At 42.8% G+C, this 70261-nt stretch overlaps 7 protein-coding genes across 11 annotated transcripts in view; 4 read left to right on the forward strand and 3 right to left on the reverse strand.

Annotated features, from left to right (window-relative positions):
• Window positions 1-7752: 7752 nt before the first annotated feature.
• Window positions 7753-9939, reverse strand: adra2b (adrenoceptor alpha 2B). The gene is made up of 2 exons (XM_076099498.1): window positions 9549-9939; window positions 7753-9345 (listed from the first exon to the last, which is right to left on the reverse strand). The coding sequence occupies exon 2, from the start codon at window positions 9301-9303 to the stop codon at window positions 7753-7755; it is 1551 nt and encodes a 516-aa protein (XP_075955613.1). The 5' UTR covers window positions 9304-9345; window positions 9549-9939.
• A 6353-nt stretch (window positions 9940-16292) lies between these two features.
• dusp2 (dual specificity phosphatase 2) lies at window positions 16293-26419 on the reverse strand. Of its 5 annotated transcripts, none has more exons than XR_012956129.1 (11): window positions 26325-26419; window positions 24540-24796; window positions 24219-24293; window positions 24026-24109; window positions 23887-23907; window positions 23664-23753; window positions 23278-23405; window positions 22933-23083; window positions 22196-22364; window positions 21728-21863; window positions 18621-18759 (listed from the first exon to the last, which is right to left on the reverse strand). XR_012956129.1 is itself a non-coding variant. In XM_076099182.1 (11 exons), exons 2-10 carry the CDS (start codon window positions 24739-24741, stop codon window positions 21785-21787), a joined length of 999 nt encoding a protein of 332 aa, XP_075955297.1. In that variant the 5' UTR covers window positions 24742-24796; window positions 26325-26419; the 3' UTR covers window positions 18623-18759; window positions 21768-21784. The 5 variants fall into 5 exon arrangements, 3 of the variants coding, with proteins under 3 accessions (XP_075955296.1, XP_075955298.1, XP_075955297.1); XM_076099182.1 differs by having other exon boundaries at window positions 18623-18759; window positions 21768-21863; XR_012956130.1 differs by lacking the exon at window positions 18621-18759 and having other exon boundaries at window positions 21769-21863; window positions 22095-22364.
• Window positions 26420-26513: 94 nt separating this feature from the next.
• Window positions 26514-33444, forward strand: LOC142957497 (myogenesis-regulating glycosidase-like). Its single transcript, XM_076099374.1, has 6 exons — window positions 26514-26568; window positions 28249-28738; window positions 29548-30079; window positions 31067-31871; window positions 31982-32100; window positions 32450-33444. The coding sequence occupies exons 2-6, from the start codon at window positions 28458-28460 to the stop codon at window positions 32795-32797; spliced, it is 2085 nt and encodes a 694-aa protein (XP_075955489.1). The 5' UTR covers window positions 26514-26568; window positions 28249-28457; the 3' UTR covers window positions 32798-33444.
• A 10249-nt stretch (window positions 33445-43693) lies between these two features.
• LOC142957235 (myogenesis-regulating glycosidase-like) lies at window positions 43694-46193 on the forward strand. The gene is made up of 3 exons (XM_076098897.1): window positions 43694-44542; window positions 44653-44771; window positions 45121-46193. The coding sequence occupies exons 1-3, from the start codon at window positions 43723-43725 to the stop codon at window positions 45466-45468; spliced, it is 1287 nt and encodes a 428-aa protein (XP_075955012.1). The 5' UTR covers window positions 43694-43722; the 3' UTR covers window positions 45469-46193.
• Window positions 46194-46584: 391 nt separating this feature from the next.
• On the forward strand, window positions 46585-49493 carry LOC142957677 (myogenesis-regulating glycosidase-like). The gene is made up of 3 exons (XM_076099628.1): window positions 46585-47032; window positions 47143-47261; window positions 47611-49493. The coding sequence occupies exons 1-3, from the start codon at window positions 46585-46587 to the stop codon at window positions 47956-47958; spliced, it is 915 nt and encodes a 304-aa protein (XP_075955743.1). The 3' UTR covers window positions 47959-49493.
• Window positions 49494-50343: 850 nt separating this feature from the next.
• Window positions 50344-62789, reverse strand: LOC142957679 (uncharacterized). Its single transcript, XM_076099629.1, has 7 exons — window positions 62631-62789; window positions 57175-57282; window positions 56430-56581; window positions 55957-56024; window positions 51090-51238; window positions 50737-50835; window positions 50344-50621 (listed from the first exon to the last, which is right to left on the reverse strand). The coding sequence occupies exons 1-7, from the start codon at window positions 62674-62676 to the stop codon at window positions 50473-50475; spliced, it is 771 nt and encodes a 256-aa protein (XP_075955744.1). The 5' UTR covers window positions 62677-62789; the 3' UTR covers window positions 50344-50472.
• Window positions 62790-63855: 1066 nt separating this feature from the next.
• msh3 (mutS homolog 3 (E. coli)) overlaps window positions 63856-70261 on the forward strand; it is a 40632-nt gene continuing 34226 nt past the window's right edge. Inside the window, exons 1-8 of the mRNA XM_076099525.1 lie at window positions 63856-64133; window positions 64222-64342; window positions 64675-64952; window positions 65225-65443; window positions 65825-65941; window positions 66034-66151; window positions 66257-66396; window positions 67248-67414. Coding sequence (XP_075955640.1) covers window positions 64008-64133; window positions 64222-64342; window positions 64675-64952; window positions 65225-65443; window positions 65825-65941; window positions 66034-66151; window positions 66257-66396; window positions 67248-67414 — 1286 coding nt within the window. The 5' untranslated portion in view covers window positions 63856-64007. The remainder of the gene's footprint in view (window positions 64134-64221; window positions 64343-64674; window positions 64953-65224; window positions 65444-65824; window positions 65942-66033; window positions 66152-66256; window positions 66397-67247; window positions 67415-70261) is intronic.

Below are 70261 nucleotides of genomic sequence, written 5' to 3' on the forward strand. Positions count from 1 at the left end.
TGCAGTGATGGATATCAGAAATATTCAAGCATTAACACAGAATGCTGCTATATATGCCTGCAGGAGGGATCTACTTCGTCTTCCCTCCTTGTATGTAGAATAATTGAAAATGCAGTAATATGATAATGAGTACTGTCTACACACGGAAACATACATATGTGCTGGTTGAGTGCTTTGTGAGTAGAGAGAAGACAACACTGCAGATCTTTGAATCTTATAAAAGAGGTAGAAAGAGATAATCTCTGTGTGCCGAGTTCTTTATCTGGTGGCCTCATTCTTGGTTTTCAAAGTGGACTAAAAAACATATTAATACTTTTTTTTTCTCGAAACTACAGTGAAAAGTTTTCAAACCCTAAGAGAGAATAACAAAAAAACAAAAAAACAAGGATTGAATGTTAAGACTGTGTTAAGAAATAAATGCCTCTTTCTCTGGATGCTCTCCTCCTGTTAGTTACAAGGAGCCCTTCATCCACACTGATGATGTGAGGCCGACTGCTGCAATCAGTCACTGTTAGGACTTCAAAGCATGGAGGGGGGGGGGGGGACTGTAGGATGATGTCAGCAAACAAAGGTCAGCGGCCTCATTTGTAAAACGGCGTTACAGTCAAATGTCTTCTTGTGTAACGATGCGAGCAGAAATCCACTATCAGCAGTTACTGTATTTATAACTACCTGTTTATTCAAGCCGTCCTGTATTTATAAGAGAATCTACCTAGGCTTGAATTAATTTTCTTGTTTGGTGCACGCTTATAACGTTTCTTGCCAAGACCAGAGGACTGATACGGTCATTAAATACGAAGCTGGAAGCGAAGAGACAGTTAGCTTAGCTTAACACAATGACAGGGAATAAGGGGGAAAGCTGTGGCTCCGTCCAAAAAGGTAAAATAATCTGCCTCTAAAGCTCAATAATTAACACGTTATATTGTGTTTGCTTAATCCTATGTAAAAAAACAAAGAGTATAAACGTCAATTTTGGCTTTTTTGGGTTGACAACGAACCTCGGAGTTCACTGAGGCCAGAAACACATGACGCCCCGTAAAACCGCGACTTGTAAGGGCATTTTGTTTTGGCAACTGGCTGTAGCTTCTGACTCTTTGGCAAGAAAGAAAAGAAGCGTTTTTTCCGGAAAAATTTTTCTTAGAAAAACAGGATGACATTTTTTTGTGTATGTGCTGGAAATAATAAATGAGTCATGAGTCTTCTAAATATAATTGTATTTAATCAAACAGACTCCATAGGTGCACACAAACTTTGTCGGATAAGGTACACATGAAGTTCATCTATATTACTTCATAAAACATGCGTTTTGGTTCCAGGTGATTTTTTTGTGTGAATATAGCGGCAGGCATCCATGGTAAGTGATTTCAAAACTACCTTTAAGTCCGAACGACACCTTCTCACACTTCATTGAAACAAATTTACTGCATCAATGTGGAAGGAGTCCCAGACTTTGCACATCATGAAAAAAAGGATGTAACGTGGGGTCAAAAGGTGTGGGGAGTAAAACGGTCCATTATATTGAATGAAATTTGCCTTGTGATTGTTTGTAATGGAAACTGTCAGTCAAGTCAGGCCAATTTTCTTTATACAACCCTATATAACAAATGGCTGGTAAACGATGGATCAGGAGGGACGTCAAGCAGGTGTCGACTTACTGCCAGAGCCTGAGCCTCGCCACCTCCTCCTCTCCTGTTGTGTCCAATAATCAGCCCACTGTGCTGCTGTGTGGCTCAGAAAGGACACGACACTTTCACATTCACCCGGCACATCCGGTTTGTCTTCGTGAACCAAAAATGACACACACACACACACACACACAGACACGGAAACTCATACTGTATGTCAACAAACATCCTTCCCGTTGCATTCGCATAAACTTTTCTCTTCTCTCTTCTTTCAGTCAGCCACACACTCACACACACACACACACACACACACACACACACACACACACACACACACACAGAGTCCACTCTAGAAAGATTTGAGTGTAAACATTTTTCGACAAGATTAATGTTTCACTGATTACTGTGGATCACTAAATGACTTATACAGCAGAGCGCTGCTAACGCTTTTGCTGACAGCTTTAATCTTGTTTGTTTTGTTGATGTCTGTGATGGTGTGTGTGTGTGTGTGTGCGTGCGCTGACATTCATAAGTGCGTATCTGTTTGTGCGGTTGAGTGTTAGTCATATGTTTCTCTATTTTAGGCTTGAGTTTGTTTCTCTTTGTGTGTATGTGTGTGTGTGTGTGTGTGCTCTGACTTTTTGTTTGTTTGTGTTTGCCTCAGCGTGTGTGCGCGCGCATGTGCAAAGAGAATGTGCATGCATGTCTGTGTGTCAAAATGAACTTTGTGACCTTTACATGATGGCCGCGCTAAATAAAGACACAGCCCCCCGCCTCTCTTCATATTGGGCGACCTTGCTTGTGAGTCGTACACAACTGCACATAATCTCCTTGGTTGGGTGTCGATCCGTCAACACATCAACTGCAGATTTTATGGCCGTTTGTCAGGCAGCACGAGTACTTTTCAATCAGTTGATTCAACTCTGCTTTGGATTCCCCTCAGAGCTCTGGCTAAGATTCGTTTTCTAAGAAACAAAGCACTAATAGAGTTATTACAGCAGGGCCTGACGCTCCCCGTGATAATAATTTGACAACTCGGCCTCGCGAGTCTTGTTCTTACCAACACCAGGAGGCACAATAACGCATCACTGTTTATGTCCATGAAAAACATGAAGGTAATTGTGTCCACAGGGAAAGAAATGAGCCTCATTCCGAATTCAGTGGTGTCTGAAAGTCATCACACTTCCGGCTGTGAAAACGGACTGGCTTTTACTTTTTGACACATCTTTTGTGCGTCAATTAGTGAACTTTTATTTTGTGTTTTTTGTAATCTGGTTTATTCGAACTCACACACTCACACACAGACACGCGTGTCTGCACTTGTGAGGACTCTCGTAAAAATTCTCTCTCTCAGTCAATGCCATCAAAACAGTCATTTGTGTCACAGTATCTCACTGGAGTAGACTGCCATACTTTATACCTATTCCTTTGATGCATTTGGTTTGATGTAAAGTTAATGTTTGGAGCAATTTGTGATATTGTAACTCTGTTCAATACAACTATAGTCATCCCTGCAAGGGCTCTTGTGGGCAGCTACTGTCTTTCTACGCTTTTTAAAGCTCTATCTAACTTATTTTGGCATTGTGATTTTACCTTCACACTATTGGCATATTAGCAGTTGAAGCCGGAAGGAATAAATAGTCATGTCGTCCACATAGAAGAGGAGAAATCACTGTTAGTCAAAAAAGTAAAACAATCAAATGCAACGTTATGAATAATATGAATATCTGATAACATTTACACTGCCAGCAAAGAGCTGCTAAGATGCAGTCAGGAAGATTAAATATGTATTATTAACTGTATGTGGTGTAACGTACAAATGTGCTAATTAAGTACTTGTGTGACCCCCGGTAAGAGCAGTCGTTGCCAGGGTAACAGATACCGGAGGGCCAGGTAAACAATAAACAACTGCATGCCCAACCCAGAACTCTTTAACCACGTCTTTGAAGAAAATGCCCTAATATTTCACACCATCAAGGTTTAAAGCTTGATTTGGTCCTCCCAAAGGTAGAACTGCACACACACACACACACACACACACACACACACACACACACACACACACACACACACACATAAACTGTTGAGTACCGATACGTTAAACAGCCACACTCCTAAAGCGATTCTAATCATAATTGCCCCGTGCCCCCTAAAAATTATGTTTTTATCACACAAAGCACAAAGTGCATTTTAATACCCCCACCTTCGTGCGCTCCTTCTCTCATTTCTCATCCTGCCTCTTGGGCGTTTTTCAACCGCCAAATTACAGAGTTAAGAAAATCTATCTGCTGTCAGAACGTCCAGGAGATTGGAAATGGAAAAACGCCGGGACGCCCTCCAAACACATACATATTCATACTGCCGAATGCCACATCCATCATAAACCCCACAATGAGCATTAATGTGTGTCTGTCCGTGTGCACCTCTCCTTGCGTCTGAGCTTTGCGCGCGCAATTTCTTCTCAAGGCTACTACAGTGTGGAAATAAGAGGCTAATGAGTATGTTGCGCCTCACGCTGACTCTCCGGAGGGTCCACTACCACCGGGTCAGGCCTGCTTTATATTCCAGCTGAGGCTATAAAGAAGGAGCAGCGTATATAAGGTCTCTATGGTGGCCATCACTTTGTGTGTGTGTGTCAGTGTGTGTGTATGTGTGTGTGAGAAGAAAAAGCAGGACAGAGGGGCTTAATTCAGTGCTCAGAAATCCCCGGCCTGACCATCAACATAAATCAATTACAATTCACCGTGGGCCTGCTGACCTCAAATATAACAAGCTGTCACTACAAATGTGTGTGTGTGGCTGCATATGTGTGGATTGAGTCCGCTTCATGACTGGAATACAGTATGTGACACTCAGTGCAGAATGAGACATTCAATATGTGTGTGTGTGTGCGTGTGTGTGTGTGCGCATATGTGATATTTGGCAACATGCTCCAACCCCTTATGGACTTCCTCTGTGTTTGTTGGCAGCAGGCGACATGCTGCTGCAGCCTACTTCTCATGTGTCCCACTGTGGTAGGACATTTTTCCAATGAACATCTTGAACTTCCATCAGCGATCAATGTGGCGGTCTATTTCCTGATGTTGCGTTGCCATTCGCTGGCTAGCAATTGCTTTAGATTGCGCTTGGGTTCAATGTGTATATGCTGGAAAAAACAACAACATTATTCTGTTAAGACTCTTGTAACACTAACTGTTTGTTAATTATCTTCCCGGAAAGGATCTTTCTCCCTCGTCCCTGATGTCGTATCATGTGGGAAAATATATGAAATGAACAAGCCCGGTGAAATGACTCATGCGTTTTCAAGTTGCTTTATTTTTTTCTGAACTGGAGAGGGTTTGATGACAGATGGGGGGGGGGGGGGGGCAGGAGACTGCAAAGCTCAGACCGTGCAGTTTGGTCCAAACGCAGTATAGGAGAAGAGACAATACAGGCGGTTTCAGGCGAGAGGACGTGATAGAGAGGCGGATTACTGCATCCGTCACCTGTAAGCCATAAATCATTCTTAGTATAATAAACAAAGCAGCAATCTCAACACATAAAGCCATGGTAGGGACGGGGATTTGAGCAGCGTTGCAACTCAGATTCATTGGAAACAGCCATGAATTGATGGCCTCTGTTGCGTTGCTGTAGCTGTTGAGAGAAAAACAACCGGTTGTATTCGTGCGCGGAGCTCTTGCTCTCAGACATTTTGTTTTGTCAGTTATTCGAGTCTCCGAGCATCTCCGTGTGGGATGGATTGTAGCCTTAATGTCCCGCACAAAGCCTGCAAATCATCCAACTGAAAAACTGGCTATGGGCCGCTGTTGGCCTTTTTCGTGTTCGATCACTTCTTCAGGAAAAGTTTCGACAGCAGCGCCGAGGAGAGACTTCTGCTCGATATATAGATTGTACATCCACGAATGTGCTTGAGTCTCTGATTGAACCTTTTCTCTTTTTTTTCTAAACCATGCTAGATGAAACAAAATGGCAAACATAGCATTGTAGTCTCTGCATTATTGCACATAACTCAAAGTTCACGTTCCTTTGACCTCCACAAAGCCAGAGCTCCATCCTTTCTAATTCAAGGTTTGAAAAAATCTGTACAGTGTTCTCGCTCTTTGATATCTGTTCCACTTTTTCTTTTGTCACTTTCAGAATAAAAGCACAGTACAATAAATAGGTAACGGACAGAAAAGACAAAAATCGTTTTTGAAATAAATAATACAGTGTTTTCAAACATTGCCTCCCGTCACAGGTCACAGGCCACACCCTAAAATACAAAGTGATGCTTCGTTAAAGCGGACACGGAAGCCGCGTGTCACTGAGTCGGGTCTGGTGTCCTGTGAGGCTCCTTGGTCCCCTTGATGGCGATCCCAAAAAAGACCCTCGGTTCAGAGACACATTTCCGTGCTGCCGATCTGTCCGTCAAGTAGAAACATTCACAAAGGGATGCCTGCACCAGGAATTCTGGACTCCATTCTTATATCAACGTTACAGTAGATCTGTAGCACACAGCAGCCGGAAGGAGGCACTGTCACTCTCTACAGGAAAACACCAAAGTCAACACGCACACACACACACACACGCACACGCACGCACACACACACACATTCACACGCACACGCACGCACACACACACACACGCACACACACACACACACACTCATACAGGTCAGCAGTATTAGACAATTTGTAAATTGAAGTGTCGCTGCTGACAGCCCTTGTCCCATTGAGTCGATAAGCCTGTGTGCTGTTCACATATACAGACACTACAAGCTGACAGAGAGCCTCGGTCTCATGGTGAGAAAAAACAAATGCACCATTCATATTTTCTCAGCTATAAACCCAGTTCGCCATGTGGAGGCCCACTGCAGGCGGCCATGTGCCAGAGGCGTTGGTAAAGAGTGACTCAGCCAAATATGGCTCGCAGTAACCCTGTGTAGGCGTAATTAGGGCTAACGTTACACATCCATAACTGCATTGTTCGTCTGTCGTTTACATGCAGGCAATGTAAATGTCAACCTGCTTCATCAGATTTCCGGAAAACAATGTCGAATAAGAAGTCTTTTTTTTTTTGTTCAGTCTTCAGCAGATGCTCCTCCTGTTGGACACAACCTCTGAAGCACTTTCAAGAGGCTAAAACAGTTTGGGATGTCTCTTAAATGTCCAAATACTGAGTTCATTAGAAGGAGTCCAGTCCAATCATGTGTGGTAGTCCAGGTAAAGTTAAAAAAGCAGGGAATAGCCAGCTAGGAGGATGAGGAGGGTCTCACTTTCTACAACAACAGCGAATGTGGTTCTCTTTGAAAGTCCAAAGTCTTATTGTGTCTTTCATGAAAGGCCAAAAAAGCCAAGAGTGTCAGTACAAACAACCTGAGTGTCCGCTGAAGGCCGACGCAGAAGGCAGAGCTGTCTGACGTGTGCCGGCCCTCCTCCTGAAAGCCCCACGAGTTCGGCTGTTCACTTTTATCTTTTGCTATCACATCTGAAATTGTCAGCAACCTTGTTGTTGAGATAAAAATCGAGGGAACCCATGTTTGCCACGCGGCTTTGGCAAATTAAGACTGCAGACATGAGAAATCACTGCTCACTTTGTGCCCCCCCCCACCCCCCCACCCCTTGTGCTCTGTATTGATGAATAAAAATGTCCCCAGGCTCACAGGGATCTAAGGTCACTTTTCCTTCTTCGTACTTTCTTCCCCCATTGCTCCATAAATATTATACATTAAACTGTATTTTAATTGAGGAGTTCATTCTCAGTGTTTTTTCTTGCGTCGTCTTTCTGCACCGCCCAGCATTATCCGTTGTCAAATGTGATCTGGAGATAAAACTTTGCAATCAAAGTCTTATCAGCGACGCTGAAGTGCTGAGCAGTGAAGTGTCTCGACTCCCATGTCCTGCTGTCACCCCACACACCCTGTAAAAATGTATGTGCGTGTGTGTGTCTGCTGCAAGCTGCCTTAAGTTGCCTGTTTCGCACACACTGGCTTGTAAAAAAAAAAAGAAGAGTCTCTCAGTTCAGCCCTTTGAGTGTTCTGAAAAATGGAAATGATTTCGTTTTTTTTCTTCATATGCCTCAGAAATTGCATGTTTTGTTTGTGTGTGTCAGTGCGTGTCCGTGTGTCCTAAACAGCGGGGCTGTCTGCTAAAAGAAAGTACCCTTGGTGCTTCTGCACAGTATCTTTTTGAAGGCCTTTCTGAAGTCTTTGTTGAAGATGGTGTATATCACCGGGTTGAGCGAGGAGTTGCAGTAGCCGATCCAGAAGAAAAACGTGAAGAGGGGCCCGGGGATGGCGCACGTCTCCGGGCACACCGCCTGCAGGGAGTAAGAGAAGAAGAACGGGAACCAGCACACCACGAAGACGCCAATGACCACCGCCAGGACGAACGTGAAACGCTTCTCCCGGTTGACCATTGCTTTGCGCCTCGCCGCCCCGGGGTTGTTGTCCATTTTGGACTTCCTCCCCGGCACTAGCCGGGCCCCCTTCGAGGTGGCGATCATGTCCCGGTAACGCTTGACCGAGGCCGGGGAGTGGACCCCACCCGGTGACCCCGGCATGCTGGCGCTGCCTCGGCCTCCCCCGTGGCTGTGCTCCATGTCACTCTCCGAGCTCGAGCTGTCGCCGTTGTTGTTGTCAGCTTTCTTCCACCCCTGCCGCTTGCCCTTCTTCCCCTTCTCGTTAGTCTTGGCAGGGGCGGGCTGGGGCGCGGGGAAGGGGGGGCTAGAGGACCCGTGGGAAGAGGTGTCATGGCAGGTCGTGACAGGGGTCATAGCGAGAGAAGGGGACGGAGGTTGCAGGAGGTTATTGGAGGTGGGATACTGGGTGGTCTGCGTGTCTCCTGGGCAAGGGGAAAGGGTGATGGCGAGGGTGGGGGGTCTGGTGTTGGAGGTCTTGTTGGATGAAGGAGGCGTGCTCTCCTCGTCCTCCTTCCCGTTGGCCTCGACGCGTCGCGGGGGCTGACTCGGCGTGGCGGAGCCCACCCCGTCCTTCCGGGGCTCTCCCGGTGGGCAGCGCGTCCTCTGCTTGGCGATCTGGTAGATTCTCACGTAGACCAGGATCATGATGAGGCACGGCGCGAAGAAGGAGCCGATGGTGGAGTAGAGGATGTACCAGCGCTCGTCGTTCAGCTGGCACTGGGGCCCCCTCTCGCTGCCCTCCTCCCCTCCCTCGCTTTTGTTCAGCGAGAGCAGGGGCGGGAAGGAGATGGTGGCAGAGATGAGCCACACCACCACGATGGCGGCTTTGATGCGCTTGGGGGTCCGCTGGCGGCCGTACGTCACCCGGGAAATCGACAGGTAGCGGTCCAGCGAGATGGCGCACAGGTGCACGATGGAGGAGGTGCAGAAGAGCACGTCCAGCGCCAGGTAGATCTCGCACCACAGGGATTTGAAGTACCAGTAGCCGAGCAGCTCGTTGGCCAGGGAGAAGGGGATGATGAGCGTGGCCACCAGAATGTCCGCGGCGGCCAGAGACACCAGGAACAGATTCTGCGGTCCCCGGAGAGCCCGGCTGGTCAGGACCGCGATGATGACCATGATGTTGCCCACGATGGTGAAGATGACCATCAAGGTTATGGCGGTGGCGAAGGCCGCCGTGGCTTCGGGGGAGTAAGGGGCGAGCTTCATGATGCTCTGGTTGTGCACGGAGGCTCCGGCGCTGCTCACGCTGCTGCTGTTCCAGCCGCTCAGCTCCATGGACCAGCTGTTCTCCAGAACCGAGAAGATTTTTCCAGGAGTCTGTACAGAATACAAAAAAACAACAACAAAACATGTTTGGTCATTAAATAAACTGTCTCCAAAATGAATTTCACCACTACGGGTGTTTAATAATAAACTTCTGTGTCATGAGATTATCATATGGATTGTGCGCAATAAAACAGCGTTTGCATTTTTAAATAATATACGTGATTATAATGAGGTATAATTTGTATGGTATTTACCTCAGTTTTGTCCCTGTGTCGTTGCCAACCGGTAGCTCCCTTGCATCCTCCGCGGCAGCTCCGTCAAGTCCATTTTAAGCACGCAAACCAGTCCTGGGTAATGCGTCAAGACGCGGATCACTGCTTTTATATTTAAAAAAGAACGCCACTTCGTAGAACAGATGCCCCAGCCACCCACAAAAAAAAGTAGTGCCTGCTGCGCACCAACCTTTGCAGAGTTACAAAAGAAAAGAAAAAGCCTGAACAACTTATTTTGCGCACGAAGTTTGATCCTTTCTCCTCCCCTTCTCAGTGGATTAATTGATATCTTAAAGATGGGGGTATTCAGTTCATAAAAATGTAATTTAGGGTCATTTATAGTGGAGCGACATTGAATACAAGAGGGATGAGAGTAAATAATCCAGACCCCTGTGCGATCTCCGTGCGTCCTTCTTTGGAGACGCGCGTTTAAGCGACAGTATCATCTGAACAGCGAACGCGGGGCCGCTCAGATAAAGTGGAATAAAGTCACTGTGCGATATTTACAGGTAATGAACAGGTGCTGATGTCTCCCCACCTTCCCCCTGCGAAGGATCGGTCTGACCGGGTTGGCAGCGTCTCCGGTCAGTCGACCCAAAACACAAAACTCGAAGTTAAAAAAAACCTCGAGCTCTCCAGCTCTCGGTGCGGGTACAGATGCGCAGTCGAAACGCGTTGTTTCCTCGGTGGTGGAACTAGCCTCGCGAAGCGGTTTCAATCTGCGCGTCTCGGGAGCCGTCTCCGCTCTCCTTGGGGCTCCTGTCTCCTCAGAAGTTCAACCGGGATACCAAGAAACAGCCGCTCCGCCGGCGCACACATCACGGGCGTCCTCGCGGAGGCGCAGCATCATCTTCACTCGTGACTTGCGACGGAATCTAATGAGTGGGGTGCCTCCCCATCTCCCTCTCGCGCTTCGTTTTTTAGACCCAGTGATGTCACCATGGAGCTGTGGGCGTCATGGGATCCTTATTTTCTCTCTCCCTCCTTACTGCTGACATTAAATGCATACCCAACCAACGCAGTTCTATTATAAATGGCTTGCACCGCTTCGATCAATTAACTCCACGGGACGCTACGGTGTCCAGCCGAGTGCTGAGCCGATGCCACCTGCTTGTGCCCATGCTGCAGCGTTGTGTTGTGAATGTTCCATCTTAGGGATATCTTCTATATCCCTAAGTGGAAACACTACAGGCAAAAATATAGTTTTTCATGCACTCACTAGTGAGATTTTGGGCTATTTCGCTTCCAGACTAGTGAACAGAAAACATCCAAGATACACATTTAGGTTGTTTTTTTACTGCTTTGTCTATTTGTGTCTGTTGATTCCTCTTACAGTATTTTGGATAATGCCTCATTTGCACATTTAACATAAAACGTGTAATAAATAAGAGTAGTCTTAATGTAATGAACTGGGAGGTTTCATGGCGATATCTAATAGTCATTTTTCACCCCCTATTCAATAGCGTCCTCAAAGTGTATGGCATTTTACAGTCCAAGGCTGAAACTCTTAGCCAGAAATCTCCACTTCAGTAGCACTTGCATAAATCAAACGTTCCATTTTCTTCTTATATATATATATATATATATATATATATATATATATATTTTTAAATATATATTTAAAAATTTTTAAAATTTTTTCTAATGTTTTTTTTTTTTTTAATTGAAAGACAAGAGACAATACATATACATAACAACAAGAGGATGACAAGAACTGTTGCTCTCCCTGCAGACTACTGGACATCGCTGCGGTCAACTCAGCAGACACTTACACTTTAGTGCACCTATATGCTGAAATTCACGGTAAACGCATTTAAACGGCACAGATCGGGAGCGAGCGAAGAACTTTGAAAGTTAGCGGAAAGATTAACGTGAGACAACATCCGGTTTCTTCAGACGAACATCCGGTTTTCAGAATAAGATGCCAACAAAGTATGAATTATATTCACATTAAGTATAAAACATGCTACCTGCATCTCGTGAACCAAATATTATTGCCCTTTTGTTCATATAGCAGTACTTTTAAAATAAAAGTGCGCAATACACTACTTTTGAATTCATTATTGAACTTTGCCATAACAATGCGATTAATCGCGATTAAATATTTTAATCGTTGCCAGCACTAATATATATATATATATATATATATATATATATATATATATATATATATATATATATAAGGGTTTGTTCAAGATTCAAGGTTTCATTCATTGTCATCTTGCAACACAACGAAAAGCAGTTTGTAGTCTTATTTTGTTACATAAACACACATAAAATACATAACTCACAGCCTGACATGAGACGAGACGAAAATTGATTATTTATGGCTGTTGACAGTATTTTCTGATTTATGGAGTGACACAAAGAGATATCCAGATGTTCCTCTGCTCGAACCTTTGACTCTAATATGTCGACATGGCTTTATCCAATTCGTGTTCTGGAAATGTATGCATATCATTTTATCATATAATGCTCAATTTGCATATTTGAACACAAAACTTTGGAGAACTTGGAATACAGCAACATAACTGTCTTAATGTAAGTAATCAACATGCGGAGGTTTCAGTGAGAGCTTTTGACCCTGTTCACCTGAAGTTGCCTCCCCTAGCTGGAGCGCCTCAAAGAGGGACTCATTCCCAAGTTGTGAAAAAGTAGTCCCAGTAGTAAACAGTTCACAAACGCAGTGTTTTCTATAAAGCGGAAGCTCTCATTTAGATAAATCACCCACTTCGGGGATCTTAAATTATAGATGCTTTTAACTGCATGCCTGTCAGATTTCGCAAAGAAACTGGTGATTACAACCGACGCATAAAACGCTGCCGTAAAAAGCGAAATCACTTCCTTGCGACATATGTGAGGTCTCCTCGTGCTCAGCTTCCTCTCTCCTTCACCGCTGGTAAAATGCACCGCGTTACCTCGCACCTCTGCTCACTGTGCAAGCTGCGAGGGGCCAAGGGGCCAAGGGCCCAAGGGGCCAGGGAGTTCCCGCTTTCTGCGCTCATGCATTTACACTTATATTACCCCCCCCCCCAAAAAAAACAACAACCCCGAAACACAGACATCCGCATCGATCATTATTGTCGCCTACCTGAGATCAAGTGCTCGAATGTTCAATTATCGAGCGGCAACCTGCGTCACGCAGCTGTCTCACTGCGCCATAAACTATACATAGCAGCGGAGTCAATCCAGTTTAAAAGCGGGTAGGTGGCCTCTCTGCAATGCAAATTCACGCAAACAAACAACACACACTCGCCAGCCTACACACGCACGCACACAATCTTATGAATGGCGTGTGAGTGGGTGGTCCTGTTTACTTGTTCTTTATTATTATTTGTTTTGTAGTGCGCCCCACGCATCGCCGCTTTAATGAGAGACAAACACAGCTAGCCGCCTCGTGGAAGTACAATCGGGAGCTCTGCTCTCTTAATTGTGTGACCCCCCCCCCCCCCCCCCCAGCAGCAGGCAATAATGGCTTGTACATTTTCTGCTCCACGCTACACATTCTAAATATAAAAAGGGACAAAGAGAATAAAGCTTTTAGCGGGAAAGTGCACTTCAATCAAGTGTCTCCATGTCCACGGGAGAACCGCGCTGAGTAACATGCATTCTGGGGGAGAGGGGTGGGTCACGGATGCCGGGGTTATGGACACAGGGCAGCACGCGGCGTTCGGCGCACAGTACGCCGCTCCTGAAGTGCTTGTCGTGTAAGAGCACGTGGTAGGCAGACGTGCACGCGCGCACGGATCACGCACAGTGGATCAGTATTTCTTGCTCGACACCTGTTAAAGTTAACACCTGGTCTGCAAAAAGGGAATTCTCTCCTTGGGAAAACATTTTTGTTTTTTTTCACTACTTCCTGAAGTTTCTCTGTGTGGTGAGATGTAACACAGCAAAGACCAAGAGAAGATGTATTGTCTTTAAAAGACCGGATAGTGCAGGTCAGCACACTGCAGTGCTGTGGTGGGAGTGTGTGCACATTATGGTTCCGGTCCAAATCAATTATAGCACAGTAGAATATGTTTTCTTCCTTTGGTGTTATATCAGTGAGGGTCCTCAGGTAAAGCATTGCGTGTGTGTGTGTGTGTGTGTGTGTGTGTGTGTGTGTGTGTGTGTGTAACCTGCAAAAAATTACAGCGAGCTCTCCCAGATAGTCACACTGTCATTTTCCTCCATTTACAATGATGACAACTGTGTGTGTGTGTGTGTGTGTGTGTGTGTGTGTGTGGATATCACCACATTGTAATTCCCCTGCTAGCAATATCAGACATATTGCTCATATGATCTGTCGGCAGTGTTGTGCGACTGGGATTACTTGTTTGAGTGACACAGTCTTCAGCTGTAAGTGTGGTCGCTGTGCAAAGCCCCTACACAAATACACGTACACGCACACACACATACACAGCCTAATGTAATGTGATCGATTCTGACACCCAACGGTTCCAGTCTGTTGTCATTAGGGAGCCGGGCTGACTGAGAAGGAAATGAATGCCACAAATGAGATGAGAGAGACGTTTAAATGAAAGGAGGTGGAAGAGTCTGCTTCCAGTGATAAATAAATGACAGAGTGATATGATAGGCGTATGTGTGTGTGTGTGTGTGTGTGTGTGTGTGTGTGTGTGTGTGTGTGTGAGAGAGAGAGAGATGTGGTATTTTTCTGTTATCTCTGTCACAGAAAGGCCCCCACAGTTAACAAACAGTCTGCTGGCGTCATCTGCTGGATGCTTTGGAATCATCTTGTTTTCTGGTCATTTCAAAAGCTGTCACTAGAGAGCGCTGTCTCACTACAAACCAATGCCCTGTGATGTTGGCAGCACTGTTTATGTGATCATACAGGTTGTAGTCTGGCAGATATTTTCTTTTTGAAACTACCTGCAGTGGTGGAAGAAGTACTCAGATCTTAAATACACCATAGAAAAATGTACAAATACACAATAACAATATATGAATGTATTCCTGTCAAAAACCTACTTAATGTGAAAGAACAGAGGTAGAATGAGTAGAATTTAAGTAAAAATAACTCACATATGACTATCAATTACTTTAATAGATTGTCGATTCTGATGCATGAATGCAGCATTATACCGTTGGAGCTGGTTGGGTGGAGCTAATTATAACTTCTGTACTGGATAAACATTTAGGGCCACTGGTTCCCACCATAGGGTTTGAGCCTCTTCCCAAAGGTCACAAGACAAATCTGGCAACACAAATCTGTATTGGATTTTGGATCATATTGGATGACTCCTGGCCTTAAGCAGTTATTTTGATGAGCCATCTGAGAAATTTAGAGGAGAAATCACAGTTACAACTCAGAGACATCTGTCGCATGACCAGCAGCACCGAAAACCTTAATCTGAAAAGTAACTGGTACATAAGCGGCGTAAAAAGTACACTATGTATAGTATAAAGTAGCATAAAAAAATATGTACTCAAGTAAAGTACCTCGAAATTATACTGTAAAAAGATGAATTTAGTTACTTTCCACCACCCGTACAGTCTGACAACATGCACTAAAACCGGCCTAATATCTATTTATACTCTCCCTTTCCTTCTTCCTGTTTCATTTTTATGACTGTTTGCATAGTGTGGCTTACAGTTGATGGATATTGCACGGACTAGTGAAGATGTATTTTCCTATCATAGACACTGAATCTTCGCCCCCTCCAACAAACCTTTATATAATTGAACAGGTTTCTTTTTATATAAATTAAATTATATAAAACAGACGAGAGGCAACAACATGCAACTGAAGGCCACGCTTATAAACATTTGTGAGAGTGAGTCAGCTTTTATGCATATACTTCAAATGATGTAACCCAAATGTGACTGTGAGAGTCTAAATTAACACAAACCAGAAGAGCAAATGTTATTTTTCTGGGTCTTCATGAAAACCTGTAAACCCCAAGGTGCACTTCTCTGCTGTGCGACTGGAAAACTGTGGGTAATGGAAGGAAGAAGTCGAGTGAATAGCAGTTATGCCCGCGTACATTCTGGGCAACGGATGAATGAGGGCAAGTGGAATATTTTAGCTATGGCTATGACAACAGCGTGGGTGGCATAATTAGCAGCGGGGGATGAGGCAGTGGTGGCAGCTGGTCTTTAATGCAGTGGTCCTTCTTTGTCATCTCTACCCATTAGGTTGACATTTAGAGTTTACTGCATTTCGTTTAAACTGTTCATCATAAAATACATAATGCTATTAAATAGTGTGACTTGCTGTGGATTGAGTGGAAATTCATGGGAAGGAGACGTTCCCTCATGATGAAAGGAGATAGGTGAACTGTGTCTGATGTTCTCGTTGGTTCATCTGACAAACAGCATGTTTTGAACATAGTTTGGCGTGGAGGTAATGAGCAGGAATTTTCCCAATATGAGGAACCAGCATTTGGTCAAAGTAGAGCTTTTGGCTCTCTTGTTAAAAAAAATTCCTTGTGACAATTGACCAAAGTTGTTCTCGCAACTTGAGCAAGTGGATGTGGACTTTATGCCGGTGGTGGTTGAGGTCAAAAAGGACTTCAGACTGTGAAACCCATTCTCTGTGGATAATCCTCCAAAAGCACTCAATGCAGCGTTTTAAAACCCTCAGGTTTAGCAACAGAGCACTGCAAGGTCAGTCTGTGAACATGTGCCTTTGTAATGGGGACTATGTATTGACTGTATATGAGAAGTGAGATGTGTCATATATGTATGAAATAAGTACATTATACAGAGTAAACAGACCCAGTGTGTTCTCCAGCATGTTTTTATTTTAGTGGTAAAAAAATCCCGAAAAACTGCAGGGAATCAGCCAAACCTTAAAGTGCAGTAACAGACAGTAATAATGCTCACGATGTCATAACCAATGTTGAATTAATAAATTAAAAACAAATCTATTTACATCATAAAAAACTTCCAGCTTGAGTGTGATCCATCTCAGGATACAGAATAATAACACGACACCAACAGCAGTTAGTGCGTTTTCATAAACGAGACAATAAAACTTGAGATTCATCCAGTATTGCTGTAAGAAGCACAGTGTTGTCTCGTGAAAAGACATGTCATGTCACAGTGGTTCGGATGCGTGAAAAAAACCCCATTTAGGACAGCCCTTGCAAAAGATCAGGCACGTAAGTCAAACAAAGTAATACACACAAAACCAGACAAAACCGTGTGATGCCAGCAGCACACGGCAGTTTTGCTCTAAACATACAAAGAATACATTTGTGACTGTGCCAGTTTCAATAGCACAAACGGTTCATTTGCGCATACGAGTCCTGATAGCGCTCAGAGGGCAGCACAGCGCCTGCGGGAGGCAGGAGAAGGAATCGATAAAGAGCGGTTGTGTTAATGGTTTCCTCTTAATAGGGGTTCCGCGCCTTCACCCCTGGCAGAGAACGTCGGTCTCGAACTGCAGCAGCTGCCCCATGAAGGCCAAGTTGGGGGAGATGACCTGCCGCCGCTGCTTCACAAAGTCGAAGGCCTCGTCCAGCCTGACGCGCTGCGTGTGCATGAGGTAGGCCAGGCAGATGGTGGCGGAGCGGGAGATACCTGCCTGGCAGTGCACCAGCACCCGACCACCGCTCTGCTTCACCGAGTCTGTGGGCGGAGACGGAAAGAGGAAGATAGATCAGCGAAACCGCTTCACACCAGTTTCTGTGACATCAATGAGAGTGTTTTTGCGAGCAGAGATGCACGGAATGTTTTTAAACTGAACGACTGATGGAACAGTCAATTATTTGCCATTAGTTAAGTTAGTTCTTATAAATTGAACTCAAACTTTACAAGGGAAAGGGGTGAAAACGAAAAGGAAATGTTCATACATTTCTCTTCTGCATCTTGTGCAGCTTAATCCGTTTGTTTTTATGATCGGAAGATTACACTGTTGAACCATAAATCCAGGCTACAGAATGGATTACAGTGCACAAGCTGCTTAGAGAAATGTTTTGGATATTTCACATTTCATCGAGAGTGTAACAAGACGACCCACTTTAACTAAGACGAGACTAATTGGCTGTGTGTTTACTGGCTCTGTTTCCGGACTTTCACCTTCTTAAGGTGACGCTGCTGGATGTTTAGGGGAGAGACTCACCGATGAAGGCGATGGCCGTGGAGAAGCAGGCTCTGATGTCAGCGGCTAGGCTGTCCTCCACGGTGAGCCGCAGGTACTGAAAGTCCCCCTCGTAGAAGTTCAGGCACGTGGAGGAGACGTTGAGCACGGCGGTGATGCCCGCTGCCGCCAGAGTCTCTCTGCGGGAGGAGTGGACGGCACTGCCCAAAAACAGGAAGGGCAGCAGCTCCACGGGACCGTCCTGCAATTGACAGAAATCAGGAATAATCACTATGCAGTTTGGACTCTGTATTTTTCATCACCTAAAGAGCTTTTTTTCATTCCGTATTGTCATTTGGTACTTCACAAGGTCATATGCTTACCTGATCATATGCTGGTGTCATCCGACCCGTCACTGCTGGCTCCGGTTCCACTGCAGAGAGGTGATTGCTGGCTGAGCTGTAACAGAGCTCTGGATAGGCCTCTGTAAATCCCTCAAATCCACCTAAATGGGGGGGGGGTCACATATATTAGCTGAGCCCCAAGCTTTCACCAAAGTCCTCCTTAAAAATAGGCTTGTATGAAACAATAACAGCAATAAAATATATATATATATATATAGTTTTAGATTACAGTTTGTTTCACACATTACACTCATAACAAACATAAATAAGTAGGCTCAGAGCACATATATTAATGTTTTTTGTTCTCTTGCAAAGTCAAGTAACAGTAGGACACATTTTCGGTGCGTTCAAATGAAATGGAAAGTCTCATTACCTTGAAGAAAGCAGATCTGCGTCTGAACCTCGTTCTGCAGGGCGGTGAGCAGCATCTGGCCCACGCTCTCCGCCTTCAGCTCGGCCACGGAGCGGCTGCTCTCATCCACCACCACCACCGGGGAGAACTCCCCGCGCCGCAGCCGGCCCAGCAGCGTCTTGTCCGGGACGAGCCACTCCAGCGCCACCGCCGAGCTCTTGGATCTGCGACGCATCATCGAGTTCCAGTTGACGTTGCGCGACTCGCAAATGTGCGCGAAAGCAAAATCGAGGAAAGGTCTGCAGTCAAGCACCACGTACCCGGCGGAGGTGTACTGGTCCCAGGGCGTCCTGAGTATGTGGACCAGCTCATTGCCAGCTATTTCCAACGGTTCACTGCTTGAAGTCATGGCTAAAAAAAGTATTTAAAATAAGCTAAAAGTAATAAATAATAAACTATTTGCCTTTAACAGCTAAAAATATTAAATAATAAGATAAATAAATACGAGTTAAGTGTTTTTTTTTCTGTGCAAATGATTAAGAGGCTGCTACAGTAAGCTACGTTTTGGAGATGCTTTATAAATCTACTGTAGCCTACTTGTTGACATCTCCGTCGGGTCTGTTAGAATCCGCTTCAGATTGAGAGTTTTACTTCTCATTGATAACAGCTGTGAGAGGGGCGGGGTCACCGCGGCCCCGCCTTTGCCATTTTCCACGGAAGGAACAGCGTCACGAGCGGAACGACCATATATGGCCCGGCCGTCACTCCTCATATGGACATTTACGTCAAGTCTGATTTTCCTACCCGCGCACGTGGTGGTTGGGGTTATCCCGTGTTTATGTGTTGGATGACGTTATGCCGAGAGTTAAAAACCCGACCGTCGCCACTGAAACAGCAGCCCACAGAGCGTCGTTATTTAGATGGAGGCCGAGCTCCTCTAAGACGCTGCTGCATTGTTTTCATGGCCCAAGAAGATCTCACACACACACACACACACACACACACACTGAAGTAACACTTTCCTCTCAATGCTCTCCCGTCGTTGGTTGCTTTTCACCTTGGGGGAAAGTAAACATTGCCCTGCTTTGTTGCTGCTCTGCCGGGAAATCTAGAGCATCTGTATCTGTCTTCTCTATGACATTATCGTCTATTACACTGACAAATAATAACATCTCTCCCTCAAAGAAAAACAGTGGCAGTGTGCGGTGGTTATACCGTCTGCACAGATACAGCGATTGTTTCTGCTCATTTGATAGGAAAAACAAAGAATATTACCAGATAATAATGTTAAATATTAAAGATTACACATCGCAAAGCTGTTTGTAAAATAATAATGAATCGGAGACAGTTTGTAGGGTGTTATACGTTGAAGTGGTTACAGCTGGGACGCAATGTTGACTCTTTCTTGGTGACCTTAAAGGCTCTGAAAACCTGTTTTCTCAGTTTCTTTCTAAAGGTTCTGATAAAGTTTGAACAGTTATTTTTACACAAGTGATTTCTATATCATTACTGATGGAGCAGATTCGTTTTAGAGTATCAAACTCTTAACAAACAATAACCAGGGGGTTTTCTTATTAGTTCATTTTCACTCGCTTATTCAGTTTTGAATATTTAATTATAGAAAGTTGAAGATTTGAAGTTTTAAGCTCTTTTTTGTGCTTTTTACTCGAGTCATTTTCAGTACACATTGTCTCAATTCTACATGAGTAATATTTAAGTCCAGTAATTCTAATTAAGTAGGATATTGTAGACGTCTCAAGACACTCATACTTCATGTGCAGTGCGGGAGAGATTATATCAAAGTGTAATTTGACGTCTTTGTCTTCATTTCCTCATAACCCACGTTCAAATTACTCGGCCTTCCCACATACGTCTCCCACTCAAACCTGTGACTCCACTTTCTTCATGTTCCCACTTCCCCTCCCTCGCCGCTGCCTGCTGGCCACTCAGCAGCACTACCACTTTGTCATGCTCTCCCCCTGCTGAGGCGGCATATTCAATCCACACACACACACACACACACACACACACACACACACACACACACACACACACACACACACACACACACACACACACACACACACACACACACACACGGCGTACATCACGGCTGTCAGCAGAGCCGCTGAGCGTGCATTTACTGTAGCCTCAACCTGCACTTTAGGCTCCAACACACACACAGTGTATAAACCCGCGGCGAAGTGATGAGTCGAGTCTGTTGACTCTGTGTGAGGGCGTCTTAAAGTATGGTTTCTTTTTATTTTTTCTCCCTTCGACCCCCCCCACCCCGTCTCGGCAGCCCGACAGGAAACAGCACCGCACATACATCCTGTCGCCCTCCATGCAGGCCTCAACATCCACACACACCCCCTCCTACTGTCATCACAAGCTGTGTTACGTATGCGAGGCTCACATCCCAAACTGACTTCCCCCTGCCCTGAAATACCTGAGCAATGATTGATGATTTCAGAGGCGACTGAGTGACTTAATTCCTGGACACGATGACTCGTGCGTAAATCAATCACTCGCTTTCGTTTTTATTTGGAGCCGATGTTACCTAATCTTTCCTACGCTGCGCATCAGAGCATTTTGGTTGGCAAAGAATCAGCTGATGATTACACCTGGTCTGACACAATGCTGACAGATAGGTGTGAATTTCTTGTTATTGATGATGATGATGATGACGATGACGATGACGATGACTTGTTACTACTTGTTACGAAGGTGATGAAGGTGACGAGGAAGGTGGTGGAGATCATGACAGAAGTTGTGTGAATGGAGGCGACTATTTTCCTGAATCAGCTGCGTGTCATCAACGTGTACAGAGAGCGTACTGTAGCCGGATGGAAGCAGAGATTTAAGAAGTCTGATTTCAGAATGAGGAGATCGTTATCGGTAATGTAAGAAAAATAGCTCTCCCTCTTTCCGAATGAACACATAGGTAAATAAACATGACAAGAAACCCTGATGAAAACATCTGCTGCTAGCTTTTTACCCCCCCTCCTCCCACAGGGAGATTATCCAGGATTAATTGGATGGCTGGGGCTATTAATCTCTGAAAACCCCCACTGTAATCCAGCAGATTTACCTCATCCCTGATTCCTCTCATAAACGCCCACGTGACAACGCCATCACTCGGAACGTGACCCACGCCGGGGCCACATGATTGAAGTGTTCTGGCACTGGTGCTTAACGTTACGGAAAATTGAGCGCTTTCTGGGGGATTTTCAGTGTGTGTGTGTGTTGTACGCTCTGGTTTCATTACACCACAAACTTTCGGTTTGTATTAGTGAGTTCTCGGTGTCTCATTCACATCGGCGATCCCGGTTCATCGTTGAGGACAAACAACATGTATTGATCAGAAATTTTTTCTCACTTCTGTGTAATTTCCAGGCATGACCTGCGTGTGTATTTACTGTACACGGTGTCTTCGTCACACCGTGCTGTGTGTGTTTCTTCCCTCCGTCCTTCTCCTCGGCTGCTCCGCGGCTCTCCTCTGACTCATCATCATTCTATGAAGGAAAAAACAAACAAACACAGTGATGCTAATTATAAGTCGCAACTCGTCCATCACCTGTCGATTCTTGTGCTGAAGTCAGTGACATCACTTCCTGGAAGCTCAGTGACGTAATCGGTTCAATTGTAAACATTACATTTATTTATATATCTATTGTAGCTTTATATGGCAAATACCGAAGCCTCATAAATCACGATTCACTCCTCAGAGTATATGACTACTCAACCACTTCCTTCATCTTGCATCGTTTACTCCGACTGTTCCGTGTCACCTCTTTACCGTCCACCCCTTCCTGCTAACCTTCCGGACCCGCTTACTGTCTCTCACCCCAGGACAACTGCAAGGCCTACACTGGCTGCCAGACTCAAAGCCGTAACCATGGCGACGACCGGCACCAGCAGGTCGGCAGTAAGTCGAGAAGGCGAGTAGTCGTCTCCTCGAGGCAGCGAGGGCGGAGGGACGACGGGTCGGTGAGTCTGGTCAGGCAAAGGGGCGACTGTGAAGGAAACAACAGAGAGATGAGCTAAACCCAGGGTTAGGTAAACCCAGTGGTCTTTGTATCAAAATCCATACAGCAATAAGGAACATGTGTGGAAGAATACGCTTCATAAAATAAAATAAAGCCCACACAGCGACATCAAAGAGACAATAACAGCAACCCACTCAAAGAAATTGACACACCCTACATCCGCCCCACAGACGCAAACCACAAACACAGACACACACACAAACGCAGGAACTAATTATAAGCCTTTAGTTTACCATTTGAACAATTTCTTTTAAATTAACAGTGTTTCTAATTTTACTCGGGACCTCTGGGATATCCTTTAACGTCCACATGGCCCTGAGGACCACAAAACCAGAGACATTTGATCTTAAAGTGTTCCATTTACTGCCAATTAGTTAGAGTTGACACACTGTTTTATTGGGGTGTTTGTTCTCTGAAGTGGCAACTGTTAAAGTGTGAAATTAACTTGGATGCGATGTCGCCTTTTGCCCCTTCAGAGTTAAATGATCTGACAGTTTTTATTCCTGCGATGTCACGTCTAAGAGCTGTACTCTACCAGCGAGTGGGAAAGTGACCCGGTAGAAGACGGTTCCATCTTGGCCCTGCAGAGAGCAGCGATATGTTCCTTGTTCATCCGCGAGCAGCTGATTTAAGACCACGGATGAGTCGTCTGTCACCACCAAGGCTTTGAAGTCACTCTCGTTCAGCTGCACACAAACACACACACACACACACACACATTAGGAAGTGATGGTCGTGAGGCAGTCAGTTTTAAGATTCAGGATGCAGCTGAATAAGGGACAGAATCTGACACATGGGAATCGGGAAGAATGCAAAGTGGTTTTAAAAGTGCTGAGCTATAACTTAAGCTTCTGTTTGTGCACACGTTTGAGGTAGAGACCTTTTCAGTTCCTGGCACGCCGCGGGCCCAGGAATAGTGGTACTCTGGCGCTCCCAACAGAAGAAGATGCCATGGAAGGAAACAGTTCAACACGGCCTGGCCTCCCTCCTCAGCCTGCACTGGGAGCTCTGGAGAAAAGGGGCGCGAGGAGAGAAAACAGAAGGCGAGATGCTTCATTCATTTGCGTCAGGATTACTTGAATAATCTTTTTCATTAGCCGCGCACATGAACGTGCGGCAGTGCCTGGCTTAGGGGACACATTTACACACTCGTGACTGCACGCGATCCATGTAATCTGAAGACTGGTGCGCTCCCAGTTCATAGGTACAACCAGCCCCCACCCACTCACCAATAACATGCACGCAAACAAGTAAATAAAAATATACCACCGCAGTCCTGCTGGCCAGAGGGAGAGGGACATATGTATATCTTGTAGCGGCAAGAGGAGCAATCCATTACTCTTCGTTTCAAAAGCCCTGGAAACCATACACAAACACACGCACACACACACACACACACACACACGTGTCCTGTAAACATGCAATGAATATACAGTAAGTACACATTGTACACAGCTACAGAGGGAAGGATCAGACAGAACAAACTTACCACACTTGTTGGGGCACAATCCTGAGGGAGAGACAAACCATTTATCTGTAACTAATGCATCTTGTACAGCGACAGTGACTTCCACTAAGTGCCCCGCCTCACACTGTGCACACCACTCGCTGTTATTCATGCCAATTACCGTCACGGATGAATATGTCCAAGTGTTTTTCTAAGATCTTCCTGCCCATCGCCAGCATCTGAATGGCCTCAAATGTTACAGATCCTGAACGAAAAAAAGAAATAAAGAGCAGGCTTTGCCTCAGAATCTGGCAGACGTTGAGTTTGTTCTGATGACAGTGTCATATTTAAAGGGAACACATTTTGTTTCTCACCAGTGTGCTCTGTGTTCAAGAAGCGGTTCATCTCACTCTGGTACTCAGTTCTGGCTCTGTACAGAGTGGTAGTATCTGAGCAGTGGGAAACACAGTAATATTTCACTGATTTTACAGTTTAGACATCTCCCGTCTTAAGACCAAGTTAGGGCCATAGCAGTAGAAGCCCCAAGTGGCAGACCATAAAAAAACCCTAGTGGCCTGACAATATTTGGGAAAAATGCAATGAAAATAAGAGACAAGATGAGGGATATAAGTTGCGTAACGTGAACTATCAACTCATGGCGCGTTGTTTCATGCTAAACCGGGTCTCGATCTCACCAATGACTCCCTTCCGCTGCCGGCTGGTCTCTCTGTAGGTCACATAGGCATGGTCGCGAATCTTTTTTATCTCAATCTGGTCGTTTATGGTGGGAGCTGACAGGGTAAAGTCCTCGATCAGGAGCTTGATCTTGCGGTCACACTGCAGACAGGCCGTGGCTGCAGGGACACAGCAGAGCAGGGACACCAGCATCAGCAGCATCTGCTCATCAGGATGAGTCACTCTGGCTCCTGGGAATTTTCACTCTGAACAGGTTCTGAAACAGAGTTACCAAACATTGTTGCTGCTACAAACATTACTTTCACTGCTACTGCCAAACCTTATCATCACTCAATCAGCTGCTCTTCAGGGAACTGGTACTTTTATTGTTACTACTGCTACTACTTTTTTGCTTTTATTTTCATTTTCTCTCAAAATGTGCATCGTAAATGCACCAAAACACAGAGGCAAATTGCTTGTAGGTGAAAACCTGCTTGTCAATAAACCGGTTTCTGATTTCTGAAAATAGAATTCCCCAAAGCCCAAGGTGACATCATCCAAATACCGGTTCTGTCCGATTGACAGAGGAAAACCCAAAGACATTCAGTTTGTTCACATAAGACAAGTAAGACACTAAAAGTAGTAAATCATTGTCATTTTGTGAAAAAACAACAACAAACAATTATTTGATTGTTTACTAAAATAGTTAATAGTTTGATTATATACTGTGTCTATCATCTACTCGATTAACAGGCTTATTGATTTAGCTCTAACATGTAACTTAAGCCTAATACAAACAAGAACAATTAAGCTAACTAGATTTTGATACATGCCCCCTCTACAAGGTCAGACGTTTAACGTTAGGGGAAGATGTCTTACTGTAGAGTTGCAAAATCCCCAACAATATTTAGTCATTAAATTACCGAAACCAACTGACACAGACCTGACTTTGCTCAGTTGTAAATCCAGCTGTGGTTGCCTCTTCTACTTCTCTTACTTACTGCAACTGATACACAAATACTTTTGTTTACAGTAATTGGGGTAACTGCTTTAAAACAATGTTGCTGCTTCTGCTAATGCTATACTACGAGTGCTACTAGCATACTGTCACTGCTAATTATCATAGCTGTTAGCTAAAAACTACAACTGTTGCTACTTTATTGTTAGCTTAATTCAGCCGTTGGTGCCACCACCACGAATGTTGCCAGTTTAAAAAAATAAGCTAAATATGTCTACTCGCTAAAGTACTTTACCTTTTTCTACCGTTGCCACTAAGTTACTACCCAACATATTTCAAATGGAACAACAATTACGAGAATATCTGCAGGCCAAAGAAACTAACCATGGACACAACAGAGTTTAGTTGACAATGCTCTGTGTCATTCAGCTCCTCTGTTTGTAGCTTGTTGCTGTCACCCAGTGGTAACTTAGAAAACATGTCACAGCCGCATTAACTATTCTGTGCTCTGGATGATCTCACCTCTGTAGTTTGTTCAGAACAGTTGTTCAACCTTGTGCCAGCTGATATGGCCGGTCAGAGTCTTATCATTAAATAACGTAGCGTTAGCTAATTATGCTAACGTTACATACAAACTACTGGTCTGTTCGCCCTTTACAAATAGTAAATAACAAAAAAAATGCAGCTAGGTTAAATTACATAGCTATACTCACTGTACTTTGTACAAGCCAATGAAAGATAAAATGCCACAAAGTCTATTTTGTATTTTAATTGTTTCCATGGAAAACAGTAGCACATGAAAACAGACAATCATTTTAAAATACTGCTAAATGTGATTAATAGTTACCTAACGCTCTGCCCTGTGTGTTTGCCAATGTCAATTGCTGACTTGGTCTCTTTTTGGAAATAATTCTGAAGCCTTATTCTCACACTACATTTCCCAGAAGCGCGCGGGAGGATGAGTGACAGATAACCGGACGAATCGTTCGTTGTTGGGCGGTCTCATGGGAGTTCAAACCGCTCTGCAGGCTGCGCAGTGGGCTACTGCGCTCACAGCTGTACACATTGACCCGAGAGAGTCAGATGCGAAGGTAAGATAACTTTGTTTTTACGAGCACAGCGCTATCAATGACAGTTTTAATGTATTCTCTAACTCAAGTATGTGTTATTGACATGGCCGACATAGCTTTTCACTTCGACCAGGAACGTTCCCGAGCCCAATTCGTGGCAACCGGTATAACCGGTGACTGTATGTCCCGTTCGGTCCCAATGCAGCGTCAATAGTTGGTGTCGATGCGTGCGTGTGTGTGGGTTATCGATCGGGCACTGGCACATAGGAAACGCTCGATCGGTTAGCTTAATGTCACCTCGGCTCTCTTGTACTCTTGGGGGCTCTGTGCACCACCATCATTTCAGCAAAGTCAGATGACAGTGTCTATTTTGGTATAATAGTTTAGGTATATAGCTTCAACTAATGTAAACAATGTGCAGTGGAGGACACGCGTGCCTGTTTGTCAGCTCGCCGTCCAGTAAGAAAACACGTATAACCACCAGAGTACAGCTTATTGTACTCCAGAATAGATAGTTTCTGCTGTAAATGAAAACAGTAAGCACTTTGCATTGTGTCTATTTGGTCCCCATAAGCAGCAAAATTATGAGGATATTGTCCTAAACTACCCCTCACAGAATGGCTTTTTGTTCATGCATAATAAGACATTGTGTGAGCAGTGATGCTTGTACAACTACTTAATTCATGACGGTTTCCCTACAAAGCAGTTAGTGCTATTATTCGGGACTTGAAAAGGAGGAGGTAAAGAATTGTGTAAGCTGTCTCAAAGAGGAAGACAAGTCACGCAGCAGTGAAGGTGACCCCGTTTTTGCAAGGAGTGCATTTTGTAAGCTTTCCTTCCTCTCATTGCTGCATTGCCACAGACGCTTCATCTGAATAAAATGAGAACGTTGAGCTGCAGCGTAATGATACCTGTTGGGGGGGGGTTAAATATGGTTCTGGTGTGGATGATTGGCCTGAGCTCCATCTGAAAACTGTAGGCTTGCTGCAGTGCTGTTATTTGAGGGCTTCTGGTCTTAAATGTTATTTACTCATGTCCAAGGTGCTCCTATACCTGGTGAGATGAATGTAATGGAACCACGCTGACACGGTGTCTGTGCGCTCTCTGATCATAGCCTGTGTTTCATGGTGTCATTGGTTCTGTTCCCATCGGTGCCTGTGTGTGGCGACGGAGCACCTCTACCTACCATTTACCAAATTAAAGCTTGTGTGCTCTCGCTGCTGGACACTATGCTGCTGGACGCCAAACAGCGAGTGCACACAGGCACAGTACAGAAACGTGTAGCTTTGTGGGAGAGACTAACGCTCAGGATCATTGTGCGATACGTTGTTTTTATAGACTGTCATGAAATGGAGCGCTCCAAAGGTATTTTAGAACTATAGTTCCTGGAGACAGTCAGAGGTAATAACTAGAACTGGATTGTCAAACAAACCCACTCTGTGATGATGGTCGTCATAAGAGACATTACTGGATTTGTATGTCCCACACTGAATATTTGGAATTTTACTAGTATGTCTGGACGATTTTCTACCTACAATGTATTCATGTATTCTCCCATCCTACCTGATATTAGGGTTGATTAGTGTATGACATGATGATATCTAATGGTGGCTTATTTCTTCTTCTTGACATGTTTTACACCACGGGGCATACATACTTCATCTGAATGTTGATCCCTGTCTGCCTCCGTCTATCTCGCAGGTTTGGACAAATCAGCCCTCATTCAGATATGGAGACTCTGTTGAAGATCGGCAGGTAGACATCGGGCTTACCTTCGTCTCCACTACTGCCAGTGTGAAGAAGTTATCTTCCGTTTTCAATGACACTGACAGCAAGTGAAAGTTAAAGCCGTCCACTCCTCCCACGAAATCTACGCATCCCTACGCGCCTCGCTCCCTAAAGTCTTCAGGATGTATCAGATCGTCCCCGTGGCTCCCGGGGAGCAGCAGCATACGGCCGGGGGAGCTGGAGGCTCTCCTCTGAAGAAGAAACTGTCTCATGAAGGCCGTCCCCTGGTGCTGGCAGGCTTGTTGGGCTGTGTGTTGGTGCTGGCTGCTGTGGTTGCCTGGTGCTACTACTCGGCGTCCCTCCGTAAAGCCCAGCTGCTGAAGGCTGAGCTGCTGGATCTCAACAAAGACGGCTTTGTTATTCATAACCAGGCGGGGGCTCTCATCTTCAGAATGACCTTCAGGTGGGTTCATGGTCAGGATTTTTCTCCTCCATAGATCAAACGGTTTGTTATTGTTCTGATTCATCTTTTTGTCTGTGTCAAAAATAAATGATGGCAAATAGCCATCACAATTTTCTAGTCATAAAGGTGACATATATTGAAATTGCTCAGTCCAAGACCCAAAGATATTCAATTCAGAATAAAAAAAAATTGATTAAAGCAGAAAATATTTTTTTACATTATATATATATATATATATATATAGAGAATATTCATCATTTTCTGCTTGGAAAGTGACTCAAATACTTAATCTAGTATCAAAATATTTGCTTAATAATTTTCCGCCAACCAAATAATCTTTTCCTCTTTACTATGAAGTACTTGAGATGTAATATGTATTTGAGAAGGATTATCCTGCTGATACCATGGACATTTCAGAGCCATCGAAATACACCAAAGTCACCAGAATTTATTTTTTTTAGCATATTTACATTGAACTGTATTGCATGCTGAGCCGTACTAAAACGCTGTCTGTGTGTGGATGGATAATGGAAAGCCAGAGACAGACACATGATTACACCCTGAGGGAAGACTGATTCAATCATGTCCTTTATCAGCAGAGCTCTCATCGACAGAACACTCTCTGCTCCTGCAGACAAACAGAGTAATATAATGGAGCTTACAGTATCATCTATGTTATGATTACATTTTCTTCTCTGATGTGGTCATCTTACAGTCTAATACTCATTATACGCTAGTAGTACTTAGTTGTTGCTGTGCTTGACCAGTTCATTTATGTTTCCTTCCCCTCTCTCTGTGCTCCCTCCCAGGTCTGGCACTCTGGATCTGGACTCCTGCTCGAAGGAGGGCAGCAATCTGAGCTGCACTCGGTCAGATTCTGGCAAGCTCAACTTCTTCATCCAGACGGTACGACCAAAGGACACGGTGCTGTGCTACCGCGTTCGCTGGGAGGAGCTGCAAAGTAAGCGCTCGGTGGAGCACGCCATGGCCTATAACGAATCTCATTGGTACGGAGGGGCGGAGACGGCAACCCAGTACTGGCCTATCAGGATGCAGGGCGAGGAGGAACCGCAGCCTTTCATCACCAGTGACGTCTACTCGAATCGGAACGCTTTCGGGGGGATCCTGGAGCGCTATTGGCTGTCCTCGAACGCCACTGCCATCAAGATTAATGACTCTGTACCGTTTCATTTGGGCTGGTCGGAGAAGGACAGGACACTCCGGTTCCAGGCCCGGTTCCAGGACTCCCCCTTTAGACCACCAGAGGGTCAGCAGTCCTTACCTGAACTCAGCTATAGAGTGTGTGTGGGGTCGGATGTTACCTCTATTCACAAATACATGGTGAGTACAGACGTACTGTGGAGTTGATGGAAAGAGCACAAATGCTACAATAACATGTATTAATCATTTAAGTGCAGTGTAGTTAGGTTTCAAAGTTGAATGAAGTTGAAGTGTGAATTGTTTAATCTTGGATATACGCACAAGAACTCTTGAAAATACGTGCGTTGGTTCTCTGCCAGGCAAATTGTTGTTTAACTTAAAAGCAAAATTAGAATGAAGATGACAGGAAATACCAGCGCCAAGTTGCAGTCTTGGCTGGATGTTCATCTGATTCACATGAATAACATAACAATTCAGTCAGTTGTTTAAGTAATTTATCTACGAAAGCCACCGAACAGTCTCTGGTTCGAGTTTTTGCTTTTCTCTGTTTAATATTACTATATTATGAATGTCTTTGGGTTTTGAACTGTTGATCGGATGAAAACAATACTCTTGAAAATGTAACTATGCCCGATGAGAAACTGTGTTCTACATTTGATAAGTGTTTAATCATTAATCAAAATATTAACAAATCGATAAAGAAAAAAAAGACTAGTTGCTAAAGTAACAATGATTTGAATCAGATTCGTTCTGATTCCACACCACTGCCGACGTCTCTGTAAAGTAGTATTTGAAGCAATAGTTTGATATTTTGGGAAATATACTTAGTTGTTTTATTACCAAGACTTAAATGAGAAGATCCATATAACTCTCATATCTGTGGGTTGTATGGCTGGTTAGCTTAGCTTAGCACGACGACTGAAAGCAAAGGGAAACAACTAGCCTGGCTGTGTTGTTGTATCTAAGCTAAGCTAACTGTCTGGCCGTAGCTGAACATTTAATGGACACATATGAGAGTCATTCCTGCCTTATCATCTAACTCTTGGCTAGAAAGAGAATAAAAGGAACAAACCTTTTCACCGTGCATTCTTGTTTGGAAGAAAAACAAGAACTGTTGATGTAGTACCTGTAGTAAGTCTCTGTTCTAAATGCATGTGTTGTGCTCAGGTGCGTCGGTATTTCCCAAAGCCTATCAAGGTGCCGTCTCCTGAGGTCTTCAAACAGCCATTGTGGTCCACGTGGGCTCTCCACAAGACTGCTGTGACTCAGGAGAAACTGCTGCGCTACGCCTCTGACATCACCAAGTACGGCTTCACATGCTCCCACCTGGAGCTGGACGACCGCTACACCGCAGACTACGGAGAGTTTGACTTTGACCCGCAGAAGTTCCCCAATGCTAGCGGTATGTTTGACAAGCTCAGAGAGGACGGCTTTCTAGTGTCGCTCTGGACCCATCCTTTCATCAACTATGACTCCATCAATTTTGGCGTCGCTGTGGAGAAAGGACTGTTCGTCCGGGAGCCGAGCGGCGAGCTACCTGCTCTGGTGCGCTGGTGGAACGGCATTGGGGGGATCCTGGACTTCACCAACCCGGAAGCCCGTGAGTGGTATTCCTCACATCTGCACATGATGAAAACCCGCTATGACGTGACGTCCTTCAAGTTCGATGCGGGAGAGACGAGCTACCTCCCACGCCAGTTTAGCACCCTGGTCCCGCTGTCGGACCCCTCCACCTTCACCCGCCGCTACACGGAGATGGCCATCCCATTCAGTGAGCGTGCGGAGCTGAGGGTGGGTTACCAGAGTCAGGACATCTCCTGCTTCTTCAGGATCATTGACAGAGACTCTGTGTGGGGCTATGAGCTCGGCCTCAAGTCCATCATCCCGACTGTCCTCACCATTAGCATCCTGGGCTACCAGTTTGTCTTACCTGATATGATAGGAGGGAATGCATACCCCAACCGCACCGCAGGTATGGTACTCCATAACATATGGCTACAGAGAGCTTTAGAGTTGGCTCTCTCAAAGACACATGTTGATGTGGTTTTGGTCTACATTCTGACATCTGCGTTGTATGTTTAGTTGGTTTAGATGGCAAAAATGTTCTGCCGGACAGAGAGCTGTACATCCGATGGTTGGAGCTGTCTGCTTTCATGCCTGCCATGCAGTTCTCCATACCACCGTGGGCCTATGACAATGAGGTGAGCAAAGTGATATATTTCATCCTAACTGAACGCCAGAGGCAATGCTTTAACACTGCTTCTGGTGGTCATCAATGATTCATGGAACCATGGTTACATCCGTAACTCTGGTTTTATAACTAGCAAGAAATAAATGTGTTTTCCCTGTTCTGTTATTTCCTGTTCATGAATGTGATAATTAGTGGGGACGAATTAATATGAATGTATATAAATGGAGACAACTAATAATGATTTATGTTACTTGTATGTACTTCATTGCCCCCCCTTAATAACCCAACCATCATGCTACACTGTCTGCTCGACGACATGCTCCACTATGACGCTAACACCTCTGCGTGTTCACTTCCAGGTGGTGCAGATAGCGCAGAAGTTCACAGAGCTCCACGAGACTCTGGTGGCCCCGAGGGTTCTCGAACTGGCAGGCGAGGTTCTTGATACTGGGGACCCGATCATCAGGCCCCTCTGGTGGATCGCCAACGACGACGAGGCAGCGTACAAGATCGACTCCCAGTTCCTGATCGGTGACGACCTGATGGTGGCGCCGGTGTTGGAGCCAGGGAAGCAGGAGAGGGACATCTACCTGCCTGCAGGACGATGGAGAAGCTACAAGGGGGAACATTTTGACAAGGGCCCCATGTACCTCACCGACTACCCCGTGGACCTGGACGAGATAGCTTTCTTCACATGGGTTCACTGAAGGCGTTAACGGCACATAACCTTAACTCGCACACACATATTGTATGCACATGTATATTCTAGTGAGCACAAGCCAAGAAATAGCAGGAGATGTTTGTTTGTTTTTCAAAGGGAAATGACCACTAAGGGGATCTGGTGCCACAGCAGAGTGTGATTTATTTAATTTGTTGGTAAAGAGGAACCTCACGTCTCCTCTGATCTGCTCTTTCTTTGGACAAAGAATTAGAATGATAACTTGTGTTCACTTTTGATTCTCTCGCTCCATCCTGAAGCCGATCCTCATCCTCATGTGCCTTCCACAGCCAATAGTTAAACCGATCTCTGATTGTATCGTCACCGCAGTCTTCCACCCAATGGACATCTAGAGTCCTCCAAGGCCCACAGCTCGAGTGTTTTTGGTTTTAAGGCCGATAAAGAGGTAGATGCAATACCTGTGCGATAAGGTGTTTGATGTGTGTCTCTATTGTGGGCTGACAGGGTTAGGCACTGAACCGGCAATAAATATGCACAGATGCACTCAGAGGGCATGTCTAACCTTATGTCACCATGGTAACTGCTGTATTGTGAACACTACTAACTACCTATGGTTAAAGTTAACATGCATTAATCAGCATTGACAGCTGCATGTGTCTCATTTGTCACTTTCTCTTTATATTCATGAGCTTTTCATTTGTAGGATAGTATTTGAGTGTATTCATAGTAAATTGACGTGACTCTGGGTGTAAATTTGGGGTTCTTGTCATGATCAACAGAGTGCGAATATTTTTACTTCTACATTCCTGTGACCTGTTCATGGTCGTGCCATTCTCCCACTTCAGTGCCAAAATCTACTTCTCCATTCATCTTCTGTCTTGCACCAGCTCAGGGGAAATAAAAGAGAAGTTAGAATTAATTTAGTTGATGCAAGAAATAGATGTATTGCACCGATGCTACTGGTTTGCCTTGTTAAACCGGTATTGTTCTCAAAGATGCCATGTTATAACGTCCCGTCCATGTCTGCCTTGTGACTTTATTTGCCTTATCAGCTGAACTATATGCCGTCCTTAGCTTAGAGAACCAGTGCAGCGGTGAAACACACAGTGATATATGCTTGATGCTTTGCACCTTTTATGTTTTCGAGCATTGACATTGCAAAGTAATCTGCCATCTGAATACGTGTCTGTCTGCTCTTACACAGTGATTTCTGGCATGAAAGTAAAACACATCACTGTTAAGTTGTCTAAATGCCTTGCTTGAAATTAATAATAGTATATAAGCTAGCGTGAGCGCTGTTATTTTGAAATGTTAAAGTCACTATATGTAGAACTGTTATGGGATTAGAGTCCTCTTCCAAATTATTTTGATGTTTTTTGTTTGTTGAAACATGAAACGATTGTGAATTGGAAGTCTTCGTTTCACTTTCTTGCATTCGTGATACTACCACCAGATGGCACCAGCGTCATGAATGTTCAAATCTTAAACACAGGCTTTGACTTGTAAACTAGACTGCAACATTTCTTAAATGATAAATGCATCATTTGGAAAATGACTTCTATGTATTTATTATTGTGACAGAGAAGTGTCAGATATATTTAAAAGGGATTCATTCAAAACACTGAAAAAAGGGAATTGGCCAATATTTCCACTGTGACACAACAGTCTGAAATGCTAAAGGGAAGTGTTACTTGATTGAATGATTGCTGTTAACGGACTTTTTATTTAATACTTATACTAATTTAAAACGGATGTGAAAAGCTTGATATCCATATTTGTAATTACCATAAATTTCTAATGAGTTGAAAACATGAACATCCCCAAAACTGAAGTCAGACATTTTTCTCATGACAACAGTATTATATATTCTACACATATTTGTCTTTGTTTAATCCTGAGAACAAACTAAAGTATATGATTAGACCAACTATGTGCTCTCCACTTGTAAAACATTGGCCTTTTGCATAATCTGTAGATCGTCTTCAGTTTATTCACCTACAAAGACTGTTTTATTATCAGTGTGCCATATGTATGCCACATTTCCTGATTTCCTCTTCCTCCCTAAAAGAAAGTGTAGCCTCATTCTGTCTTAGATGAAAGAATATTGATGAAGGATTAGGTACAAAAACAAACTATTTATTTGACAGCTACTACACTTGGCGATAAAAAGTAACCACTGGACTCAAAGCAGGAAATGCAAAATCTTAGGGTGTGCTGATCTGCGTCAGTAATCCTCAGGATCAACATCTAACCACGTAATGGATTCATTTGCTCACGATGGTTCATGTTTTATTTTTCCTGTTTTGTCACTAATTAGTCACATGATTCATAACAAAGCTATTTTTGTTGTACACGTTGATGTGAAATGCAGAAGAATTAAACGATTCAATGGTCGAACAAGTGTTTTTATTGAACAAATATCGACCTGCAGTCAGCTTTTACATATTGAGACTTTGTTTACTCTTCTTGAGTTGTACAAATTGGGTATGAAAGAAGATAAATATTGTGAAGCTGTAGCTGCTCCAGTGCCTCAGAGAAAGAGTGTGATGATGGCTGAGGATGCGAGCAGGAGGAGGACACTGGAACCAGTGGGTGTGGCGCTGTTACACAAGTCTGTGCTACAGCACTTTATGGGGTCAACACATAAAGCATTGCTATTGCAACCCTTGACGATGACACCTGATGGAAAGAAACTCAGTTTCAACAACAATAAAAGCCACCGGGCATTCATCACAGCAACATATCGGCTCAGATAATCTATTTGAAATGTTCAATATCTGGAAGAACCACTCACCGTTCACGTTGATGCTGGAACAACGGTCAAAGCCGACGAGACAAGTAAACTTGTCACTGCAGGTTTTGCCTTGACATGAGTAGCATTCCAACCCACATGCTGTACAGAAATACACAATACAACACACATGTTTTAAACTTAATCCAAATGTAATGCTCATTGTTTTCTGCATTTGCTTTTAATGAAATCTTACTGGAAACAATTCCAGCTGGAGAACGAGCAGAGAAACTTGAGAGGAAACGCAAACTATTAAATATGATATCCTCAATCCCTCAAAAACAAAAACCCCACACCCAACAAAAACAAGACAATGATATTACAAGCCAAGGCACATGAATCATAAACTGTTCTTACCTGCAGACACAGTCACAAGCAGGATCAGAGCTCCATAAAAATGCATCATGAACGGAGAGAAAAAACAGATGTTTAATAGACTGCGTACTGGAGACAAGATGTCCACTCTGCTGAAGCTCCCCTTATATAGTCCAACCCACCAGTCTTGTCTAGAAACCTAGTTGCGTTTCTTATGAAAGCCTCCTCCCATCAGCCTGCAGTAGTTCACCGCAAAGTATTATATTGATTGTTGCAACAACAACAACAACAACAACAACAACAACAACAACTCACTTTACTGCCTCTGGTCTCATTACGACTGTCAGAAAGCAGTGATGGTCCTAGATTCAAGATTTCACTTAAGTTTAATTTAAAAAAAAAAAACGTTTATAAGTAAAAATACTAATTGGACAAAATGATCCTTCAGAGCAATCTATAGCAAACTCTCTCTGTTGCCATCAGGGCCTGTTATTTCTGTTTGTTAAACAGTATATATATTATTTTTTTATGGAGCTGTGATCCTGTTTGTGACTGTGTCTGCAGTTAAGAACAGTCTATAATTCATGTGTCTTGACTTGTAATAGAAATGCATACGATGTCATTTCTTTTTTGGAATGGCTGTTGTATTGCTTGTTACATTAGGCACCTGGACACCCATCCTGTGGTAAATCTAATTTCAGAGCAGGGAGGGAGGCTACCAGAAAGTCCGAGCCCAGGCTGGATGAAGAGGTGCATGATGGGATCAGTCTGTAGACACTGCATTCTATTTAGTGGTAAGAAAATATATGTTGCAGTTCATTTTTATTTAGATTTTAAACCAATTTACATCTAGTGGGTACTTACAAAAATAGCATACTAAAATGGCCTCAGTAGCAGCTATGATTCATATGCACTTTTGAATTAGTAATGAAGAATTTGTGTGTATTTTAGAGTAACATAGCGATAAAATAAACCCCATTTCTGATTTGGATGCAGGTCTCCACATGTTTCAAATATTTGCCTACCCTCTCTACCTACAGCACGATCTTGGAAAAGAACACACGATTGAGTTTATTTGCAGATGCATGTGTCATGTATAAATACTACCCGATGTCATGTACAGATACTCGTATGTACAGAGGGCACATGAGTCTGTTCCAGAGCTGCAGTATGTCCTGCAAATGCGTCCATTTCTATCAGTGATGCATGCAAAAGGGAACTCAACAAAATGTGAGGTATAAATGAAAATGTTATTCATGTTTTTCGGCTAAAAGTGTATTTTATGTCTAAATTGACTTAAATACATTTATTTTTGACTGTTGTCAGGTGGAGTGGAGTGGTCGCAACCAGGAAGAGGGCAGATATGTTACAATGATATTTTCTAGTAAATTAAATGAAATCATTTGTCATTAAGGCATTGTAAAGATGAAAAGGTTTCTGTTTGAAATTGCTCTAGGTTTGACAGTTTGGAGAGGAAGTGTAAGCTGTCAACTCATACCTCTCTCGTGTAGCAGTGACCACAAAGTACACGTCCAAAGCCAGAGAGTAGCAGATCGCAAGGGCTTCATCATTTTTGTGACTCATTCTCTGTTCAAGTAAAATCCTAAGAAGTAAAGCAATGGGTGACAGGGTTCATATATTACAGTTAGCTGTCATCCAACACAATACAAAAAACAACTGATGATTAATACTGTACATGTTGTGTATGTTTATTTGGTTTGAATTAATTAATGTATAAAGATCCCTCACTATAGCTTGTGAAAAATATTCCTGATAATTAATTTGAAATATTTGACATTTGTATTAATGGATTAGAAATTTCCCCGTACAGGATATCATTTCTTGAAATATATAGTTACAACACTTTCCAGAACATAACATAAGTGAGCGCCCTAAGTGACAGTTTGTTGACCTTTGAATGGTCTGCACTTTGGTGATACATGTAAAAAATAACCATGCAGGAAATGCTAAATCTTTACTTTATGTACTGTTGATAGTCCTTTAAAGTAACTAGCAGCCCACAGTACATGAGTACAGTCACTTAGTTACTTTACACCAAAGACATCGGAGTTTTATTACAAATTATGCATTTGTGTTAAAAGTTGCTTTTGTCGAATTTATTAGTCATCGCTACTTTAAAGAGGATGTCTTCTTATTAACATTTGTTTAAGAGGCTTTTGAATTCTATGTTTAAAACAGTGTATGGTTAGTGCTACGTTACATACTGCTCCTTATGTTGACAGCATGAGGCAGAATGTGATGAGAGATTCGTTTGACTGAGGTGTGTTTTCTTTCTGGTTTTGTCTTTGTTTGCTCGCCCCCCCCAAACCTTTGATCTTATGGTCCCTGCAACCATGCTAATTCAGTATGTATAAGAAAACCAAGTCTTCACAGGAAGTCATAGCGCTCACGTGCTAAGCTGGTAACCATGTTATAATCTAACAAACTTTTAGAAAACTGTCCGAAACCAGTTTACAAAAACACGTACAGACGTAAGACTTGTACACTTGAAACTTTAATGTGTGAGAAAAACTGAGTTGGCTTTGGTTTCCTGATCTCATTGGTTATTTCTAAAGCAGACATATACTCTGCAACTACAGAGCATATCCTGTAAGAGTTCACATGCAGAGAAGCACCAGAGAAAACACAAACAAGCGGCCAAATATGAATTAGATGAATAATATATATGATGAATTACAATTCAATCTATGAGGTGTACAGTCTCCACTAGCCACTTGTTGCAAACGCCTCTTTTAAGACACTTAAATGTGTCACAAACCGGGCCGAACGGCCATGACAAAAAAGGGAGACGCATTCAATGAAGCAGTTTATCAATTATTTATTAAGTTTAAAGTAATATAAAAGACAAACATAAACTAACAGTGACATGTGAAGTAAGTCATTTCAGCAGTGTAAGCGACTGGGTGCGTGTAAAGTGTATATGCAGTGTTGTCTAGTGTAGAAACAAACCGCAACCAAAGTGGGTATCTCAGGAAGGAGCCAGAGACCAACTGAGAATCCAAAGGGTTTTTATACTGGGTGCTCTGGCACACAGGGCCAGTGTTGCTAATGGCCTCAGGTGCTTCCACTCTGCCTGACGACCCTCTGCCACACCCACCTCCACACCTGCAAGGAAGGCAGCCAAACGACCAGGCAGAGAGGGTCGTCACAAATGCTTCAAAATGTATATTTACTGACAAATTCTATATAGTGGAACAAAATGTTAATATCTTAAGCTCATGTTAACCACAGACCTTTTTTCAAACTCATATAAAATCAACTTGGAGGTGCAAAAATGCAAACTCATTTTCGGGTTTTAGGACTCATTCCTGCACTGCTTTTTTTGGGAAATGTTCAATAAGGACCGTCTTGATAGCTGTACGTCTGAAATACCCAATGTTCTTGCTATTTCAGGATGGTGATGGAGACAGTGTGTCGCAGGACCTTGCTGTACAAAGGATGAAAACCTACAACATCAAGACACGTCAGAGGGTCCTGACAGCATCTGTATCGTGGGTAGAGGGCATGACAGTTCTGACTCAGAAAATCACAACAGAGAATATTCTTAATGGAAAATAGTGCATAAACACAGCGGAATCATTTGTGGAGACAAAAAAAGACAGCATGAGTTGTTTTTCAAATATACATCTTTGAAAACAGGCCCCTCACTGCCATGTTGGCTTCCACTGCTGTTGTAAACAGGTACTCGCATGTGGTCTTTTCTATAATGCTACCATCCCAATTGATGAGTCGGCACATCAAGTGAATTGTTTGGCCAGGTTGCACGTGTATTGGCCAATTGGTCCATGGGTGAGGCATTTTGAATAGCAATGTTTTGCAGGATAACCACCGCTTCACCCGGCTTTACCTTAAATAAGGTGATTGAAGTATCAAACAAGCTCAAACTGGGAGAATAGATATCTGCACACTTACATCTATGCAGAGAACACTTTATTTTTAGTTTTCGGTCTAAAGGACATTCATCAGAGCATACATGGCTCAGCTGGAACGACAGGTGTAGAAACAAACAAATCACATCCCAATAACTGTATGCAGTACCACCTGTGCACATCCTGGTGGTAGAGGCTCCGCCTCCTGTTAACTACAGCTTTAAAGTGCCGAGTGTAGTACTGAGAGGTTTACAAGTGGATGCCACGCTTACACAACACAAGAAAAAGGGGAGTGGAGCACAGTGTATACAGAAAAAAACATACACAATCACGGAGCACACTATAGAAACATAATATCATTTCATTACATAGTAAACAGGGCTTTGACAGGGATCAGGTTTGAGCCATCGTTAATCAAAGATCCCCAAAAATAAATATCAAAATATCAAAATCCTCATTGAGACCTAAAGTGTCAATCCAAAAAAGCTCCCTTTGACATATCTTTCTATAGATCCCCCTCTTGGCAATTCAATATGTTCAATGCCCTGGAATCGAAGAGAGGAAGATACACTTCAGCCGATGGGCCTCAATGAGGATTGTGATGAGTGTTATGCTGTAATCCATGTTATAGTTTGATCTATGTTTTATGGCGGCCCCTCCCTGATACAACTTCATAGCCCTTTGTTCTATACTTGTTCAATTTTGTTTTGAGATTTGTTTTTCTCTTATAGATCTGGGGATCTTTGATTAACGATGGCTCAAACCTGATCCCTGTTTTTGTCTGTATGTGCTCCACTCCCCTTTTTCTCGTGTTGCGTAAGCGTGGCCTCCTGTCGTTCCAGCTGAACCATGTATGCTCTGATGAAGGCCCTTTAGACCGGAAGCTAAAAATACAGTGTTGCATTTAAGTGTGCGGATATCTATTCTACCAGAAAGGCAGTGTATTGAAATGGCAAATAAGTGACTTTATGTCAGATTCTTGTCAAATCCTTATAGAGAGAACCGTGTGCAGTGTGATGCAAAGTTTCAAATTGGGTGCAAAGCAGAAAATGTATTTGGAGTTTTGGAGACTTGAGCTGAGGTTATATTTTAGCGTGTTGGCTGCAATGCATTGCAAACTGCAATTTAAAATACGAGTATGAATGGAATATTTTAAATATATAAATATTTAAATATGTTATATATAATCAAATAAATATATATATGAATAAATACACATATATATATATATATGTAATTATATATATTTTAATCATGACAATTGTGGAAAAGCTAGAGACATATTGGTGTTGTTTTGATAAAAAGTGTGGTTCAGATAAAACGTGTGGTTTAGAACTGCAATGTGAGTGTAAGTAAAACAGGAAATGTGTTAGTTTTGTAGCAGAATCAGTTTAGGGGTTTGGTTAATGAGTTACAAATTGTGTTCATTGTGTCTTAAGTATTGCAAACAATTGAGAAAAACTGTAAAATCTCTCCACCGTTTAAATATTTGTCCATCCTGTATTATTATTCCAAATAAATGTTTTTTAAATTCAATCATTCATTTAATAATGCTCAAAGAAGTAATGAGCCCTATCACGCTACTCCAACTTCTAGAGACCACTATCTTTTTTTGGATCAGCAATAACTTTTACACATTAATAACTGTGTTATAATGTGAATCCAAAGCACATGAATCCTAAGGTGTTCAGACAGAGTCATAACTAGGACCAGATCTCCATAAAACTGCATCGTGAACCGAGAGAGAAACAGACTCAGTCTGTTGGTTTTATAGCTCAACTCCTCAGTCTTCTTTCAAAAGACAGTCATGTAGACCTCAGCCGCAAATAGAGGAAATAAAAGTGACATGAGAATCATCTGCAGTAGCAGATAGCATTATCGTTTCTAACATTTATTTTGCTCCCTGTACAAGTCCTCAATTTGGCGCCATCTTGTGGACACCTGGCGGTAGTGTGCCTTTGAAATGCTTTAGTGGAAGTGTTGAAGTGTCTCACTTCACACAGGGAACACCTGTACAGAGCCATGCCCATGCTAAAACCTACCTGCAATGTTGATCATGGGTCCACCACTTCTGGTCCAGAGTGAAATATGACATCAACTATTGGATTACAAAATCATTTTGTGCAGACATTCATGTTCCCCAGATGATGTCTCCCAATGACTCTGATGAACCTCTGGCTCTTCCTCTCTAGTGCCACCATGAGTTTTTAATTTGAGTCAAATATTTCGTCAACTATGTGATGGATTGTCATTGTTTGCAAGTGCTTATCATGGTCACCAGAGGATGAATCAAAAGTACTTTGGTGATTCTCTGACTTCTCCTCTAGCGCCACCAGCTGGTCAAGGGTTTCACCTAATTTGTGTAATAACACTAGCGGAGTGATGGCGTCCTGAGCAGGTGTTTTAAAAAAAGCATGCGCTTGAAAAAAAGTAAATTTAAGTTTAAAATTAGGCTGAATATTGGAAAGGTTTCATAAGCTGGAGAGGTGAGAGAATTTTATCGTTAACTCAACAACAAACACACACAAAAAAGCTGCACACAAACAAGTCAGACTTTTAAGACTAAATGTCTCACAAGTTAGACATTTAAATGAAAGATCGTCTCACTCACGTAGAAACAGTTTTTACAGTTCACAATTAGAAAGCACAAAAAAAGCGCTGCATTGACAAAAAACAAAATCGCAGAGCTTCAGAGAGAGAGCGTGATCATGGCCAAGGACACCAGCAGGAGGATGACACTGGGACCAGTTGGTGTGGCACTGTTACACAAGTTCCCCTCACAGCAAGCCATGGAACCTGTGCATACTAAGCTGGTTTGGCAGCCCTTGGTAACCATGTTATAACCTGCAAAACACAAAGGGGAAACTCTCAGAAATACCAGTTCACAAAACATATGATGGGTATGAATGCGAATAAGGGATGTGGAGTATCAGAGAGGGCAGTTCTTTCAGACATTTCAAATGGTGTCTGAACAATCAGCTCTGTCGTCAGTGAGCTGAGAGACACCGTCTGGTTGGAAATGTCCTGATGAACTGTCTGTTATTAAGGCTACTGGTGCTGATAGTGGGCTCCCTAGTCTGGTTCTTCTGTTTATGTTTTGTTGGTTGTTAAGTTGCAGTCTTGGCTGGATGTTCATCTGATTCACATGAATTCATAACAATTCAGTCAGTTGTTTAAGTAATTTATCTACCAAAGCCACCGAACAGTCTCTGGTTCGAGTTTTTGCATTTCTCTGTTTAATATTACTATATTATGAATGTCTTTGGGTTTTCAACTGTTGATCGGATGAAAACAATACTCTTGAAAATGTAACTATGCCCGATGAGAAACTGTGTTCTACATTTGATAAGTGTTTACTTCATTAATCAAAATATTAACAAATCGATAAAGAAAAAAAAGACTAGTTGCTAAAGTAACAATGATTTGAATCAGATTAGTTTTGATTCCACACCACTGCCGACGTCTCTGTAAAGTAGTATTTGAGTTTGATATTTTGAGAAATATACTTCGTTGTTTTAGTGCCAAGACTAAAATGAGAAGATCCATACTCTCATATCTGTGGGTTGTATGGCTGGTTAGCTTAGCTTAGCACGACGACTGAAAGCAAAGGGAAACAACTAGCCTGACTGTGTTGTTGTATCTCCTTGGTGTGAAGTGAAAATAACAAATTGTCGTTTAATAAGCGGTGGGACTATTTCTTGGCTGGGAGTACTGACTACCTCCAGAGTCCCCCCCCCCCCCAATCTCCCTATTTCCAATCATTATGCTAAGCTAAGCTACCTGTCTGGCCGTAGCTGAACATTTAATGGACACATATGAGAGTCATTCCTGCCTTATCATCTAACTCTTGGCTAGAAAGAGAATAAAAGGAACACACTTTTTCACCGTGCATTCTTGTTTGGAAGAAAAACAAGAACTGTTGATGTAGTACCTGTAGTAAGTCTCTGTTCTAAATGCATGTGTTGTGCTCAGGTGCGTCGGTATTTCCCAAAGCCTATCAAGGTGCCGTCTCCTGAGGTCTTCAAACAGCCATTGTGGTCCACGTGGGCTCTCCACAAGACTGCTGTGACTCAGGAGAAACTGCTGCGCTACGCCTCTGACATCACCAAGTACGGCTTCACATGCTCCCACCTGGAGCTGGACGACCGCTACACCGCAGACTACGGAGAGTTTGACTTTGACCCGCAGAAGTTCCCCAATGCTAGCGGTATGTTTGACAAGCTCAGAGAGGACGGCTTTCTAGTGTCGCTCTGGACCCATCCTTTCATCAACTATGACTCCATCAATTTTGGCGTCGCTGTGGAGAAAGGACTGTTCGTCCGGGAGCCGAGCGGCGAGCTGCCTGCTCTGGTGCGCTGGTGGAACGGCATTGGGGGGATCCTGGACTTCACCAACCCGGAAGCCCGTGAGTGGTATTCCTCACATCTGCACATGATGAAAACCCGCTATGACGTGACGTCCTTCAAGTTCGATGCGGGAGAGACGAGCTACCTCCCACGCCAGTTTAGCACCCTGGTCCCGCTGTCGGACCCCTCCACCTTCACCCGCCGCTACACGGAGATGGCCATCCCATTCAGTGAGCGTGCGGAGCTGAGGGTGGGTTACCAGAGTCAGGACATCTCCTGCTTCTTCAGGATCATTGACAGAGACTCTGTGTGGGGCTATGAGCTCGGCCTCCAGTCCATCATCCCGACTGTCCTCACCATTAGCATCCTGGGCTACCAGTTTGTCTTACCTGATATGATAGGAGGGAATGCATACCCCAACCGCACCGCAGGTATGGTACTCCATAACATATGGCTACAGAGAGCTTTAGAGTTGGCTCTCTCAAAGACACATGTTGATGTGGTTTTGGTCTACATTCTGACATCTGCGTTGTATGTTTAGTTGGTTTAGATGGCAAAAATGTTCTGCCGGACAGAGAGCTGTACATCCGATGGTTGGAGCTGTCTGCTTTCATGCCTGCCATGCAGTTCTCCATACCACCGTGGGCCTATGACAATGAGGTGAGCAAAGTGATATATTTCATCCTAAATGAACGCCAGAGGCAGTGCTTTAACACTGCTTCTGGCGGTCATCAATGATTCATGGAACCATGGTTACATCCGTAACTCTGGTTTTATAACTAGCAAGAAATAAATGTGTTTTCCCTGTTCTGTTATTTCCTGTCCATGAATGTGATAATTAGTGGGGACGAATTAATATGAATGTATATAAATGGAGACAACTAATAATGATTTATGTTACTTGTATGTACTTCATTGCCCCCCCTTAATAACCCAACCATCATGCTACACTGTCTGCTAGACGACATGCTCCACTATGACGCTAACACCTCTGCGTGTTCACTTCCAGGTGGTGCAGATAGCGCAGAAGTTCACAGAGCTCCACGAGACTCTGGTGGCCCCGAGGGTTCTCGAACTGGCAGGCGAGGTTCTTGATACTGGGGACCCGATCATCAGGCCCCTCTGGTGGATCGCCAACGACGACGAGGCAGCGTACAAGATCGACTCCCAGTTCCTGATCGGTGACGACCTGATGGTGGCGCCGGTGTTGGAGCCAGGGAAGCAGGAGAGGGACATCTACCTGCCTGCAGGACGATGGAGAAGCTACAAGGGGGAACATTTTGACAAGGGCCCCATGTACCTCACCGACTACCCCGTGGACCTGGACGAGATAGCTTTCTTCACATGGGTTCACTGAAGGCGTTAACGGCACATAACCTTAACTCGCACACACATATTGTATGCACATGTATATTCTAGTGAGCACAAGCCAAGAAATAGCAGGAGATGTTTGTTTGTTTTTCAAAGGGAAATGACCACTAAGGGGATCTGGTGCCACAGCAGAGTGTGATTTATTTAATTTGTTGGTAAAGATGAACCTCACGTCTCCTCTGATCTGCTCTTTCTTTGGACAAAGAATTAGAATGATAACTTGTGTTCACTTTTGATTCTCTCGCTCCATCCTGAAGCCGATCCTCATCCTCATGTGCCTTCCACAGCCAATAGTTAAACCGATCTCTGATTGTATCGTCACCGCAGTCTTCCACCCAATGGACATCTAGAGTCCTCCAAGGCCCACAGCTCGAGTGTTTTTGGTTTTAAGGCCGATAAAGAGGTAGATGCAATACCTGTGCGATAAGGTGTTTGATGTGTGTCTCTATTGTGGGCTGACAGGGTTAGGCACTGAACCGGCAATAAATACGCACAGATGCACTCAGAGGGCATGTCTAACCTTATGTCACCATGGTAACTGCTGTATTGTGAACACTACTAACTACCTATGGTTAAAGTTAACATGCATTAATCAGCATTGACAGCTGCATGTGTCTCATTTGTCACTTTCTCTTTATATTTATGAGCTTTTCATTTGTCGGATAGTATTTGAGTGTATTCATAGTAAATTGACGTGACTCTGGGTGTAAATTTGGGGTTCTTGTCATGATCAACAGAGTGCGAATATTTTTACTTCTACATTCCTGTGACCTGTTCATGGTCGTGCCATTCTCCCACTTCAGTGCCAAAATCTACTTCTCCATTCATCTTCCGTCTTCCACCAGCTCAGGGGAAATAAAAGAGAAGTTAGAATTAATTTAGTTGATGCACGGCAAGAAATAGATGTATTGCACCGATGCTACTGGTTTGCCTTGTTAAACCGGTATTGTTCTCAAAGATGCCATGTTATAACGTCCCGTCCATGTCTGCCTTGTGACTTTATTTGCCTTATCAGCTGAACTAAGCTATGCCGTCCTTAGCTTAGAGAACCAGTGCAGCGGTGAAACACACAGTGATATATGCTTGATGCTTTGCACCTTTTATGTTTTCGAGCGAGGAGAAACTGCGAGGGTGGAACGGCATTGGGGGGATCCTGGACTTCACCAACCCGGAAGCCCGTGAGTGGTATTCCTCACATCTGCACATGATGAAAACCCGCTATGACGTGACGTCCTTCAAGTTCGATGCGGGAGAGACGAGCTACCTCCCACGCCAGTTTAGCACCCTGGTCCCGCTGTCGGACCCCTCCACCTTCACCCGCCGCTACACGGAGATGGCCATCCCATTCAGTGAGCGTGCGGAGCTGAGGGTGGGTTACCAGAGTCAGGACATCTCCTGCTTCTTCAGGATCATTGACAGAGACTCTGTGTGGGGCTATGAGCTCGGCCTCCAGTCCATCATCCCGACTGTCCTCACCATTAGCATCCTGGGCTACCAGTTTGTCTTACCTGATATGATAGGAGGGAATGCATACCCCAACCGCACCGCAGGTATGGTACTCCATAACATATGGCTACAGAGAGCTTTAGAGTTGGCTCTCTCAAAGACACATGTTGATGTGGTTTTGGTCTACATTCTGACATCTGCGTTGTATGTTTAGTTGGTTTAGATGGCAAAAATGTTCTGCCGGACAGAGAGCTGTACATCCGATGGTTGGAGCTGTCTGCTTTCATGCCTGCCATGCAGTTCTCCATACCACCGTGGGCCTATGACAATGAGGTGAGCAAAGTGATATATTTCATCCTAAATGAACGCCAGAGGCAGTGCTTTAACACTGCTTCTGGCGGTCATCAATGATTCATGGAACCATGGTTACATCCGTAACTCTGGTTTTATAACTAGCAAGAAATAAATGTGTTTTCCCTGTTCTGTTATTTCCTGTCCATGAATGTGATAATTAGTGGGGACGAATTAATATGAATGTATATAAATGGAGACAACTAATAATGATTTATGTTACTTGTATGTACTTCATTGCCCCCCCTTAATAACCCAACCATCATGCTACACTGTCTGCTAGACGACATGCTCCACTATGACGCTAACACCTCTGCGTGTTCACTTCCAGGTGGTGCAGATAGCGCAGAAGTTCACAGAGCTCCACGAGACTCTGGTGGCCCCGAGGGTTCTCGAACTGGCAGGCGAGGTTCTTGATACTGGGGACCCGATCATCAGGCCCCTCTGGTGGATCGCCAACGACGACGAGGCAGCGTACAAGATCGACTCCCAGTTCCTGATCGGTGACGACCTGATGGTGGCGCCGGTGTTGGAGCCAGGGAAGCAGGAGAGGGACATCTACCTGCCTGCAGGACGATGGAGAAGCTACAAGGGGGAACATTTTGACAAGGGCCCCATGTACCTCACCGACTACCCCGTGGACCTGGACGAGATAGCTTTCTTCACATGGGTTCACTGAAGGCGTTAACGGCACATAACCTTAACTCGCACACACATATTGTATGCACATGTATATTCTAGTGAGCACAAGCCAAGAAATAGCAGGAGATGTTTGTTTGTTTTTCAAAGGGAAATGACCACTAAGGGGATCTGGTGCCACAGCAGAGTGTGATTTATTTAATTTGTTGGTAAAGATGAACCTCACGTCTCCTCTGATCTGCTCTTTCTTTGGACAAAGAATTAGAATGATAACTTGTGTTCACTTTTGATTCTCTCGCTCCATCCTGAAGCCGATCCTCATCCTCATGTGCCTTCCACAGCCAATAGTTAAACCGATCTCTGATTGTATCGTCACCGCAGTCTTCCACCCAATGGACATCTAGAGTCCTCCAAGGCCCACAGCTCGAGTGTTTTTGGTTTTAAGGCCGATAAAGAGGTAGATGCAATACCTGTGCGATAAGGTGTTTGATGTGTGTCTCTATTGTGGGCTGACAGGGTTAGGCACTGAACCGGCAATAAATACGCACAGATGCACTCAGAGGGCATGTCTAACCTTATGTCACCATGGTAACTGCTGTATTGTGAACACTACTAACTACCTATGGTTAAAGTTAACATGCATTAATCAGCATTGACAGCTGCATGTGTCTCATTTGTCACTTTCTCTTTATATTTATGAGCTTTTCATTTGTCGGATAGTATTTGAGTGTATTCATAGTAAATTGACGTGACTCTGGGTGTAAATTTGGGGTTCTTGTCATGATCAACAGAGTGCGAATATTTTTACTTCTACATTCCTGTGACCTGTTCATGGTCGTGCCATTCTCCCACTTCAGTGCCAAAATCTACTTCTCCATTCATCTTCCGTCTTCCACCAGCTCAGGGGAAATAAAAGAGAAGTTAGAATTAATTTAGTTGATGCACGGCAAGAAATAGATGTATTGCACCGATGCTACTGGTTTGCCTTGTTAAACCGGTATTGTTCTCAAAGATGCCATGTTATAACGTCCCGTCCATGTCTGCCTTGTGACTTTATTTGCCTTATCAGCTGAACTAAGCTATGCCGTCCTTAGCTTAGAGAACCAGTGCAGCGGTGAAACACACAGTGATATATGCTTGATGCTTTGCACCTTTTATGTTTTCGAGCATTGACATTGCAAAGAAATCTGCCATCTGAATACGTGTCTGTCTGCTCTTACACAGTGATTTCTGGCATGAAAGTAAAACACATCACTGTTAAGTTGTCTAAATGCCTTGCTTGAAATTAATAATAGTATATAAGCTAGCGTGAGCGCTGTTATTTTGAAATGTTAAAGTCACTATATGTAGAACTGTTATGGGATTAGAGTCCTCTTTCAAATTATTTTGATGTTTTTTGTTTGTTGAAACATGAAACGATTGTGAATTGGAAGTCTTCGTTTCACTTTCTTGCATTCGTGATACTACCACCAGATGGCACCAGCGTCATGAATGTTCAAATCTTAAACACAGGCTTTGACTTGTAAACTAGACTGCAACATTTCTTAAATGATAAATGCATCATTTGGAAAATGACTTCTATGTATTTATTATTGTGACAGAGAAGTGTCAGATATATTTAAAAGGGATTCATTCAAAACACTGAAAAAAGGGAATTGGCCAATATTTCCACTGTGACACAACAGTCTGAAATGCTAAAGGGAAGTGTTACTTGATTGAATGATTGCTGTTAACGGACTTTTTATTTAATACTTATACTAATTTAAAACGGATGTGAAAAGCTTGATATCCATATTTGTAATTACCATAAATTTCTAATGAGTTGAAAACATGAACATCCCCAAAACTGAAGTCAGACATTTTTCTCATGACAACAGTATTATATATTCTACACATATTTGTCTTTGTTTAATCCTGAGAACAAACTAAAGTATATGATTAGACCAACTATGTGCTCTCCACTTGTAAAACATTGGCCTTTTGCATAATCTGTAGATCGTCTTCAGTTTATTCACCTACAAAGACTGTTTTATTATCAGTGTGCCATATGTATGCCACATTTCCTGATTTCCTCTTCTCCCCCTAAAAGAAAGTGTAGCCTCATTCTGTCTTAGATGAAAGAATATTGATGAAGGATTAGGTACAAAAAGAAACTATTTATTTGACAGCTACTATACTTGGCGATAAAAAGTAACCACTGGACTCAAAGCAGGAAATGCAAAATCTTAGGGTGTGCTGATCTGCGTCAGTAATCCTCAGGATCAACATCTAACCACGTAATGGATTCATTTGCTCACGATGGTTCATGTTTTATTTTTCCTGTTTTGTCACTAATTATTCATATTATGATTCATAACAAAGCTATTTTTGTTGTACACGTTGATGTGAAATGCAGAAGAATTAAACGATTCAATGGTCGAACAAGTGTTTTTATTGAACAAATATCGACCTGCAGTCAGCTTTTACATATTGAGACTTTGTTTACTCTTCTTGAGTTGTACAAATTGGGTATGAAAGAAGAGAAATATTGTGAAGCTGTAGCTGCTCCAGTGCCTCAGAGAAAGAGTGTGATGATGGCTGAGGATGCGAGCAGGAGGAGGACACTGGAACCAGTGGGTGTGGCGCTGTTACACAAGTCTGTGCTACAGCACTTTATGGGGTCAACACATAAAGCATTGCTATTGCAACCCTTGACGATGACACCTGATGGAAAGAAACTCAGTTTCAACAACAATAAAAGCCACCGGGCATTCAGCACAGCAACATATCGGCTCAGATAATCTATTTGAAATGTTCAATATCTGGAAGAACCACTCACCTTTCACGTCGTCGGTGGAACAACGGTCAATGCCGACGGGACAAGTTAACTTGTCACTGCAGGTTTTGCCTTGACATGAGTAGCATTCCAACCCACATGCTGTACAGAAATACACAATACAACACACATGTTTTAAACTTAATCCAAATGTAATGCTCATTGTTTTGTGCATTTTTTTTAATGAAATCTTACTGGAAACAATTCCAGCTGGAGAACGAGCAGAGAAACTTGAGAGGAAATGCAAACTATTAAATATGATATCCTCAATCCCTCAAAAACAAAAACCCCACACCCAACAAAAACAAGACAATGATATTACAAGCCAAGGCACATGAATCATAAACTGTTCTTACCTGCAGACACAGTCACAAGCAGGATCAGAGCTCCATAGAAATGCATCATGAACGGAGAGAAAAAACAGATGTTTAATATACTGCGTACTGGAGACAAGATGTCCACTCTGCTGAAGCTCCCCTTATATAGTCCAACCCACCAGTCTTGTCTAGAAACCTAGTTGCGTTTCTTATGAAAGCCTCCTCCCATCAGCCTGCAGTAGTTCACCGCAAAGTATTATATTGATTGTTGCAACAACAACAACTGACATTTCACATTTATTTTGCTGCCAGTGTTCAAACTATGTTCAAGTGAAGTTATTGTCTCACTTTACTGCCTCTGGTTTCATTGCGACTGTCAGAAAGCAGTGATGGTCCTAGAATCAAGATTTCACTTAAGTTTAAGTTTAAAAAACCCGTTTATAAGTAAAAATACTAATTGGACAAAATGATCCTTCAGAGCAATCTATAGCAAACTCTCTCTGTTGCCATCAGGGCCTGTTATTTCTGTTTGTTAAACAGTATATATATCATTTTTTGTGAAACATTAAGGGTTAAAGATTGAACAAAAAATAAACATGAAATCAGAAGATATTTATTTATTTATTCATCAAATATTAGATTTTGTCATTGAAGCTGTTTTGACAAAAACGAGTAAATAGATGATATGAGTTACCTCTCATCTTGTGAGGAAAGAGCCTGGAAGACTTTCAAATCAGGGAGTACAAAGTATACAATAAATACACACAAGTATACATCATATTTATTGTCGTTTTCATGGTAACATGATATGTTGCAGCAAAGTGCTGTCCCATTCCTATTTACACCATCTCAAGCCTTCACAGTCTCGCACACTCAACCACTTACCAGGTGACGTCAGTAAGTCCTTGAGGGTTCAGGGTTTGAGGGTTTAGGGGGGACATTGGGATTTGGCCTCATGGGAATGGGCCTGACTCTTCTGATGATAAACTAGATGACCTTAACATTTTTTTCACAATAAACACTTGAAATGATGAAGGCACTTGCAAATCACAAGGTAGTAAATAATGTTAACCACACTTACAGACATGCCCCCTTCATGCTAATCCCTTGCCGTTTAGGAAACCTAAAAACATGATTTCTTTTTTTTCATACAATATGAAAGTGTTATTTTTACCTATTCTGAAAAGGTGTATGTAATTATTTTTAGTGAGACAAATTGTATTATTCCTGTGTGATGATGTTAGTCCCTATAGTAACCATTTAATTGTATAGAGACTATTTCTTTAAAACTTGACGTCACTTTATGACCTGAATGACCTGTTGTGACCTCTAGGATGATCACAACTTCATCAAACTTTATTGACAATAAAGGGGTTTCTGAGCAGTTTCCAGAATAGAGGCACTCGTCATCCAAACGGCAAAAAATTAAGTTCTTACCGAAGTCTCCATGTGAAAAGGTTTAAATACCAAATCACAGCATGAGTTCTTTTAGGTTTGGTGTCTTCATGTTGTATTTTGGAGAGGTAAACTAATGGTTAAACGTTGCACTAAATGTGAAATGGTATCAACCCATAAACAACCCTTTTACACTTTCATAATTTATTTGAATTCATTTATTTGTATTTCTGATTAAAACAAATTTGACACACAGTGCTGTTGTTGATGTAGATTTTATGAATTGATAAAAGCACACTGTTAAAAAAGTGTTCTTTATTTTTTCCTTTGGCTTTGATCTTAATAGAGAGTTCACATTTATTATATATTGAAGAGTGAATTTACAACACATCTTCAGAAACATGATGTGCTTCAGATGTAAGTCATATTAATCAGTCATTAATCAAGCATTAAAAACCTTTATAACACTTGGAAAATAATTTACTAAGCTGTTCTAACATTGTTTAAATTGAATACCGGTGAATTTAAAATATTTCAGAACAAACCTGACAGGGTCTGAACTTTGCAACCTGAATGAAGATGTCGTTTCAATGTAGACACACGTGGGGTCGCTATTCTGTCTGGTTCGTGGAGCCATGCATTGTCTGCTACGTAAAAAAGCGACGACGAGGAAGTCAAAGTGAACTGACGTACTTCCTGTCCAACGTGAAAATATTCCCAGGTAAACATGCAAAGCAAATAAATATATATGCAAAGTGTGATGGTGTCGTGATCAATGCAGAAAAAAGTGCAAACGTTATTATATACAGTCTATGGTGCGAACACATCAGGTGGTTAACAGTTCACAAGCTGCAAATGGGATCACAAGCTCGCACTACATCCTAAAAATACAAAACGCTGGCATGAGAACGTGAAAATAGTGGTTGGACATGAAACGCCAAAAAAAAGCTCACTTATATACAGATCTCTATGGTAACAACATCCTAAAATTAAAAATAAAATAAAATACCATGATACATTTAAAAGATAAAGTGTTCAACTGGAACACTTTAATTTAACATTCAATGGTTTGAATGTTAAATTCTTGATGTTTCCCTGATTAGTATCATAAAATAAAGCACATCATCAGAGATATTTAGAATGCAGTCTACAACTACTGTGGTTCACTGTTGATATACTGTCAGTGGGGAACCAGCTAGCTAAGACGGTATGAAGGATATCATCTTATTAATGTATCCTACTGAGATACTATGTAAATCTTAAAAGTGAATGATAAACGGAAAGCTAAATGTCTTCTTTATAGCTTTATATATAAAATACTATGTATAGTAGTGTATATCTAGATACTGTACATATATATTTAAATTCATGATTAATCTAATTTTTCCAATTCATTAATTCAAAGTTTTCAATTAAATCATGTCATGCAGGCTCACAGTATCATCATGTTTTTCAAAGATGACATAACATATAAAGAAAGGCTGTCCTTATAGAGATAAAGTAAGATGTATTATTATATAACAAAGGGGAGCACACAGACTAAATAATCCAGGGAGGAGGAGGAGGGGGATTGGGAACAGATGAAGCTGATCAGGGCGGGGAAAAGTGATCCCACTGGAAACACCATAAAACAGATTAATAATATCCCCAAATAGAAACATATCTGCCTCTATACGAACAACTCATGAAGGGCTACCATTTACTGACTGCAGACATGTCTATTGGTTATTCTGCAATCACACGGTGTTAGCATGGTTTACTTTGAGTTGGCTCTTCTCAACAGGATGTGGTGTAAGAGTTGGTCGACTGAGGGGTGTTTTCTTTCTTTCTGGTTTTGTCTTTCTGTCTGCTCGTGTCCCCCCCCCCCCCCCCAACCCTCCCGCCCACCGTGACTTACACATCCGGCTGCTCCTTCTTGCCCTGCAGCAACCACTTTCCCGCCATCCCCATTATCTAGATTTCCCCATTTCCTCCATTACTTATTTATACCAGCACATTTCCATCTGATCGTTTCCAGCCACACACTCTGGCCTGGTTGCCTCCTTTGCATCTGTCTCAGCTTCCCAAGCCTGTTTCTGCCTTACCTAATATCAAGTATCAAGTTTCAAGCTTCTTCCATATCATAGCCACAACAATTACAGAGAAGCAGTCGTTGGCAACGGAAATCTTTGATCTTATGGTCCCTGCAGCCATGCTAATTCAATATGTATAAGAAAACCAAGTTCTCTTCACAGGAAGCCATGGCGCCCACGTGCTAAGCTGGTAACCATGTTATAACCTAACACAAACGTTTAGAAAACTGTCCGAAACCAGTTTACGAAAACACGTACAGACGTAAGACTTGAAACTACACTTGAAACTTTAATGTGTGAGAAAAACTGAGTTGGCTTTGGCTTCCTGATCTCAGTGGTTATTTCTAAAGCAGACATATACTCTGCAACTACAGAGCATATCCTGTAAGAGTTCACATGCAGAGAAGCACCACAGAAAACACAAACAAGCAGCCAAATATGAATTAGATAAATAATATATATGATGAATTACAATTCAATCGATGAGGTTTATAGTCTCCACTAGCCACTTGTCAGCAAACGCCTCTTTTAAGACACTTAAATGCTTCAAAATGTATATTTACTGACAAATTCTATATTGTGGAACAAAATGTTAAAATATCTTAAGCTCATGTTAACCACAGACCTTTTTTCAAACTCATAAAAAATCAATTTGGAGGTGCAAAAATGCGAACTCATTTTCAGGTTTTAGGACTCATTCCTGCACTGCTTTTTTGGGAAATGTTCAATAAGGACCGTCTTGATAGCTGTACGTCTGAAATACCCAATGTTCTTGCTATTTCAGGATGGTGATGGAGACAGTGTGTCGCAGGACCTTGCTGTACAAAGGATGAAAACCTACAACATCAAGACACGTCAGAGGGTCCTGACAGCATCTGTATCGTGGGTAGAGGGCACGACAGTTCTGACTCAGAAAATCTCAACAGAGAATATTCTTAATGGAAAATAGTGCATAAACACAGCGGAATCATTTGTGGAGACAAAAAAAGACAGCATGAGTTTTTTTTTCAAATATACATCTTTGAAAACAGGCCCCTCACTGCCATGTTGGCTTCCACTGCTGTTGTAAACAGGTACTCGCATGTGGTCTTTTCTATAATGCTACCATCCCAATTGATGAGTCGGCACATCAAGTGAATTGTTTGGCCAGGTTGCACGTGTATTGGCCAATTGGTCCATGGGTGAGGCATTTTGAATAGCAGTGTTTTGCAGGATAACCACCGCTTCACCCGGCTTTATCTTAAATAAGGTGATTGAAGTATCAAACAAGCTCAAACTGGGAGAATAGATATCTGCACACTTACATCTATGCAGAGAACATTTTTTAGTTATTTTTAGTTTTCGGTCTAAAGGACATTCATCAGAGCATACATGGCTCAGCTGGAACGACAGGTGTAGAAACAAACAAATTACATCCCAATAACTGTATGCAGTACCACCTGTGCACATCCTGGTGGTAGAGGCTCCGCCTCCTGTTAACTACAGCTTTAAAGTGCCGAGTGTAGTACTGAGAGGTTTACAAGTGGAACTCAAACTTACACAACACAAGAAAAAGTCAAGGTCAAGGGTTTCACCTAATTTGTGTAATAACACTAGCGGAGTGATGGCGTCCTGAGCAGGTGTTTTTTAAAAAGCATGCGCTTGAAAAAAAAGTAAATTTAAGTTTAAAATTAGGCTGAATATTGGAAAGGTTTCATAAGCTGGAGAGGTGAGAGAATTTTATCGTTAACTCAACAACAAACACACAAAAAAGCTGCACACAAACAAGTCAGACTTTTAAGACTAAATGTCTCACAAGTTAGACATTTAAATGAAAGATCATCTCACTCACGTAGAAACAGTTTTTACAGTTCACAATTAGAAAGCAAAAAAAAAGCACTGCATTGACAAAAAACAAAATCGCAGAGCTTCAGAGAGAGAGCGTGATCATGGCCAAGGACACCAGCAGGAGGATGACACTGGGACCAGTTGGTGTGGCACTGTTACACAAGTTCCCCTCACAGCAAGCCATGGAACCTGTGCATACTAAGCTGGTTTGGCAGCCCTTGGTAACCATGTTATAACCTGCAAAACACAAAGGGGAAACTCTCAGAAAAACCAGTTCACAAAACGCTGGGTATGAATGCGAATAAGGGATGTGGAGTATCAGAGAGGGCAGTTCTTTCAGACATTTCAAATGGTGTCTGAACAATCAGCTCCGTCGTCAGTGAGCTGAGAGACACCGTCTGGTTGGAAATGTCCTGATGAACTGTCTGTTGTTAAGGCTACTGATGCTGATAGTGGGCTCCCTGCTGGGTATCTAGTCTGGTTCTTCTGTTTATGTTTTGTTGGTTGTTCATTTTTCTTTTGTTTTTCAGTTTATTGATTGGTGTTTTATTGTGTCTGCTTTTTAAAAAGTCTAAGGTTTTGATACAGCTCATCTTATATCTCTGTAAACCTGAGCAGCACTTGTGGCCTCCCCCCAGGGACTACAGATGAAAAGGAGCTTTTAGATATATATTGGGCATTGGCCCTGCAAAATAAACGATAAAAATAAAAATAAATAAAAATAAATAATGGCCCCCAGGCATTCAGTACAGCAACCTGTTGTTGTACACCAGCTGTTTGATGTTTGGTGTGCACAATATTAGCCAGAGAAATGTGAAGGAACAACTTACCTTCTACTCTGAGAGAGAAACAACGGTTGAAGATGAAAGAACAAGATTTGGTGTCCGTGCAGGAGTGAGGGTCGGTGGCTGTGCATGTGTAGCATCTTAATCCACATGCTGGACACAGAGACACAGAACACATCAGGTCAAGTCATGGCACATATTCAGTGGTGTATAGTAACGAAGTAGAAATACTTCGTTCCTATACTTAAGTCGTTTTTTTGGATATCTGTACTTTACTTTACTATTTATATTTCTGCTGACTTTTACTTTTACTTCACTACATTTTGCAAAGAAAACCGATACTTTTACTCCGATACATTTCCCCTGAAACCTTCGTTACTCGCTACAAAATCAAATCTATCTTTAGAAACAAAATGAATCATGAGACCAGCGTCGGGGACTGTGGTGGAACACAGACTGCAAGCAAGCAGGTTTGGTGAATCAGTGGTCCTAGCTTGCAAGTTAAATCATTGGTTAATCACGTTAATGCGCAATTGCAAACAAGTGCTCTCAAAGCCGCGGTGTTTTGATTCCCAGTGATGCCCAGGATGCTATATGCTATAGCTAGCGATCCTACATGAGCAGAATTCCACTCTACGATGACTGATTTCATGATGGAAGCAGAAATGCAAGCACCTGCTACTCCCGCAACAAACTACGGTGTTGACGAAGACCAACACCCGTGGATCGCTAGCGAGTTAGTGAGCTGAGGAACTAGTGTGCAGCACTAGTTGGCTAACGTTAGCTAGCTACCACACCATAGGATTGACAGGAGCCGCGAGAGCGCAGCATCGGGGTTAGCATTATGGTTAGCATTATGTTTAGCATTAGGGAAATCCTTCCCAGCTGTGCGCAAGCTGTCTGTGAAGCTGAACACACCTCTACCTGCCTCAGCGGCCTGTGAAAGGCTGTTTAGCATCGCAGGACTAGTCTTCAGCCCAAGAAGAGCGAGACAGAATTCTCGCAATTTTGAAAACCAACTTCTTTTGAAGATGAACAGGACATTTTTCAGTTTCAAGTAATGACTGGGTTGTTACTTTCGGTGCTGCTTTAGTATTGATCATGTTTTGATATTTGAGTCATTTTGTGGATGATCAGATGGAGTTATGATGGTAGCAGTCGCCCAGTTGCAGATTCAGCTTGAGCAAAACCTTTGCCTATTGTGTTCAAATCAGGCCCATAGGAGTTTACAAGGCAGGTGTCCTTTCTCAAAACACTGACCTGATGCATCAAGTGGATATTTTTTGCTGAAGACAATATTATGCATTTGCCCTCTACATCCTCTAGTCGGAATGAGCATACTTATAAACGCACTGTTACAACTCCTTCATAGTGTCATATTGTTTTCAGAGAATTATGATAAGTTCATAGTAGATGCAAAAGTATACTTATGTACAATATATTATGTTGAACATTGTTGCTCCTGGATGGATCACAGCCAACACAATTATGTTCAACACAGCTCCATGTCCTTGGTCATGGTGGCCACAGCACTTAAAAGAATAAACTTCATAATTCTCAAAATTCTGACGCTTTGCTTTTTTATTAACAGCATTTAGTTGTACTTTTACTTTCAATACTTAAGTACATTTAATATCAGAAAATTACTTTTGATAGTTAAGTACAATAAATACCAGATACTTTAAGACTTTTACTCAAGTAGTATTCTAATAGGTGACTTTTTACTTTTACTGGAGTAGTTTTCCAGTAAGGTATCTTTACTTTTACTCAAGTATGGCTTTTGGGTACTTTATACACCACTGACATATTACACATCACTTTTTCTTCTTCTCCTTTAAAAAAAATGTAATTAAATTCTTTTACCAGTTTTCACAGTTTATGTTATGTTGTGAGTGTTTTGCAGCAAGTGTGTGATCGCTTCATTTTGCATAAATAGCCAAGAAGAGAAACAACGAGCGGAGGGAGATGACATGTAACAAGAGTTCTCGTCAGACCGATGAAGCCCAGACAGAGCGGCCTGGTGACTACTGACCACGCGCTCTTATTGGGCAATGGACTTCCTTTTCTTGCCGTCTTTTTGCCACCATGAGGTTAACCAGTGAAGACTAAAGAAGGTCGCTGCTTCAGCGCAAGAGACAGTTTGACACATAATCACAATAAAAACAAATATTAGTGCTGGGCAAGTTAACGTGTTATTATCGCATTAACGCATTCATTAATTAACGGCGACAATTATTTAATCACACGTTAACGCAGTTTGTTTTTTATTATTAAGCGGACATTTTTAACACAAGAACCTGCGGCTGACCAGCCAGCAGCAAGCGGTGAACAGCTGTTTATGTGGCGTCTCTTCCGTCTCTTCCTGTTTCCTTCACCTACATTCCCCTGGGTCCTAAAGCCCTCCAAGTGGGCCTACAGCTTCTTATCACCCTCTATGTACCAACGTACATTTATAACAAATACCACACGTATTACGGTAATCAGCGTTGCATATGTGTCTGACCAAAATACCAAAAAAAGCAAAAAATAAATGATTAATTTAATTAAAGTTGTTTTTGTTTGGAATATGTAGAATAAGCATATCATTTAGTTATCACTACTGAGAATTTAACAAACATAAAAAAATTGCATCTATTACACACTTGAAGATAAAGTTGTGAACACCGGCTGAATATCTATTATCAGATTCATAACTGTATTTTAACTGCTACTGTGTAAAGGGAATACTGCTGTTAAAAAGAACCTTATTTGTTTAAAGTGTTTGCAAACCAAATGTTATTGCACTTTTGTTCATATAGCAGTACTTTTTAAATAAAAGTGAGCAATACACTACTTTTGAATTCATTATTGAATTTTGTGCATAACAATGCGATTCAAAATTTGAATCGTTGCCCAGCACTAAAAAATACGTTTAAACTTTGCAAGAACTGAACCAACCAGTGGTGGGCCGTCAGGGCCTGCAAAGCCTTCTCTGCTGGCCTAAACAGAATCACAAAGTTATAGCTATTTTATAATTTAATATTTGTTCTTAAATACACTACATGTATTATAATTTATAAAAATATTTTTCCCATTATCTTATTTTCTCATTGCACAGCTACTGTCTTCCTCAGTTGCTCTGCTTCCAGTGCAGCTTGTTTTAAGTAGAGCTTTTATCCAATCAGATTTCACCTCTGTGTCTCTAGGTAAGAACAGAGGCCCGAGGCCTGCAGACTCTCAAGTGCAGCCATGTGCAGTTTAAGTGAATGGGGACGATATTGTTGATTGTCATAGTCTTCAACCAATCAGATCTTTAGTTTGACATGTTGGGCGTATTCTTTGACGTGTCAGCACCTGCTAGCCGGCCTATAGCTACGTCAGCATTACGTGCAGCTCAGTGTCCATGTGCAGCTCTGCCGCGAGGTGCAAAGTGTGCTGTGAATGGTCAGCTGGATCAGCTGTCAGTCGGCTTTAACAGCTGGAGAGACTTTTGAGAAGTTTGTGTGTGTTCACATGATCACTGTACTTAATAATAGTAACTAATAATACTAATAACTAATAAAGACACACAGTAATCACCACTGTAGAGGTGTTTCTCTCTGTAGTCTGTTAACAAACTGTGTTCTGTGTTCTGTTTATAAGCACAGGATCCATTTCTACCGGCGGAATGTGATCGTCTTATTTATGAATTATTTGCGTCTGTATGTTTTGAAATTGTGACTGTGACGTCATTATTAAATAACCCAGAATATGATTATTGTTTCTCTTAAATGATAAAACTCATCAAACACTCAGGAATGATGTAAAAAAGTGTTTCGTCTCTCCAGCTCTCTCTGACTTTAATTGTTTCCATAATAAAAGTTATTGAGGGAAACATCAGATCATGAAAACACAAATCTTTCTAATAAATGAAGAAAGTTGTTTGTGGTCGTTTTGTTGTTCAGACTACAATGAACATTTATTTAAACCAGATGGTGAATCACAAACCTAATCAAATATAAAGCTTGAGTTTATTCTGTGATCCGTCTCATTATCCGTCACTCTGGTGTTAAACTCAGTCAGTCAGTCCGATCAGCTGCAGCGTCCAATCACATGACTGATGAACAATGAGGGGGCGTGTCGGCTGTTAAAATACTTCCTGGAAGTCTGTTCTCGTGGTTCCTCACTCACGGCTCCTCCGAGGTCCCTCCTGCATCCTCGATCCTCGCTCCTCAGAGCTACATTAGAGCTTTGGAACGGCCGTCAATATGGCGGCGCAGAAACAACTTCCGGTTCAAGTGAGGATCGAGGAGCGAGGAAATGACAATTAAGAGACTTGAGAAGTACCCTTAGTCGGGTAGTGAATCACATCACGTGATGCAGCTCAGCCAATCAAATATGGGCATTCTGACCCGAGTGAGATGTACCACACACCATGACACAGGGGACTGAGACGAGGAAAGACTTTGCAGAGCAGTACACTCAATGTTCAAGTTGTGAAAGTAAAATCTTAAGACAATCTCTGTAGGTCGCGGCTTGTCATTAAGGAATGATGGTGGGTCCCACAGCCAGACCAGCTGAGAACCACTGTCCTCCATGAGAGCAGAAAACATTATAATTTCCTGAGTTTAAGCTTTTGCATTTTCTAAGTGCTCTAGCATTGATCAAATGTATTGTAAGCCTCGTTCCGAACGGTTTAATACGAAGAGTATATAGTTACAGCCTTAAAAACAAATAATAGCTGTGGCGCCATCATTTGGTTATAGGTGGTATTTCAGCTGCAGGACGGCAGTGAAGGCCCAGGTATAAAATGCAGGCCCGCCACTGTTTTAATTTCTGTCTTTTCCTACTCTCTCAGCTGCTGGCTGTAGCCTATACTTAATGGACAAACATAACTGTAAGAGCCAAATTCAGTTTGCTGTTAAATATTTACTTGTGTTTGCATGTTTAACTTTAATCACATCTGTTTCTACTTTGAATGTTACAAGGATGTCGTTATAATTTGTTATAGTAAGAAATACACGTAAGTGACAGACTGCCGTCACTTTCAGGACACTTTGCGACAGTTAGGAGTAATATCTGAAGCAGAGTGGAGCCGCACAGTTTTCCGACCGTGTTATGAAACGTGTTATATGGAACGATCTACGTGGATTAAGTTGTGGATAACCTGTGGATTATTAAAGTATGTCCAAGTAATCAGCGTACTTTTAGGAAGAAAGGAAGTTGTTTGACTGACTTGTACGAAGGAAATTGATCAATAAAAACATGTAGCTATTGCTTTCACCTACGAGCGGTGTCGGTGTGAGCTATGTGCTAAGGACAAGAAACACGCGTCAACTTAAGGTTTACATTCTGCTAAAGGTTTGGACGCTACAATAACAGTGGTGGTCAATACGCATATTTTCCAACATGTTGAACTATTGTTTTTACCTTCAGACACCACTTTCTTTTCAGATTTTGTAATAGCATTTAAAAACTACAGCATTTCCTTATTTTTCATTGTTACAATATTCAGTCAATACACATAGGAAAGCTGTTCTTACCTGCAGACAGAGTCATAAACAGCACCAGAGCTCCATAAAGCTGCATCGTGAACGCGGAGGAAAACAGATTGTTTACCGGCCAAGTGAGGGGAGAACCGGAGAGAAGCGTTCCGCTTTCAGCCCAACTTCTTCTGTCTTCTTTCAGAGCTTGAACATTTGCATTTCCTCACAAAGCCTCCTCCCAAGTGATTTGAATAACGTCACCCTTAAAGTGACCTCATTATCCCTGACACAGCCATGCACTTTTTTTTTTTCTGAAAAAAGACAATAACTTAATGCAAGAACAATATGAGATCATCTCTCACAGTAGAAACAATTGAATATTTTATTTATGTGCTAACTTTTCACAAAGCTTTTATTTCTATCCTTTTCACTTCTTGTCTCGAAAGAGGCACTTTCACTTCCTTCTTGTGGTTCCAAAAATAGATGATCAAAAAATCACTTCCTTCAACAGGACACATCAAGCTCTGGGAAAGAATGCTCATCAAAAACAGAGTAGACATGTGGTACTGAAATAGAGAAGGTAAAGACAAGTGGAAAAAACATTGACACAATGTGACCTTCGTTGCTGACCCATCAGTCAGCCTCTGACCAGTCAGACAGCGTCACCAGGTTGACGTGGTGCAAAAGATCAGGTTAGTATATGGAGTCATCAAATGGGAAAACATTATTTCAATTTTATACTGACTGTTCAGAACAAGTTGCAAAATCTTACTAGCCTCGTATAGGAAAGATCATTTTGTCTCAAACTCATCAGGCTGGTGTTCTATTTTGAAATCGTCTGATTTTATCACAATTGTATCATAATTATCATTTATTACGTCACTATCCGTTATTTTTTTTACAAGGATCTACAGCATTGTAATAGTTTTCTTGTCTCGATGGGGCAGTTTAAAACTGGCTCAGTTTCATATATAATGAGACCGGAAATAATTTACACATTGTTACGAGATGACGTGCCAAGAGTTAAAGTAGCTAATCTATGACGTTTAATTGTTTTAATCAGCACTAGATCGCATAGACTCTATAATAATAAACTCTTAAACTCTCAGACAATCAAAAAAATAGCTCCAATGCAATAAAGAAAAACGTTTCTTATTCAGGTCCAGGTGTGACCACATACTGTAAATATTTCCTCCACATTATTTAGAATAGTGGTTTAAGTTTGAAAAACAAATGCAACCGGAAATCTTCTACTGCTGTGATTGGCTTGACTTTAGCCGCGTCATGTACGCGCCCGCGTGATCTCAGCACATGCGCCGCTATGTTTTGAAAAGCCGAGGCAGCCAAAGCCGCTGACTGCGCTGTTTAGCTTCGTGTTTGCACGGATTTCTGCACACCATAAGCCATGTTTACAATGTAAGAGCAAACGAAAACATGCCGAAGTCCGCTAAAAAGTCCTGCACCACTCAGACCTCCATCAGCAGGTACTTCGGAGGTCCGAGCAGCAGCGGCGCCTCCGTTAACCAGAATCCTGCTCTGCACCAGCTTTCAAGACGCAAGGTGAGGCGTGCTTCATCGAGTACATGCTCAGGTCACTTATACCTCACTTAATGCTAATTACAGAACCTCAACTGCTTTCGTCCTGCAGAAGAAACTTTCCCCTGATCGTAGTGATTTGGGATTGTCAACAAAACGAGCCAAGCTTTGTGTCCAAGACCAGCAGGTGGAGGATTTGGACTGTGAGCCAGCACCCTGCCAGATCACTAAAGGTGACTGTGTGCACCTCAAACACAACATCCACTCGATCCTTCTTAACTGTCACACATGCCCCCCACGCCCTCACCCATTCCCAGCATCACATTTAATCAAACAGCATGTGCAGTATTAAATCCTCCTGGTAATGTGTGTAGTTTGGAGCTGATCCGGATGCATTTGAACTGCTTAGAACATAAGAAAAGTGGAGTTTTATCTGATCTGACACGATGTTAGTCTGACAAACTAATGGCAGCAAATCTTCCCTGGTGAATCCAGGTAATACCTATTAGTATTCTCTTATACTGGTTTATAAGCCTTTTATTCCCAACGTCTCCTCTCACCCCAGAGAGGAGCCGAGGGGCAGCCGGCAGCCTCTGCTCCTCCACCTTGGAGAAGCTGAAAGGCTTCACCTGCTCGGCCGAGCCCGGTGTCGCTCAGAGGGACGAACAGAAGACGGGTGGTTCTGGGAGCAGTACGATCCGTGACAGAGGAGGCGGCGCTCGGCCTCCCCGGGAAGGAACAGATCAACGCAGCGAGGACAACAGCCTTAAACAGCCAGAGGAGGAGCTTGAGGATGAGGAGGTCAAAGAAAAGGAGAGTTCAGGGACGGCTGCTGCAGAACAGGTACCCAATATATAAATGTTCCCTCAGAGGACATTTTGCCCTGCGATAGTGTCCATCAGCAAGGCAGCAGCCGACAGGCCCATTGTCTGTAAATGCTGCGGTCCCACTTCTGTCGAAAAACACATTTAAAAGGAACTTTATTAGAAGTGTTTGTTTCCCGTGTTTGTTGGGCCACAGAATAAAAGATGAAGTGTTCGAACCCGTTTTACGCTTTAAGTGGGAAAACTGATGCTGCTGAAATGATTTTCTATGCGTATTTTTTTCTGTTGCAGGCGTTCCCCTTGTCTGAGTTTGCTAAGTCAGGAGGAGGACGGAGAGGAAAAGGTGCAGAGCCGAGTCCTCCGTCCGACTCCGGCAACCCCTCCAGACGCTCGAAGAGCGCGTACACTCCCCTGGAACAGCAGGTCATCGCGCTGAAACAGCAGCATAAGGACGCCTTGCTGGCTGTGGAGTGTGGATACAAGTACAGGTTCTTTGGGGAGGATGCAGAGGTGATTAACTGAGGGAGCTTCTGTGGAAGGAAGTCAACAGTATCAATCCAACATGTGTCATATGTGTGTTGCAATTGGTGGATATCTTCATAGTGAAAATGTGTTTCATTGTCGTTTAAAGGAGTGTTAATGTCATAACATACTGTTAGAGGCTTTCACACATGTCCTACATTTTATTTCTCTATTATAAATCCTCATAGTGGATGGAACTATTTTTTTTATCTGACTACTGAATTACGAATACACAGATCAAAAAAATAAAACTTTCAGTAGTAAAATTTGAGAGCATGATAGAAATACACTGGGATTTTGAGGAGGGAGAGATTTCCTGTTGAGAGATGGGCCCCAGCACAGACGTCATCTTTGTGTGTGTGAGAACAGATCGCTGCGAAGGAGCTGAATATCGTCTGTCACCTGGATCATAACTTCATGACGTGCAGCATCCCCACGCACCGTTTGTTTGTTCACGTCAGACGGCTGGTGTCCCACGGACACAAGGTGTGAAATACATCTCTCTCTTTTTGCTCGTGTTTAGAAGCTGTTAATCGTGTCACTGATCTGAATGTTATTGTCTTCGATTTTTTTTTTAGGTTGGTGTGGTTAAGCAGACGGAGACGTCCGCGATCAAGGCCTCGGGGGCCAATAGGAACGCTCTGTTCTCTCGTCAGCTGAGTGCTCTGTACACCAAGTCCACTCTGGTGGGAGAGGGTATCCTTCTGGACCCTAAATGTGTGTGTGTGTGTGTGTGTGTGTGTCCTTTTAAAACAGCTTCTTCTATCTCTGCATGTCAAAAGCCTTGACAGCCTTCCTGAGATGTGAACCCGGTCTGTAGACTGGGCGATGTGGAGGAGGGGGGCGGTGGTGACGTGGTGTCGGACCCTCCTGACAGCTTCCTGCTGTGTATCAGCGAGAACTGGGACAAACCGAAGAAGCAGCTCACTGTGGGGCTGGTGGTGAGTATGATGGGTACCAATTCACAACAGCATTCATATTTGTAGTTTATGTGAAAATGAAAGCAAGATCACATCTCAGGTTGTTTGTCCATACACAGTGTGTTGTTTTTTTACTTTTTATTTTTTTAATTTTACCTGAAAAAAATTTTATTAGGGATTTTGGAATACATTATAACAAAGGCAGACAAGACATACTTAAAACCGGTAGACCTTATATCTTAAAAAAGTAAATAAAATTAAGTATTACAAAAAATAATAATAATAATAATTAATAACTAAATATATAGTAATTGATTTTAAACCAGTCCCTAATTCCCCACCCTCATTAAATAACAGGGAGGAATTATGTATGTATGAATTGATAGCAACAATAAGACTAAGAGTAAATAAATAGATAAATAAAGACAACCACAAACAATAAGACAAAACAAAACGTTTATGTTCTTTTACTATTTTTACTGCTCATCTAGAACGTGGTACGCTGTGTATTTTGATGTAATTAGTTGTTAATTACCCGTTTATGAGAATGTCATCTCTGTTTTCTCACCCTGTAGTTAACGAGGTCCCATAATCTCATCTATGGGGAATGATTGGGTGATTTATAGTAATAAGATTCACACTGTGAGACAATAAAAAAAAAAACATGCCAGCAGACTCTGTTCATACCATTATCTGACTCTCCCTTTAGCATCTCAGGTCTTTTAGATTCATGTGGTGACGTTATATCCCGTCCCTTGAATCCACTGAATTAGCCATAAACAGATATTCCTCTTTTTGCTTTAGCCACAAAGATGATCTAAATGTATTATTCCAGAAAGAGTGTCATGACATGTATGTGTTTGTGTGTGCAGGCGGTTCAGCCCAGCACAGGGGACGTGTTACTGGACTGCTTCCCTGATGGTCAGTCTCGCTCTGAGCTGGAAGGTCGTGTCCTAAAGATTAACCCCGTGGAGATCCTGGTGCCCTCTGACCTCTCAGAACAAACCCTCAGACTCATACAGAGCATCGCCAATGCCAGGTAATCTGCTGTCAGGGCACTAGGGGGCAGTCTGCGCACATTTACTATCTGCTTATCTGTGTGTTTACAAAGGTCTGTGTGTGTGTGTGTGTGTTTGTGAGATTTGGTCTTTTTTAAAAGTTGTCTGGAGGCCGCAGCAGGCTCTAATGTTGATAAATGTCTTTGTGAGGCTTTAGAGCTTTTTACTCGGGGCCAAAGAAATAAAGTCCGTTGCTTTATTTCCAAGCTGCAGCTGCTGGGAAGTCGGATGGAGCAAACTTTATAGATATACACTCACCGGCCACTTTATTAGGCACACCTGTTCAATTGCTTGTTAACACAAATGGCTAATCAGCCAATCACATGGCAGCAACTCAATGCATTTAGGCATCTGGACGTGGTGAAGGCGACCGGCTGAAAGTTCAAAGAGAGCATCAGAATGGGGAAGAACGGGAATTTAAGTGACTTTGAACGTGACATGGTTGTTGGTGCCAGACGGGCTGGTCTGAGTATTTCAAAAACTGCTGATCTACTGGGATTTTCACGCACAACCATCTCTAGGGTTTACAGAGAATGGTCCGAAAAAGAGAAAATATCCAGTGAGCGGCAGTTGTGTGGACGAAAATGCCTTGTTGATGTCAGAGGTCAGAGGAGAATGGGCAGAGTGGTTCAACATGATAGAAAGGCAACAGTAACTCAAATAACCACTCGGTACGACCAAGGTATGCAGAATACCATCTCTGAACGCACAACACGTGGAACCTTGAAGCAGACGGGCTACAGCAGCAGAAGACCACACCGGGTACCACTCCTGTCAGCTAAGAACAGGAAACTGAGGCTACAATTCCCACAGGCTCACCAAAATTGGACAATAGAAGATTGGAAAAACGTTGCCTGGTCGTGATGAGTCTCGATTTCAGCTGCGACATTCAGATGGTAGGGTCAGAATTTGGCGTAAACAACATGAAAGCATGGATCCATCCTGCCTTGCATCAATGGTTCAGGCTGCTGGTGGTGGTGTAACGGTGTGGGGGATATTTTCTTGGCACACTTTGGGCCCCTTAGTACCAATTGAGCATCGTTTAAACGCCGCGGCCTACCTGAGTATTGTTGCTGACCATGTCCATCCCTTTATGACCACAGTGTACCCATCTTCTGATGGCTACCTCCAGCAGGATAATGCACCATGTCACAAAGCTCAAATCTGAACATTTAAACAGGACTGCTGTAATCATTTTCCCTCTTCATATTGGCCTTTTAATATATCATTTTTTAATGTGCGTTCAATGTCAGTGATGGGGGGGACAAAATCTACAGTTCTTGTTCTGTGCAAAAGATGAAGATAACATGAGGCTTCAGCAGTCACAATTACTCAAATCAAGTGGATATCTTTCCGAGTTGCAGCCTTTTTCATATGAAATGTCCTCATTCTGTTACAATTCTTCCACTGCCACTTAATAGGGAAACACTATGAACATTGTTTTAAGACAGTGTTGACAAATTGTAACCTGTCCTTTAAGCACATAGATTATATGAGCATGACTTCCTTTTAATGTGTGCAGGCCGCTGTGTGAACCACACAATCCCCCCCCCCCCACAAAAAAAAAAGCTTAACAGCTTGTCCTTTTGTTCAGCGGCTGTGACTGTTGCCAGAAACCTGTTGCCTCCCATCGTGCCGCCATTCGTCTCGTTCTCCGCCGACGGTCTGCACCCAGCATGTTCACACCAGTGGGGACCGGCTCCTCTGGAGGCTGCCTGCGGTTGCATGATGCTCCGAAAATGAAACTGGGGAGGCAGCGGAGTGGAGTGGATTCGATTAGATGTTTGGATAAACGGGAAGGATGTCTGCTTCTCTCTGCCTCTTTGTGTCTCTGTGATGGTGCACAGTTCTCATTACCTTTCTTTTTATATTCCAGTTGCTACTTTCTTACCCCCCCCCCCCCCCCCTGTTTAAATTAAATTCAGGAAGATTTGGTTAATTTGTATTAATTCCCTTCTCTCTCTCTCTCTCGCTCTACCCCGCTGCTTTGTTTCTCAGCCGTCCGTGTTGAGTGATTATAGCGGAGATGGACCTGTAAAGGCCAGCCCAATTATTGTGTTTGAGCAGCACTGCTCTCTAGCGTCGTGCTCATCAGAGACGAGACTCTCCTCAATTTGCCGCCTGTTTAATACAAATACATGGCAGCTTCGTCTCTTCAGCTCAGACAGAAAAATTCTGTCACTAGCACTGGCGACTTCCCAAGATAGTTTTCTCTGTCATGATAGTTAATCATTCATCAGATTCATCAGACTGAAAGGAATTACACTTGAGATGTGTAAATTATTCTGATATTGGATGTTTTTATGGATACATGTTAACATCACAGTGATATCACTCCAACCCATTAGTAAAATGTTAAAGAAACAGCCACCCAGGTGAGCCTTTAAAACGTTCGCCTCTGGGGTCGGGCCCCCTGGCAACGGGATGTGTGTGTGTGTGTGTCCGTGGTGCGGCGGGTAATGAGTCCCTCGGTGGCAGCTAGGTGCGGCATTGGTTGCCTTACTCATCCACAGCCTGGAGCCATGAGTCAGGATCAGAGCAGTGACGGGGATTAGAGCCACAGAGGCTGTCAACACAAATGTTCTCGCTTTTCCAAAGATTTTAAGTCGGTGACTGACGCTCTTGAAAGTAAATATTACGTCCTGGGTACAAGGACAGTATTCATGTGTCAGGATAGATACACACACACACACACACACACACACACACACCAAAAGACATAATCTGTGTATTTTACGAGTGTGTGTGAACGTTTAAAGGACGCTCTCAATGCTTTGTATTCGCCCTACAGCCATAGATACTAATTGAGCGCCTTAATCTGCTGTGCA

This window comes from Anarhichas minor, unplaced genomic scaffold (assembly GCF_050575085.1).
Source record: "Anarhichas minor isolate MPS153535 unplaced genomic scaffold, ASM5057508v1 ptg000025l, whole genome shotgun sequence".
Taxonomy (NCBI): Eukaryota; Metazoa; Chordata; class Actinopteri; order Perciformes; family Anarhichadidae; genus Anarhichas; species Anarhichas minor.

Coding starts and splice junctions, on each gene's coding strand:
- adra2b (XM_076099498.1), bottom strand. CDS start 9,303: ATGGAGCTGAGCGGCTGGAACAGCAGCAGCGTGAGCAGCGCCGGAGCC.
- dusp2 (XM_076099181.1), bottom strand. Junction 18,098..18,369: donor GCAGATCTGCTTTCTTCAAG/GTAATGAGACTT, acceptor CCCCCCATTTAG/GTGGATTTGAGGGATTTACA. Junction 17,142..17,634: donor CACGGCCATCGCCTTCATCG/GTGAGTCTCTCC, acceptor CTCCGCCCACAG/ACTCGGTGAAGCAGAGCGGT.
- LOC142957497 (XM_076099374.1), top strand. CDS start 28,458: ATGTATCAGATCGTCCCCGTGGCTCCCGGGGAGCAGCAGCATACGGCC. Junction 28,739..29,547: donor ATCTTCAGAATGACCTTCAG/GTGGGTTCATGG, acceptor GCTCCCTCCCAG/GTCTGGCACTCTGGATCTGG. Junction 31,872..31,981: donor ATACCCCAACCGCACCGCAG/GTATGGTACTCC, acceptor TTGTATGTTTAG/TTGGTTTAGATGGCAAAAAT.
- LOC142957235 (XM_076098897.1), top strand. CDS start 43,723: ATGTGTTGTGCTCAGGTGCGTCGGTATTTCCCAAAGCCTATCAAGGTG. Junction 44,543..44,652: donor ATACCCCAACCGCACCGCAG/GTATGGTACTCC, acceptor TTGTATGTTTAG/TTGGTTTAGATGGCAAAAAT. Junction 44,772..45,120: donor CGTGGGCCTATGACAATGAG/GTGAGCAAAGTG, acceptor GTTCACTTCCAG/GTGGTGCAGATAGCGCAGAA.
- LOC142957677 (XM_076099628.1), top strand. CDS start 46,585: ATGTTTTCGAGCGAGGAGAAACTGCGAGGGTGGAACGGCATTGGGGGG. Junction 47,033..47,142: donor ATACCCCAACCGCACCGCAG/GTATGGTACTCC, acceptor TTGTATGTTTAG/TTGGTTTAGATGGCAAAAAT. Junction 47,262..47,610: donor CGTGGGCCTATGACAATGAG/GTGAGCAAAGTG, acceptor GTTCACTTCCAG/GTGGTGCAGATAGCGCAGAA.
- LOC142957679 (XM_076099629.1), bottom strand. CDS start 62,676: ATGCAGCTTTATGGAGCTCTGGTGCTGTTTATGACTCTGTCTGCAG. Junction 56,582..57,174: donor TTTCTCTCTCAGAGTAGAAG/GTAAGTTGTTCC, acceptor TGTGTTTTGCAG/GTTATAACATGGTTACCAAG. Junction 51,239..55,956: donor TACCACCAGGATGTGCACAG/GTGGTACTGCAT, acceptor CTAGGTTTCTAG/ACAAGACTGGTGGGTTGGAC.